Source organism: Zingiber officinale, chromosome 11A (genome assembly GCF_018446385.1).
Source record: "Zingiber officinale cultivar Zhangliang chromosome 11A, Zo_v1.1, whole genome shotgun sequence".
In the NCBI taxonomy this organism is placed as follows: Eukaryota; Viridiplantae; Streptophyta; class Magnoliopsida; order Zingiberales; family Zingiberaceae; genus Zingiber; species Zingiber officinale.
This window is the reverse complement of record NC_056006.1, coordinates 960353-1032441: the sequence shown is the minus strand read 5'-3', so window position 1 is coordinate 1032441 and position 72089 is coordinate 960353. Positions and strand designations below refer to the sequence as shown.

General features: G+C 38.2%; 3 protein-coding genes across 4 annotated transcripts in view; all 3 read left to right on the top strand.

Annotated features, from left to right (window-relative positions):
* The window catches only part of LOC122030811 (tRNA 2'-phosphotransferase 1-like), a 23655-nt gene extending 14767 nt beyond the window's left edge, over positions 1 to 8888 (top strand). The window contains exons 5-9 of one of the 2 annotated variants that reach the window (XR_006125618.1): positions 7771 to 7825; positions 7907 to 8029; positions 8144 to 8285; positions 8483 to 8539; positions 8623 to 8706. Coding sequence is in view for 1 of the 2 variants with exons in the window: in XM_042589857.1 (XP_042445791.1) it covers positions 7771 to 7825; positions 7907 to 8029; positions 8483 to 8539; positions 8623 to 8753 (366 nt within the window). In the remaining variant the exon portion in view is untranslated. Of the gene's footprint in view, positions 1 to 7770; positions 7826 to 7906; positions 8030 to 8143; positions 8286 to 8482; positions 8540 to 8622 lie in introns of both variants that reach the window. The other variant, XM_042589857.1, reaches the window with a different exon arrangement.
* Positions 8889 to 16360: 7472 nt separating this feature from the next.
* LOC122032283 (sucrose transport protein SUT1-like) lies at positions 16361 to 19333 on the top strand. The gene is made up of 14 exons (XM_042591563.1): positions 16361 to 16646; positions 16737 to 16802; positions 16893 to 16991; positions 17073 to 17137; positions 17226 to 17310; positions 17405 to 17438; positions 17524 to 17623; positions 17725 to 17800; positions 17887 to 18066; positions 18153 to 18296; positions 18371 to 18604; positions 18685 to 18748; positions 18814 to 18857; positions 18986 to 19333. The coding sequence occupies exons 1-14, from the start codon at positions 16440 to 16442 to the stop codon at positions 19157 to 19159; spliced, it is 1572 nt and encodes a 523-aa protein (XP_042447497.1). The 5' UTR covers positions 16361 to 16439; the 3' UTR covers positions 19160 to 19333.
* Positions 19334 to 49646: 30313 nt separating this feature from the next.
* Positions 49647 to 52786, top strand: LOC122032790 (zinc finger BED domain-containing protein RICESLEEPER 2-like). The gene is made up of 5 exons (XM_042592103.1): positions 49647 to 49877; positions 51263 to 51790; positions 51884 to 51965; positions 52073 to 52341; positions 52700 to 52786. Exons 1-5 carry the CDS (start codon positions 49647 to 49649, stop codon positions 52784 to 52786), a joined length of 1197 nt encoding a protein of 398 aa, XP_042448037.1.
* Positions 52787 to 72089: the final 19303 nt, after the last annotated feature.

The following is a 72089-nucleotide window of genomic DNA, read 5'->3' as shown; positions in this document are numbered from 1 at the left end:
CCACAGTAGTTTCGTGAAGTTGCTGCTTCATCCAGTCGACGAGAAGACAAGCTGTGTTTTTACATTCTTACTGCCTTTGTATTGTGCTGTATCTTTGTACTCCTATCTTACTGTTGCAAGAGGTTTGTGGCGAGGTTTCTCCACCCAGAAGGAGTTTCTATTAGCCGGTTTTCCGGGGTCTCATCCACCGACGGATTGAGAGGATTCATCCACCTTACGGACACGCCGAGGAGTAGGAGTTTCATCTCCGAACCTCGTTACATCGCTGTGCTTGAGGTTTGATTTCTCCATTTACGTTTCTGTTGTTACTTTTCCGCTGCGCTAACTTGATTTGTAGAAAGAAACGCGAATTTGGGGTCGACTATTCACACCCCCCCTCTCTAGCCGCGACCGTCGATCCTAACAACCATATGGTTGGCCAACTTTGAATAAATCAGAATATCTTGTTTTATGTATCAGTTTGGTCGATCACCTTGTGAATTTGGTTGACTAGCTCAAGATAAAATTGAGTTTTGAATTTTGGTCTATTGACCGCTGCTAATGTGGTTAACTAAGTCCTGAAATCTGGTCGACTAAGTTTTTATTTTTTTGAATATAGAATATTCGAGATATAATAATTAGATAAAAATGAGAGAAAAATAGAAGTCATTTCGATCAAACTATTATTATGGCTCAAGAAGCCAAATTTAGTTAACTATTTATTGCTCAGTTGAATTCAATCAATTGCCTATTTGACTTTAGCTTCGAACTCTTGTTGGTTTCTTGGTCAAGTGCCTAGGTTGTAAGAGGCTAGCCTTGTAACGACCTGACCCCTTGGCCCCTTGGGCGGTCCATTTGGCGGCCCCTTGGCGGTCCCTTGGGCGGCTCAATTGGCGACCCCTTATGTCGTCGACCGATGACCCTTGGCCATGCCGTTACTCACTAGGTCTTCCCACCCCTGACCAGTGGATTTTTGCCTTCCCCAGGATTCGAACTCTAGACCTCCAGGTTAAGTACTAGCCTTTTTATTGTAACGACCCAGCCCCTTGGCCCCTTGGGCGGCCCAACTGACGGCCCACTTGGCGGTCCCTTGGGCGACCCAACTGGCGACCCCTTATGTCGTCGACCGACGACCCTCGGCCGTGCCGTTACTCACTAGGACTTCCCACCCCTTATGTTGTCGACCTCTTATGTCGTCGACTGACGACCCTCGGCCGTGCCGTTACTCACTTGGCTACCAAGATTCATAAACTCTAGTACTTACCCTGAAAGTTTAGAGTTCGAATCCTGAGGAAGGCAAAAATTCACTGGCCAGGGGTGGAAAGTCCTAGTGAGTAACGACACGGCCGAGGGTCGTCGGTTGACGACATAAGGGGTCGCTAGTTCGGCCGCCCAAGGGACCGCCAAGTGGGCCGCTAGTTGGGCCGTCCAAGGGGTTGAGGGGTCGGGTCGTTACAAGCCTCGTTTCAAAATAAAAGTCACTCCCTCTCCCTTACACTCTTCTTTGCCTAAAGGTCCTATTTTGGTATCCGATTCTCTCCCTTACACTCTTCTTTGCCTAAAGGTCCTATTTTGGCAGTCAATTGTCCTCGACCTATTGGGACTTTTTACCTACTGTTCTTGAACTACCGAAACCTCCCCCTAGTATATTCTCGATCTACTGAGACTTCTTCCTGTTGCTAAATGTCCGCCTTACCCATTTGATCTTTTTTTTTTGACTTGTCAAATGTCCACTCCTGAAGGGGAGCCTTGGTGCAACGGTAAAGTTGTTGCTTTGTGACCAAAAGGTCATGGGTTCGAATCCTGGAAATAGCCTCTTGCAAAAAGCAGGATAAGACTGCGTACAATGGATCCTTCCCTGAGACCCCGTATAACGGGAGCTTCGTGCACCGGGCTGCCCTTTTTTTGTCAAATGTCCACTCCTCTTGTATTGCTCCTACAATGTACATGTATGCCAAGTTTTCTTGTACTCTTGGCATACTTGTTAGATCACACAATAACTAACTTTAAATTTCTTGCCATACATCAAAACCGAGGTTCAATTACTTGTTGCTTACTTGCACCAACAAATTATAAATTCTTTTATTATAAATTAAAAAAATATTAATTATAACACATCATGGCCGGTCCCAAACCCGGATAAAAGAGGAGGGTTGCGTTAGGTTACCAGCCAGCGTCAAACTATGACAAATATTCAATGAATGAATCCATTAACCTATTGTGCTAATGCTAGGTTATTCCTCGGAAGGAATGCGTTGCAGGGCCCGACTGTAACGTCTCGGTAAGGACCGCTACATCTCCAGAACTCGGGTGTAATGATAAATATGTAAGAGTTCGCGTTATAGGGTCCGACTGTAACGTCTCAGCAAAGACCGCTACATCTCCATGAGAACTTGGGTGTAGTGTTAAATAGGCAAGAGTTCTCACACCATAGGTTAGATAAGAACAAATATGATAGAAAAACTAATAATCTAAGATTTGAAACATGGAACATAGGAACTCTCACTGGTAAATTAATGGAGGTAGTAGATATGATGATTAGGAGAAAAATTAGTATTTTGTGTGTACAAGAGACAAAATGGACAGGTGAGAAGGCAAAGATGATAGAGAACTCGGGTTTTAAGTTATGGTATATTGGAAAGAGTAAAGCAAGAAATGGAGTGAGTATTATTGTAGATAGTTTGTTAAAGGATGAATTTGTAGGAGTAGTTAGAAAAGGGGATAGAATTATAGCCCTTAAGATAATAGTGGCGAAAGAAACTATGAACATAATTAGCGTATATGCACCACAAGTAGGATTAGATGAAGCTACCAAATCAAGGTTTTGGGAGGACTTAGATGAAATATTACAAAATAGTCCACCAAATGAAATGATTTTAATAGGAGGTGATCTAAATGAGCATGTCGGAATGAAAAATGAGGAATATGAGAGAGTACATGGGAGTTATGAGTTTGGAACGAGGAATGAGGAAGGGAAAACTATATTAGATTTTGCGATAGCATATGACCTTATATTAGCTAATACGTTTTTTAATTAAAGGGAAGAACACTTAGTCACATTCAAAAGTGGGAATAATAAATCGCAAATTGACTTTCTTATGGTTAGGAAGAAGGATAGAAAGATTTGTAAAGATTGCTAAGTCATCTCTGGATAAAGCTTAACTACCTAACATAGGGTAGTAGTGTTGGATATACGCCTCAAACATAGTATCAATAAAAACAAAATATATACAATTCCTAGAATTAAGTTGTGGAAGTTAAAGGATGAGAAGTAACATATATTTAAGGAGAAGGTAGAAGTACAAGCATTAGGTGAAATATATGATGACTCTAATACAACATGAGATAAGATGATATCAAAGTTGAAAATAGTAGCTAAGAGTGTACTTGGTGAGTCAAAGGGACATGCACCACTAAGTAAAGAATCTTGGTGGTGAAATGAGAAAGTACAAGAGAAAGTGAAGGAAAAACGAATAGCTTATAAGGAATTATATATTTGTAAGAATGAGGAAAACTTAAAAAAATATACAATAGCCAAGAAAGAAGCTAAGAAAGTAATGAGTGAAGCAAAAAATGAAACTTTTGAACGGTTATATCAAAAATTGGATACAAAAGAAGGGGAAAGACACATTTATAGAATAGCTAAAGTGAGAGAAAGGAAAACAATATATCTTAGCCAAATAAAATGTATTAAAGATGAATGTAATAGAGTATTAGTAAACGATGGAGAAATAAAAGAGCGGTGGAAGAGGTATTTTCATCAACTTTTTAATGAAGGTTTAGGTGACCAACTTAACTTAGGTAATTTAAGTAGGCCAAATGAGCATAGAAATTTTAATTTTTATCATAGAATTCAAACTTCAGAAATAAAACAAACTTTAAATAAGATGCACAATGGAAAAGCTGTTGGACCAGATGATATTCCGCTAGAGGTATGGAAGTGCTTAGGGAAACAAGGTATTGAATGACTTACAAAATTATTTAACATGATATTGAAAACGAAAAAAATGCCTGATCAATAGAGGATAACTACTCTAGTTCCCTTATATAAGAATAGGGAGACGTACAAAATTGTGCAAACTATAGGGGTATTAAACTAACTTTAGGAAATAGTAAAAAAAAAAAAAGATTAAGGAAGGAGACCACAGTGACAGAAAATCAATTTGGGTTCATGCCTGGAAGGTTGACAATAGAAGCTATACATCTTCTAAGATAATTAATTAAAAAATATCGGGAGCAAAAATAAGATCTACACATGGTATTCATTGACTTAGAAAAAGCTTATGATAGAGTCCCAAGAGAAATTATATAGAGAATTTTAGAAAAGAGAGGTGTTAGCGTAACATATATTGAACTAATTAAAGATATGTTTGAGAATGTAACGACCAGAGTAAAAACTTCAGGCGGAGTAACTGAAGCATTTCCAATAAAGATAGAGTTACATCAAGGATCAACTCTAAGTCCCTATCTTTTTACATTAATTATGGACGAACTCACTGCACACATTTAAGACACAGTACCGTGGTACAAGTTGTTTGCAGATGATATTATTTTGGTAGATGAGACACGTGAAGGAGTAAATGCTAATCTAGAATTTTGGAGGGAAACACTAGAAGGGGAAGGTTTTAAGCTTAGTAGATTAAAGATAAAATATATGGAGTTTAAGTTTAGCAATATTAGAAGTAATGAAACAATTGTTAAGATAGGAGAGGACGAGTTGTCCGGAACCGAGAGATTTAAATATTTAGGATCATTTTTACAAAATAATAGAGGGATTGAGAGAGTAGGATGATCTTTGGAGGGTGAATGAATCGAGGGTGATCGTTGATTGATTAACCAAGTATCATTTTTAAACTTAAATGTAGATATCTTTGGATCACTTGGCAGAGTTTCAATGAGTTATGTGAGCACATGAGCAGAAGATGACAGTTGCAGAGATGAGGATGTTAAGGTGGATGTGTGGACATATGAGGATGGACAAAATAAGAAATGAGAGCATTAGAGAGAAAGTCGGAGTTGCATCTATTGAGGAAAAACTCCGAGAGACACATTTAAGATGGTATGGACATGTACTTAGACGACCAATAAATGCTCCAGTTAGGCGATGTGAAACTATGATAAACATGCATATTAAACGAGGAAGAGGAAGACCAAAAAAGACTTGGTTAGCAACAATAAAACAAGATAAAATTTATTTAAATATAGATGATGATATAATAGGAGATAGAGCTCAATGACGTAAAATGATTCATACAACCGACCCCACCTAGTGGGAAAAAGCTTGGTTGTTGTTGTATTTCAACTATTAAGATTATGATATGATTTCCACATCAAGGGTCACGTCTAAGTTCCTACTTCTTTATGCTTGTACTAGATAGAATAACAAATAAACCTTTTATTGTATATGAATTGATGAGTATAATTGAATTAGATTCAAAGTTTGAATCATGAAGAAAAAGTTTAAATTAAAGGTTGTAAGTAGAGTGAAAAAATGAATATGTAAAATTAAGTTTTAGTAATAAGAAAAGAATCAATCGAATAATTATGATGGTAAGCATGAAATCTTGGTAAGAGATTCAAATATCTTAGACCGATTATTCAATAAGAAGCAATGTTGATGAAGATATCATTAATAGGATAAAAAGAATGTGTCATTGAAATGGATGAAAGCATCTAGAGTTCATGTGTGATCATTAATTTGAATATTTTACAATTGTGGTATACTTCCCTATACTTTATAGATTAGAGTCACCTATTGCTAAGTAATACGTAACATAGCTTAATATAGTAGAAATGAGAATGCTAAGACAAACACAGAAAGCTATTAGAAAGGATAAAATGGAAATTATCAAAATAATTAGATGAAATTTTGATAGATAAGAATATGAGAGAAAATAGGCTGAGATGGTATTGAAGTTTTTAAAGATGACCAGTTAATTTGATAGAAAAGTTAACTCTATTAGACTGGAAGGTATTAGGGGTAAAGAGAGATGCGAGGGATAAAGATAGATTATAAATAGTATTAATCGATGGAAATGATAATATAGCTTTACAAAGAGCTCAGTAATAGATGAATATGATTCTAGTTGATTTCAAATAGATGATGAAGATTTTTTAAGTTAATAGTTTGACTTTACACGACATGCCTTAGTACTTTATTGACTATTTTAAAAGGAAAGATTTCTCAAGCTTATGTGGAAATCAAATTAGGTAAGGTGTTTTATTGATTTTTCTTAAATTTTGGAGTATGATTTTATTAGATGTAACTTTATTTGAGGTCTAACTCACATTCGTGAAAAATGGTAATTAAATGTTAATTTTCTTCTATGCAGGACCTATGTGGTTAAAAATCATCCCCTTGGCTTGATTCTTAGTGCATATTCATTAGGGATCTGATATTTATACCTTAATAATGTGAGATTATCATTTGTTTGAGGCATATGCTGTGGCATGGCTAGTACCACCCTGTGATGTCCATTAGTTAATTATTCATGTCTCTCATGTATAGATAGTTACATCAAATTATCCAAAAAAAGAACTAGTATTTGCTCTACATCAGGATCATTTTCTTAATTATTTAGTTATTTTAGTACTTTAAGGGAGCTTGCAAATGAGGTATGCCATATACAATGTCATATGCATATTTAAATACTTGGCTGGATTTCCATTGGATAAAATCAAGTAAAATAAGGATACAATAAGTCAAATTAAGGTTCATCTCCCAAAAATATATTAAGGTTTTTTTTTTTTTTTGAAGATCCTCTATTGGTAAGCATTTTCATGTTATTCAAGAAAGTTCAAGTGTAAGCCCATGAGAATAGAATACTTTTCATGAATGATGCAACCCACATTGTTGAAATGACAAAAAAGTAAGGGGGTGTTTGGTTGATGGGTTTGGGAATGAGAGAATGGAATGATAGTAAAAGATAGTGTTTGGATTGTGGGTTGGGAATGACATTTTGGGAATGATTACTAGATTTATGGGAATCAACCAAACCCATATAACTTGATGGGTTTCATTTACATTCCTATTCCCATTCCACCCTACTATCAAACCTATACCCATAGCCATTCCCATCATTTAACCAAACGCCCCCTAAGTTTTGTTATTTTCCATGAAAGCTTGTCAACATGTACATGAACACATTTGTCCTGAGGCAAGGGCTTCAAGAGTGACAGCTTGGAGCTAGAGTTAGTTTGGTACGTTCTAGCTTCTTTTTATATTTATTATTATTATTTTTGTAAAGCAGAAAAACTCTTGTACACCAACAACAATAATGTGTGTATCCCAACTATTTGAAGTTTGCGATCCTTGTTTATATCCATAATAAATCATATTTCTGTGTGACTAGTCCTCAGTGCAATGCATGAAAGGATTATGATAGGCCTGAGGGCTCAGGACTGATGTTTAAGAACCACAACAAACTCACTGATTAAATACTTACTCCTTTATCTTCTTCTCTACTTCCATCAATTCTAAAAGACAAGAAAATATCACTCCATCATCACAGACAATTGAACTCTTTTGCAATTACATTTTTTGCTAGAAAGCCTACTAGTGACTCTAAGAAACATAATATGGACAAATATGAACTTGAAGGATCTCGTATGAGAGCTCTACTAGTTTTGGTTTTGGGTGGGCAAGCTGAAGAAGTGCATCCATGCTTTTCTACTTAACAAAAGCTAGTTTTAAGTTTTTCCCGAGTCTGGATGTATCAGTTGACACTGTCTATCACATGCTTTGGTTTCTTGCCTTTTACTTGTTTGTTTTTTGTTTAATTCTTTTTGTAGACTATCAGCTCAGAAAGCCTACTGAAGCTAATCCTATCAGCCGATCAAATTCCAGGTAAAGACAATAAACATAATGACCATTAGTTTTTATTATAAAGATATTATTAACCCAACTGCTAATTAATTTACTTTACAGTTTGTGTTCATGGAACTTACAGAAGAAACCTGGAGTCGATTTTACAATCTGGTCTTAAGCGAATGACACGGCTACATGTACACTTTTCAAGTGGTTTGCCTTCAGATGGAGAAGTCATTAGTGGTATGCTCAAATGAATTTTTTTTTTGCTCTAGTTTGTGGTAATTTTGTTTCTTACTGAAATATTTGGGCATGGGGTATTCTACTTTTTGGACTCGTCATTCATTTCATTGGAAGTGTTGGGGTCCTGTACAATTCAGAAGTACCATGAGAACCATTTCTTGACAACCTTCTAATCATGAGACATGGGACACCAAAACATTGAAGATTTCAGACAGCTTTTGAGCTTGTTGTGATATGCCCTTTATTTTTTATGTTGGTGAGATTCTATGTTTACATTCCAAATCTTTGAATCCAGCAAGTTTGTTTAGGTTATCGGGGTCTTTCCTGACATTTCCAGAGTAATTGGTGCGACGTGTGATATTATAGTTAGGTTTTTGTTTGTTGTTTTTTTTTTTGACAGCTTGCATTGTATCAACAAATCTACTATTACTATTATTGCCTTTGTCATCTCAGGAATGCGACGGGATGTCAATGTCTTGATCCATTTGGATGTTAAAAAGGCATTACAAGGTTCCTTCATGTCACCTGAGGTTTATTCTGGGTCCTTGCCTTCCATCAATGTTTTGACAACATTTGTTATGATTGATTCACAGAGGGAATGAAACTCTACATTTCTGATAACAAAGTGATTTTGACCGAAGGCTTTGATGGTGTTGTACCTGCCAAATACTTTGAAAAGATAGAAACGTGGCCTGTGAGAGAAATAATTCCATTTCAACCATAACTTTAGGTAAACATTATCTGTCTTATCTTTTTCTTGTGATTAAATGGAACATAAATGGTATGCATATCAACTGAGAGAGAATTTAATGAATTGTTAGCTATATCTTTCTGTTTCAGCTTTGTGTTCGTTGAACGATTTTAAGTTGTATCTACCCTGAGAATAGTTGCTTGACAGCTGACCCATCCTGTAGATGATGACTAATTAGTTGTATCTAATAAGCAAAGACTATTAGGACTGGAAAAGGCATATGAGAATTTCTTTCACAATAAAATAATTCTGAACGAAGTGCTTATGAAAAGATGAGAACTTAACGATTATGTAATTTGGAATCACAGAAAAGAATAAAGAAATAGGAAGCCATCTAGCTGATACTTGCTGCCTCAATTTAGGACAGTGAAGTGCCTTTATTGTTCACCAAAAATGATACATGTGTAATCATTACAACAAAATTTTGATCGTCTGTTATTTAAAGGGCTGGAGATACAAAAACTGGCCATCGTCTAAAATCTTTTTGGAAACCTGTGGCATTTTATTAGTAATGCCTCCCCATCTTTTGGAAACATGTGTAATCATTAGCCTCGCGTCCCTCGGATGTCTCCTCATCTTTCACGTCTTGCCTTCTGGAGCTTCTATTGGTCTTGTCATTGTTGTTGGGTCTTCCTTTGCCAAGATGTTGTGCCTCCGAGACTTCATCCATTGCCAAGTCACACTTGGACTTACGTTGTCAAGACTACATGCTTGGACTTACACCGCCAAGACTCATCCTTGGACTTTCCTCCTTTGCCAAGATCACACTTGGACTTTCCTTGTTGCACCTATATCCTGCACACTCACAATACATATCAAATATAACAATAAACCTAACTTAAATCTTTGCCCAAACATCAAAAATCTAGGGCACCTAGATTGCTCTTACAAAGGAGACTTGGTTTGCAATAAGAAGATTGCTAATCCAAGGAAAATGAAGCGCACTTTATGACGATCTCCTTCGGGTGGAGTAGCCTCTTACAACGTTAACAGCTCACAAATGAAAGTAAAAAAGTAAAAAATGAATTACAAATTGTTCTTTGAACTACTAAAATCAGAACTATATTTATAGCACTGTTCCGAGCGTCTGGAGTGGGATAGAATTCTATCCACAACGTGTGGTCAACGTACATTTCGATTTTGATAAGAGTTGAGTTCCGGGCGCCCAGACCCACAAAAGTCAAGATAGTTGACTTTTTCGGTCTAGGCCCTTTACTCCGGTTTTGCTCGCCTCGGTCCGGGTCTTCCATTCCGGTTCTGCTTGCTTCGGTGATCTCGGCTATCTGGAATATGGCTCACCTGAACTCAATTTCTTGCTTCTCCTCGAGCAGCCTTCCTCCTTGACTTCTCGTCCCTCGAACGTCGCGTGCGTTCTTCTCGTCCACTGGTGTACTCTTCCGCGGCACCTCGTCCCTCGGACACACCGAGCCCGTCGGCTCTCTCCCCTGTCGTCCTTCTCGCTAGCTGCGTTTTCCGCTCGATTTCCTATACTCCTAAGCTCCTACATACTTAGACACAAGGGTTAAACCAAATAGAACCTAAGTTAACTTGTTTGATCACATCAAAACAACTTTGGGGTTCCAACAGATCCCTTTCGGTCGCTCGGACTCCCTTTTTTAACAGCTTCTTCCCTGCAAAAAGGGTTAGTCCATGCAACAAAAAATATGTTTATCTTGTAAAATAGAGTTAGCATGCCATTAATAAAATAGAAGCAGTAATTAGATCCTTTCTCCCCGAGACCAGGATCTAGTCAAGGTCTCGACTTAGGTTTCTCAAATTGACCTAAGTTGAATTGACGCCTACAGTTCCCTCAACGAGAATCGCGTCCTCACTGAATCTCTCCTACAGTTACTTATCTCAATTTACTAACTACAGTCACTTGACTTGCCTTTGACTTACTAGGTCTTCCCGTCAGTTGTCAAGTCCGCAGACCCAACTGGACTTCGGCCGATTGTCAGGTTTCATAGACCCAATCAGACTTCCCGCTACAAAGCCGGCCCCGCAGACCTATTTGGACTTCCCACCAGCAATCGGGTCCCGTGGATCTAGTTAGATTTCAGCCTAGTGTCAAGTTTTTTAGATAAGTCAACTCCTACACACTCGATAGAAAGATTAAACAAATAACATATATATCTAACTTTAATATATTTATCATACATCAAAATTTTATTATCACTATAACCTATACAAACAGAGTCCTCGTAGATCTCCCGCTAAGTGCCCTTATCCTTGTGAGCCTTGGGACATACCAAAACTGGAGGAAGGTGAAAATCGGCGCAATAATAGATATTGTTTAAAAAAATTCTGAATTACTTATGGGAATTAATCATGTAGTGCTCGCTGCAAGTTTGTGCACATGGTAAGATTGATTTGACGACCGAATTTAAAGTTTTGATCGCTAAATTTAACGATTAAAATAAAAATGATGTCTAAATTTAGTAAATGAATTTAAATCAGTTGCTAGTTTAATCATCAATTTTATTTTGGTTGTAAAATTTAGTGACCGATATAATTTTGATCGTTAAAATTAATGACTGAGTTTTGCTTCTCTTTGTTCTTTCTGGAACGATTGAGTTTTGCTTCTCTTTGTTCATTGCGGAATTCAGTTCTGTCTCTCAAACCTTGCTCTTAGTCGATTAAGGACCAACTCTGTACTGAAAAGAAACACGCACACATTTTTTTTTTTTTTAAAAAGGAATCCTTTAGTGTGACCGGCCATACAAATTTAAGCTCGGGGCAGCACACGGCCTCGTCGCAAGTGTGGTAAGGCTGCATGAGTTTGTGGCTACACGACAAACTCTGGCCTCTCTACAACCGACTAAGTTAACCAAGTGAGCTTGAACTCGAACATTAAGAAAATCATCATTTTATGATGCCCAATTCCATCGCTAATTGATCAATTAATGACTGATTTAGTCAGTCATATTTTTCTGTGGCTAATGGTTAGCGACCAAAATAAAATCAGTCAAGTAGATGGTAAGGTAGTATTACACTACAAACTTTCTGCCACCAACTATGCGAGCTTGAGCTCGAGCTCGAGCTAGGTTGCACGGTGCAACTAGACGGCCAACTTGTACCCACCTTGAGTTCGTGGCCATTGTGAGTTCAAAGCAGAGCTGTCTAAGTCAAGGGTCCTTGAGACCCTAGGAAAACAAAAAAAGGAAAATTAGGCCTTTAATAGTTTTTTTTTTAAAAAAAATTCTCAACCTTGTTCATTCGAACTTGAAATCAATAACAACGGATTTATTTTTTTTTAAAAAATTCAAAATTAAAATATTAATTTTTTAAAAAGTAGTTTCTATATAAAATATAGCTTCCTTGATTTTTTAATGTAAAATTATTAATTAAATTTTTATATTTAAATTTGTATAATAATTTTTTTCGATGGATAAAATTATTAAATTTATTAATTTTTCTTAAGATATTGTTAAAGCAGAGACTTTATTAATTTTAATTTTAATTTTTTTTTATTTACTGAAGCTACACTAACACTAGCATGTATGATTAATATAATAATATTCTTAATATTCTATAAGTTATGCGTATTGAGAAAATAATTTATTTTTTTTATAAGATTCAATTATATTATTTCGTGAGTTTAATTTTTAATATTAGTAATAAATCTATCGAGTACATCTTTTAAATTGAATATATTTTTTTTTATTTTCCTTACCTTTTATATATGCATAATCATTTTTTAGAGATATATTTATATTTAAATAAAAATAATAATCATAAATATAAGACTCTACTACCTTATCAAAATAAAACTGCTCAAAAATTAAAAGAAGAATTAAACATGATTTTTACTGTATAGCTTTAATTGATGATATTTAAAAATTTGATTATTATATGTACAAATATAATAAAAATGTATAAATATTAAATTTTATTTCATTCGATTAATTTAATTTAAGTAGTATAGCCTATCAGATAGTATTACGTTGATCCTAGGATAAATTAATGGGGATAGTATAATGTTGAGGTTGTAAGGTTGTAAATATAGTTCCATATTAAAAACACATGGAAAAGATTATCGGTTTATAAGAGAAAGATATTTCTATTGGTATGAGACATTTTGGGGAGAACTCAAGAATAAAACTATGAGGGCTTAAGTCTAAAGTGGACAATATCATATCATTGTCTGTGCACAAGAATTATAGTCTAAATGAATTATGTGGGTATAATATTAACCTCGAACAAAGGAAGATGATCAAATATGAAAAGCTTGATCTAAAATGGATAATATTATACTATTATATAGATATCTAAATTTTTTTTTTGATCCTACGAGTAAGAGCAAAAGTAATTATCTTTTATCCCATAATCTGTCAGATAGTATTTATAAATAATTCTTTGTGTCTGCTAATAAAAAAAAAAAAAGTTATGTCATAAGTGTGCTAGTATGGAAACACACTTGACTAGTTATCTATACCAAAATTGAAAAGAATATTACATATAGCACTAAAATGTTAGATATAGCATGTTACATATGAGCACTAAAATGTATATATAGCATGTTACATATGATCAAACGGTAAAAAAATAAAACTGTATGACAAACATTTTAATGCCTGCATTGTATGATAAAAGTACTCTAATTCATATTCTTATCCAGGAATTAAGAAGAAGGAAGAGTAAGGAAAAAATATTATGACAAGAAAAAAAATATCGTCTAAAAATATCATCACGAGAGAGGAGAAACCTAATGAATAACTGATAAGAAGAAAAAGATCACGGAGCACTAGTGATATAGGAAAAATTAAGTTATTTGATCAACTACGGGTAGAATAGATATTGGAAAGGAAATTTTTTTTAGAATTTATAGTTCTTATAGAATAAGATATATAATTAAATGGGATATTGTTATTTATTTTCAAAATATGGCGGGAAGAAAAAATAATAATAATAATAAATAAATAAATCAATTAATCATGGAATGAATTGTATAATGACATTTATTAAGAGATAAATGGAAGGTGTTAATTGTGAATCGTTCGACCAAAATACGAAGCATGCCATTTATTAGTTTGAACACGCATACCAACGTATAGAGCGGGGCGGGTCGATTCGTGACGGAATAATCATTTGACGGGATGAGGCGGACCAATCCGCCAACTTGACGGGTTGAGAAATTTCTAACTTAACCCATTCTAAGGCGGGTTGCGGGTTTGACGAGTCAACCCATGACCCCATCAAAAATTTTTAAAAAAATTAAAAAATATTTCATATCTTCAATATTTTACTTCGAAAAAGTTTTCTATAATTAAATGTATACATAAACATGTATTTTAAATATAAATAAAAACAAACAAGTATTTATGTTAGATGAAAAGTATTATTTTTATTTTAAAATTATAATAAAAAAAGATAATAAATTAACCTAAAACTTAACTTACATATGTTTTTCAACCCGCGGGCCAACCCAAGTCCGAGCGGGCCGACCCGCGCGGGTTGCGAGCCTAGGCGGGTCGGCCCATGGCGAACTTGGGTTGATAAAATTTCAACCCAACCCGCTTAAATTGTTTAGTGTGGCGGACCAATCCGATCGGTCAAATCCAAATTGACGGTTCTACCAACGTAAGTACGTAACGTCATTAATTTAATCAATGGCAAAATTAAAATGGGTGGCTTAAATGTTAAAATTAATGGAAAATTGGGAGGTATAGACGGCCTATGTGAGCCGGCCTGGTTTAAGGTCCAGTTTACAACAAACAAAGCAAACTCTCCTGGTCTCTCCACAGTCGGTCAAGTGAGCTCGAGCTCGCAACTGTGCACCCAGTTCACATCACAGCTGCTGTGAATTTACAGCCTTGCCCCGAACTTGCTATACTCACGGCTAATTCTTTTTATAAGAGGAAATTATTTCCATTCTGAGTAATAAGCTCAAATATCACACCGAGTAGAGAAGTTGTATGTACCACTATAGGCCTTTTAGTTTATTATCTTGAATCATTAGTAGCAAAAATTGTCACGGTCCCTCTAAAATGACCCTAGTATTTAGAATATTATCTTGAATCATATATTTATGGGTAAATAGGAACCCTCCAAGCTATCCGGAATATTATTTTGAATCATATACTTCAAGAGTAAAGTTCTTGAGATGAGTATATCTATTTTTTACCATAATTGAATCATATATTTATAGATGGAAGTTAGGGATGATAATTTCATCATAATCCGATGGATAATTTGACATCTGATTCGAATGGAGGAGGATATAGAGGGAATTTTTATATCTGATTATAATAAATGAATATTCGGATATGGGTATTTCGGGTATGGGTATGAAGGTGAATATAGTAAAATCTTACCCATACCCTATCCGATATCCGATTTATTTATTTATAAGCCTCAATTTTTATTGGAAAAGAAAAAACTTTAGTCCGTTTTCTGTCTTAAAAAAAAAAAACTTAGTTTGTCTCATTATCTTGTTATCAACACGCATTTCATCCTCTTTTCCACGTAAAATGTTCACCTGATCGAAAGAGTACGAGATGAGAAAGAGCTGACAAATACATTGAAATATTTTTTTTTTAAATGAGAATGGTAGGGAATAATAGGATGATGGGTAGGATATGAGTACCTGAAACTCTGATGGGTATGAGGATGAGTATAAAAGTTAAATACCCGATGGGTATGAGAATGTGTATGAGTATAGATATAATAAATGAGGATCGATACGAAGGATATGAAATCTTATCTAAATCTTATTCATTGTCATCCCTAATAGAAGTAAAATGAATCATTTTTAAAAAGACTCATATTTCATTTGATAAAAAAAACTAAGAATTTAGCAATTGGACTTGGAGAGTGAGAATTGTTGAGATGACAATTTATTTTAAAAAGGTTACCTTTTATATCCTCAATTAAATATATCAACTTGAAACAATATTTGAATATCATATTATATATATAATTTGTACTTTTATTTAATTCTTAAAATAATACAAATAAGAATGAATAAATGAATGGTAAAATAAGCAAGCACGCACGCCACATGTGCGTCACTTATGGTTAGAACTAAATAAGGTCTTTATGATTTAAGGCCAGCATAACTGCATGACCTAACTTATAGTAAAAAATAAATAAGGTATTTTCTATTTAAGGCAAACACAACCTCTGCATAACTTGACATGCTATGAAAATGAGTTAATTGGGCACTCTTTATTATTTTAAAAACCAAATGTAGGTGATACAATATTTATAATTAATCAAGTTCTTATTTAAGAATTTTGATTTTAAAAAAAGTTAAAAAGAATAATGGAACATTACGTTATTAAATTGGATTGAAGGTATACAATATAATCATCAAAATTTTTAATTTATATTTTAAAATTTATTATTATTATTTTTTCATGAGCAAATTAAGAATCTCTGTTCACTAGACACAGATATTTTAAGTGACCTATAAAAAAACTGTAATCACACGTATTGGATTTCAAACCTAGAGTTTATTAATTACTATTTTATATATTTGGTTTTTGGAAAATGTGCATAAATTTATGACAACTGGAATTTATAGCAACATTAATTACTAATTACAACCAAAACAAATGTGCAGATGTCATCAATTCCAGTTTTGGTAGATAAAAGCTAGCTAGCACTTCTACGGTTCACACGCTATACAAAATTACTCCAACCATATCATTGTTGAAGATGGCCGAGGTCGGATGGGGTGAAGCGAGTAGGCGAGGCCGCGAGTTGGAGATAGCGGTGCATGACGGAGAAGCCTATGACGATGCGTCTCCAGCGGTGGCGGAGAAACACATCAGCTTGACAAGGCTCGTCTTTGCTTGTATGGTGGCTGGCGGTGTGCAATATGGCTGGGCGTTGCAACTTTCCTTGCTCACACCCTATGTCCAGGTTTAACAAGCACATTAGTATTGCATAGTCCTGATCGTTATGACTCATATACCTTTGCGAATGATTGATCCCCAACTCTATTTTGGACAGACGCTAGGACTATCACATGCTCTATCTTCCATAGTATGGCTTTGTGGTCCTATTACAGGTTTCGTGGTAACTATCTTTTCATATAAATTTCACTTTTTTAAAATCTAAATTCTTGATATGAGCTAGACTCATCATAATTAAAGTAATTTTGTGTAGGTGCAACCTATTATAGGCTTGTGGAGTGATAGATGTCAATCGCGATTTGGAAGGAGAAGACCTTTCATATTTGTTGAATGCATATTGATATCCATCGCTGTGAGCAACCTATTAAACAATTATGATTTAATAATGATGGTAATTAATTCCTAAGATTTCATATGCATGTTGATGTTTTAGGTAATTGTGGTAGGGTTTTCCTCAGATATGGGGCATGCACTAGGTGATACGAAAGAGCATTGCAGGTGAACAAAGAATTTATAATTTTCATGCTTTAATATTATATTTACAACTTAATTTTAGTTAACCTGATATGCTAATTAATTAACGCAGTGTTTATCATGGTCCTCGATGGCATGCAACAATAGTCTACTGTTTGGGATTTTGGCTATTAGATTTTTCTAATAATGCAGTTCAAGCAAGCGAGCTTCTTTCTAATTAATATTAAGAGTATTCCAACATAAAATCATTCCATTTTGCATAATTAATTATATATATAATTTAATTTGCAGGGTCCAGCTCGAGCACTTATGGCTGACCTCTCAAGTAAATATTTACTTGTTTATATATTTTCATAAAACTTTATGCTAAAATATATGTATCAAACTAAATTGAGCTACGTGTGTAATAGGTCATCATGGGCCTAACACAGCAAATGCTATATTTGGCTCATGGAAGGCAGTGGGAAATATCTTGGGATATTTATCTGGTTCTAGTGGGATTTGGCATAAGTTTGAACCAAACTTCACGAGTCTACTTAAACAAATTATCATCACAAATCAATAATATAATACAAAAACTAATCTTTCCTTATTTTCAATTACTGTTAAAGGTGGTTTCCTTTCTTGATGACCAATGCATGTTGTGAAGCTTGTGCAAATCTGAAAGGTGCATTTTTGGTTGCAGTGGTAGGTCCTGAATCCTAATGAAATACTGTGAAATTGAATTTGTATATTTACTTTACCTTTTGATGAATTATTGTTGTTGGAACTAGGTTTTATTGTTTATTAGTTTGACGGTCACTCTATTTCTCGCCAAAGAAGTTCGTCTATGTGACTTGAATAGATTTGTGAGTGTAGATCAACAAAACACAAACTTTTTTGATGTCTTGAGGGCCTTTAAGAATTTGCCTCCTGGAATGCATTCAGTGCTTCTTGTCACTGCCTTGACTTGGGTATGACGGGCTAAAACTATAACTCAATTATAACATATGCATATATACGATAGATGTGTTGTTCATGTTGCATTTTATCAATGTAGTTGTCCTGGTTTCCCTTTATACTGTACAACACTGATTGGATGGGTCGAGAAATCTACTATGGCAATCCTAAAGGAACCAATGAACAAAGTGATGCTTACGATCGAGGTGTTAGAGAAGGCGCCCTTGGATTGCTCTTGAATTCTGTAAGGAACTATTTCTTTATTTAATTTACAACATTCATCTAAAACTCATCTGATATATGATTCCATATTGTCAGGTTGTATTAACCATATCATCTTTCTCGATCGCACCAATGTGTCGAAAGTTAGGTACAAAAGTAGTTTGGGCAATCAGCAATTTGATCTTGTTCGTTTGCATGGCTGCCATTTGCATCATAGGCATTTGGTCCTCAAAAGAATTTCATTCTTCAGCACAACCGAGACTCACTGCAGATCCAACCATTAGAATTGTTGCTTTGGCTTTCTTTACAATTCTCGGTTTTCCACTAGCTGTGAGTATCACATTTTCTTACCTATCACATGTTTTCTAAGCGATATATTATGTTGAATTCTTATCATTCTTTCTCAATAGGTTGTATATAGTGTTCCTTTTGCTGTAACAGCACAATTAACTGCTAATGTGGAAGGTGGTCAAGGTAAGTTGAAATCACTAACTATATATTAATTTTCATCCCCCTTGCTGAATCAACATCCTTCGCAGGACTTTGCGCTGGAGTTTTGAACAATTCAATCATTATTCCTCAGGTGTGTTCCTATGCTATTTTAGTTCAAGCTATTTATCTGAACTACAAATTTTGTCATTTAGCTTTGTAGTTAGTTTTGAACTGTGTAGACCTTTTGCTAACTCATTACTGCATGCTTTGATTCTGTAGGTGATCGTTGCTCTTGGAGCAGGCCCATGGGATGCTTTGTTTGGGAAGGGGAACATGCCTGCCTTCGCTTTGGCTTCTGTGACTGCTTTTGTATGCAGCATTGTTGGACTTCTCATACTTCCACAACTCTCAAAGAGTAACTTTAAGATTTCACGAGTCTCCGGCGGCCACTGATCTTTAAATTGTAACTAGGAACGGGCTGACGGAGGTACTGGAATGAGCGAATCGTATTTTGCCACCAGATAGACCCAATCCAATATGACTTTTTGAATTTCAAAGGGTCATAACTTTTGACTCGGAACTTGGAATCGAAGATCTACAATTGTTACTGGGGACTATGTAGTCATCATTTTTTGGACCCAAATTCTACTGTTTAAGCCATTTTCAGAGTCACTTTACTATTTTTGGCAATTCCCATTTTTATAGTATTTAAGATAAGTATTTATGGATTATAGTTTGTCTTTATCAGTGTACTGTTTTGGGTGAATCCCTTTCTGTTATGTATTTTCATTTCCTTTTCTTTACAAGATTGGAATTAATGTCTGCTTATTAGGATTTCTTTCTTTTATTTGTGTCTTAGATTTGTAGTTTATATAATAGTCATGTTTAGATGAAGAATTATCCTCTATTCGGTATAAAATTTCTAATTTTCGTAACATCCAAAGAATGATGAATTTCTCTTCATGTTAGACCGATCCTCTTCTTATCTTCTCTTAAATTCCTCTTTCTCATCAGCCCACAGGATAATCGCTATCCTACCCGACATCACATTCACCTATCCTTTTATATTGGTGAGTGATCGTATCTGAAGGCGATGAGATGGTGCGCTGGCTCCAATGGGTGGTTGATCGACGAACAATGAGCTTCTCGAGACTGGAAGGAAACTCCTCAACGATCCTACGCACAGGCAGACGGGCCAATAAAGCGTTAGTGACATAAAATCGAGGTGGAAATCCCTGGCTTTAACATCCACATCATCTCCTGAATCCGTTCTTCATAATCCGTATCAGTAGCCTCTCCTTCAAATCTAGTCGAAGGAAGTATAACCAACTGACTGGAGTCAAGTTCTAGTCTCACTTATATACTCTTCCTTCGTGACTATAAATGCTACCTCTTTTCTCCAAGCCATCGGAAGTGTAATCAATCCATTCATTATTTGTTCTATCGATCTCGGGAAAGGGGCAGCTTAATTTTTTTACAAGAGTTAACTCTCCAACTCTTCCTTTAAAAGAGGATGCCCCAATACCCGCCGGTGTATATCTTTCATCCCCTAAAAATATGGCATTGACTTCCGAAATTGATGGACTACAACAACTTCATCAGCAGTTGGATTATATGGCTCGACTACTCATTCAGAAGGACAGAACCCTTATAGAGGCACTGCAGGAGGACTTTCAATGTTCTTTTTGAAAGGAACTTGAAGAACGTTGGCTGACCGCTAGATCTAGAGTCCGTGCTGAGACAACATTGAGGATGAAAACCTATTTAGATTTAGAGAGTCAGACCCAAGCCATGATCTTTTTAAAAGGGAGACACGAATCTTCCCTGTCCCTCGCAATCGAAGAAGCGAAGGCTAAGGATCAGTTGATCGCGCAACCACAACAAAACCTAAAGTTAACCCAAGATGAATTGGCACAAACTCGGATAATGATTATGGAAGAAAAGGAGAAAATGAGGCATATAGAATATTTTTGCCCTAGGTGCTAAGCTCATGGCGGGAATTAGAAAAGAAGTTCACCCATTCCCGAAACTCTTATATTTATACTAATCATAAATGAGGGAAAATTTTGAGGGATGATCAACTATACTTCAATGAGCTAATTTTATCATGTGTCAATGAAATTCAAATTTAAGCACTTCCTAGTTTTATTCCCGCTCACTTATTTTTCTTTGATCTTAAAGTTCTCCTACAACTCACGTTCTCGATCATACCTTAGGTACCTAGAGATTTGCGCCTTAGGCACTTAGCGAATTTTTCATAAAATAGTCCACATTCTGCTAAGCTAAGTACCGAGGATGTGGGAAAAGTCATTTTTGGCTACCAAAACATTTCGCTAGTCATGTTCTTTATAAATGTCTATTCATGGATGATTGTCATGTGTCACTACCACTCATTTCTTGTGACGTCTGATGACATCTATCGCCTTGTGAGGTACAATTGCACATTTGCTTAACTCTGCAAATCAACAATCCATCTTATATGGGTTGTTCCAATCTGACAGTGATGCTTGAACTTTCCTCCCATAAAACCCTAAATAGCATTAGTTCTTCACATATTGCTTCTCATCTCTTCCAGTATGTTCTTTCTGGCGATCTGTCCTCCTCTGCATTTCTTTCTTCTTGATTTCCAGCAAACACAGTAAGTTGCTCGTCTTTTGTTTAGACCTGGTTCCACCATGACCCAAGAATCTTTCACCCCTTGGTATGCCTCCACTTCTTCGAGATTCGATGCGTCCGATCGAGCCCATCTTTATTCCAAGTATGGAATACCCCATAGTAATCAAATTCGTCTCCTTCTCTGGATGAGCACCCCCATCTTCCTCTTGATAATCACCTCACTTTCTTCTCTGACCAAGTAGTAGATAGCTTATGCTTCCTTATCCACCCATTTTTTTCAGCAGTAAGCCAATACTTTCACATACCTTTATAACAATTCGTCCCGAATGCTTTTCGGTATATGTGCAGGATGTTTATGTTATTTCACTTGTTTGGAATTCCTCCCACCCCCCACAATCTGTATTTGATTGCATATCCTAAAAAGTCAGAACATGGGACTTTCCTTTTCCAATCTCGCCCAAAGGCAGTTTTCTTTATGGACATGTCATCCTCGATCAAGAGCTGAAAGTCTCATTTCTTCTTCCTGGAGATGCCCAACCCTGCCACTTGGTCTACTGTATGACAATCTTATTTCCCCCTCTCCCAGATCCCACGAGACTTAACCAGGATCCAATTTTTATTTCTTATCTTTCTAAATTGAATAGTCAACAATTCAAAATTCATTAGTGGTTGCATGATGGATTTTTACATCTTTTTGGTCTAAGCCTCGTCTACAAGAAATTGCCATGTTCCTTTGGTAAGTTTTAATATTTTAATGTTTATGTTATCACTAATTGAGATGTTATCTATTCTGTACAGTGGACATAGTTTTGAAAGCTTCGATTACTAAAACGATTGCCCTTTTTAAGGAGGAATAGGAGCTATTGGTCGAGTGGGGTTTAACCTCAGCCACTAGTTCTAACTAGGCTACAAAAACTAGTGCAGATACAGTCTCTGTGGATCCTGCCCCTACTTCACCATCCCTACCAGAGGATGTTCCTTCAGAGCTAGAAGTGACGGTTGGTGCAATATCCCTTAGGTCAAGGTTGACCTGGGTAACCAAGCTGAGTCTTGGTTTGGGTTTAGATGTTTGACAATAAGATATTGATTGAAGAAGAGTCAAGTAGGTCAACGTTGACTGGATACTTGACTGGGAAGTCCTAACTGGGATATTAGGCAAAATGAAAGACCTAGTGAGTGAAGCTAGGCAGTATGAAAGTCCTGGTGAGTGAAGCCAGGCAGAAGAAAAGTCCTGGTGAGTGAAGCCAGGCAGAAGGAAGTCCTAGTGAGTGAAGCTAGGCAGATGGAAATCCTGGTGAGTGAAGCCAGGTGAAAGTCCTAGTGAGTGAAGCTAGGCAGATGGAAATCCTGGTGAGTGAAGCCAGGTGAAAGTCCTAGTGAGTGAAGCTAGGCAGATGGAAATCCTGGTGAGTGAAGCCAGGTGAAAGTCCTAGTGAGTGAAGCTAGGCAGATGGAAAACCCTAGTGAGTGAAGCTAGGTGAAAGTCCTGGTGAGTGAAGCCAGGCAAGGGAAAATCCAGATGGATCAAGGATGATCGGACATCTGGTGCTGGGAAGTCCAAGTAGGTCAAAGGATTGACTGGATACTTGGCATGAAAGAAAAGTCCAAGTAGGTCAAAGGGATTGACCGGATACTTGGCATAGAGAAAAGTCCAAGTGGGTCAAAGGGTTGACCGGACACTTGGTGGAGTCCTAGCGTCAAGGGAGTGACTAGATGCTAGGCATGACATACCAACAGTCAAGGTTGACCGGATGTTGGTTTGGGAGATTTGGGACTTGGTTTTGGACAAAATCAAGTCGGATCGATCCGTGGATCGATCAGCTCGATCGATCGGTGGATCGATCCGACTGTCCAAAATCAGAGCCTCGGATCGATCCGTGGATCGATCAGAGGTCCCAATCGATCGCTGGATCGATTGGGACTCGGCTGCCGCGGGCCGGATCGATCCGTGGATCGATCCAGCGCTTTCGCAAAGCCTCCGATCGATCCGTGGATCGATCCAAAGCCTCCCCGATCGATTGGGAACATTCGAATCGATCGGGATCCGACCGTTGGCATCGTTTATAGCTGCAGGCGTTCGATGGCTGCGGTATCGCTTCTCCGATTCACTCCAGATTACTCGCCAGCTCCTCCACAGTGCTCTCAAAGATCAGATCGCCAGTTCTTGAAGGATCTTGGAAGCTTTCCAAGTCAAGAGGCGGATCAAAGGCAAGAAGAGAAGCTAGGGTTAGGGTTTTCTGTACTCATTGTAAGCTTTGCGCTTGTATTTTGTTTCCCTTTCCTTTCTTCTTGTACTGAGAGTCTTGTAGGGCTTCTCCGCCCTCGGTAGTTACCGAAAAGGAGTGTTTTCATAGTGGAGGGTGCGTGCGTGGTGTGGATCCTTGGATTAGTCACCTCTGGTGACGTGGATACCAAGTAAACCAACCGTGTTAGCGTTGTTGCATTTGTTTCTGTATTTTCCGCTGCATATTCTTGAAGAAACAAGCAACGCCAAGCAACGCCGAGCACCGAGAGCACGCGACGAGCTATTCACCCCCCCTCTAGCTACTTTTGGTCCTAACAAGTGGTATCAGAGCGAGGCCGCTCTTCACCGGAATCATCGCCGGAAGGGTCAAGCATAACAAGAAAAGCTAGAGGGTGAAGAAGTTGGAGCAAATTCTTCAAGTTCAAGATTTTATCAAGCTCAACTTCAAGATGCAATTCCAAGATGGACTTGGATTTGACACAAGGGTGGCTCCACCATACACATCGGCAAGCTTCGATTCTTGGAGATCAAGAATTGAAAATTTCTTGATGATGGAGATAGAGCAATGGTTTGCTCTAATGGAAGGTTTCAAGGCTCCAAGAAATTCAAAGGGCAAAGTTCTAAAGAAAAGCAAATGGAGCCCGGAGCAAGTCCAAAGGTGCGAGGCAAATGACAATGTGACCAAGCTTTTGGTCAATTTATTGCCAAGCACCATTCTTTGCAAAATTGGAGAATTTGAAGATGCAAAGGAACTTTGGAGCAAATTGGCTAAGCTTCATGAAGAGATCCCCTCCACTGTACAAGATAATGAAGAATCCAGAGAGGGTGACTCTTTGGAGCAAGACCAAGAGGAGGACTCCGAGGTTGAGAGATACTCAACCTCCGAAGAAGAGGAAATCCAAGAAGCTTCATCCTCAAGGGAATGCACCGAAGGGAACAAGGAGGGAGCATACTCCTTGTTTCACATTCAAGATGATGAAGCCTCCACCTCTAGGATTGAGGGGGAGCAATCCTTGGTGACACCGGAGCAAGAAGAAGAAGAAGCTTCTACATCCGGGTCAAGAGAAGAAGAGGAGGAAGAAGCTTCTACCTCCAAAAGTCAAGAAAAATCAAATGGAGGAGAATCAAGGTCCGATCAAGAGGAAGCTTCTACCTCCGGATCCAAAGAAAAAGATGCCACCCCTGCAAGCAGAGGTATAAATATTTCAATTAATAATAAAAATCATATAATATGTTTTGAGTGTAGGGAACATGGGCACTATAAGAGCAAGTGTCCTAAATTGGCCAAGAAGAAGGGCCAAGTGGCACAAAAGGGCAAGGCGAAGCCCAAGGAGATCATTCCCAACACAAAGAAGAGCAAGGAGCATATTATATGCTTCTCTTGCAATCAAAAGGGGCATTACCGAAGTCAATGCCCCAAGGGGAAGAAGGTGGTCAAGGCTCAAGGAGGCACTAGGCAAGGGGGAGCCTCCAAGGTAAAGAAGAAGGTAACATTTATTGAGCCTACCCCTTTACATTATGGTAAAAAGCATGATGGTTCTAACTTTTATCATTTTAATGCGATTTACCATAAGAATAGGAAGCATGAGGGCTTTAAGGAAAAGCATGTGGCCCTACATGCCAAAACTACTATCCCTAAGGCTAGGAATGTAGGTAAAAACCTAGGCGATAACTCTAAGGATGTAAGATACAAGCCTAGAAACAAAAATGCTCATGAACTTAATGGAAAACCAAAAACTAAGGACTTAGTGATGGAAAATCAAGTCTTGAGGTCAAGACTTGATAAAATGGAAAAGACCCTAAAAAGGATGGAAAATATCCTATTAGGGCAAAATGAGCATAACCTAGGTTTAGGGGTACAAAAGCCATCCAATGGCCATAGAGGTTTGGGATACAAACCAAAGGCTAAGAAGGATGTGCCCTCTTACCATAGAGTTCCATATAGTTATGGAACAAACCCTAGGTCTAGTGGTCAAGCCAAGAATACTAGGGAAGTCATCCCTAAGAGTATTTTTGCAATAAATGTGACTAAGACTTCTAAGAAGTCTAAGAAAGTCACAAACAAGGTCACAAGGGAGGTTATCCCTAGAGTTGACCTAGAAAATGTGACCAAGGCTTCTAAGAGGCCCAACAAGGTCACTAGGAAGGTATCTAGGGAAGTTATCCCTAGTGAGTACCTAGAGCATCCAAGGAGCACCAATAGGTGTTGGGTTCCTAGGAGCATCTTCTCTACCCCATAGATGGGTTAGAGAGTGTCAACTCCGATTAGAAGGGTAGTTAACCCAACTTTGAGGAAATTGACACTCAAGGAGCATTTTCAAGGTTTTAATTAACCTTTGAAAATGAAATGGAATTAATGATTACTCCTTGAAAGAGTAAATGTGCCAAATTGGAGAAGTATTGATTTAATATTAAATGGCACATATTGGGAAATTCATAAGAACTATCAAGTTGGGATTTTGGTATGTTCTTAGGCAATTTAAGGCAATCCAGGCCTTAAAATTTAAAAGTGCTACTCTTGAGGAAAAATGGAATATGCCAACATTTGAGGACATGTTTACTTTCAATTGGCATACATTAAATCAAGGAAATTAGAAATGCCAATTTAGGTTTTGGCATTCTCTTGAAGCACTTTAGGGCAATCTAGGTTTAAGTTGTAAGTTTAGCTAAGATTTTAAGGATACTTAGATAGCTAATCTAGGTATATTTTATTTATGCTAAATCTTGCCATGATTGTTTGCCCATCATATGCCATGACATCATGTCTAGTTTTTGCATTCATGTTTTATTATGAAAAATCCAAAAATACCATGTCATGACATTCATACATCATGTAGCAATAGGATATTTTCTTTTGAAAATTATTTTCTTTTGATGTATGCCATAACATAATCATGCATTAAGTTTAATTCCTTGTAATTAAGGACAAATGGCATTTAACGACACTTATTGACAAGTGACAACCTAGGTGGATGTCTAACATTTCTAAAATGCCTAGATAAATATGCATGATCCCTAGATTAGGGCAAAAAAAAAAAAAAAAACCAAAATCTACATCTCACAAAGACTATAAGGTGACTTGTATGTGTTTTAGTGTATATTATATACAAGTGAGATGTTAGGAAGATGAACAAAACTCAAGATGTTGATTTAGTGCATTCTTTTGAGTTTTTAGTTTCATCAAAACACATAGTTATATGTTTTCCCATCATTGGGAAAGCTAATGTACAAGTCATGTGCATTAAGCCCAAGGAATGTGATGGGATATTGGTTTTGAAAATGTTTTCAGAATGATTTTGGAAAACCTTGGTGAAGGCTATCTTTTGATAGTAATCACCATTGAATAGTTAGACACAAACTTGAATAAAACACTAAAGTTTTTGCAAGTTCTCAAGTTTGTGTCAATCTTTGAAAATATGAAGTATTTTCATAGCAAACTATTTTTCCGTGATAGTAAATGCCCTAAATAATGTCTACACGAAATTTCATAATTTTTGGATTTTTGTAGAATTTTCTAGGGGTTTCTGAAGTTGACTGAAATGGAATTTCAGCAACTATCAGAGCTCCGATCGATCCATGGATCGATTGGAGTTCCTGAATCGATCCATGGATCGATTCAAACGGCAATTCCCGCGAGCAGAAGCTCGCTGGATCGATCAGCCGATCGATCCAGGGAGTCTGAATCGATCAGTGGATCGATTCAGAAAGGTTCAATCGATTGGAACCCAACTTCAATCGATCCAAGTTGCTGGTTTTGGCTGGGAAGGCCTGATTTCAGCATCTTTGAACCTATTTTAGTCTAGGTAACCATTCCAAACCCCTTAAATACATTTGTATACATACAAAGGGTGTTTTCATGTTGAAAACAAGGATGGATTGGTTAACGAAGACTAAGTAGAAGTTTAGGTTGAGGTTGTTTCAAATTTTGAATATTTGAACCTCAAAACTTCTAAATTTAGGTTTTCTATTGTTTTAGGGATTCCAAGTCATTGTTGGTGCAATGACAGAAGTTACCACCATGTCTTTAGGGGGAGGGACTCTTTAAAGACATGAAAATTATTTTTCATGAACCTTGGAAGGTGGTTAACCTTCTGTTGTGAACTTGCTCAAGGTTGAGCATTTAAACTTGAAATGGGGAGAAATGGGGAGTGGATATCCTCATTATTTCAAGTGGACACTCAAGTGGTTGAAAATGCTCAAGGTTGGGTATTTGTCAACATTGAGGGAGAAGTTAAGGATAAATGAAGGGTATGGGACCTTCATTATCGTGTTGATCACAACGAGTGAGGTTGTGAACAACGATGAGCAACTCTTCAGGGGGAGAGTCTTCAACAAATGGATTTGTTGAAGTGTGCCCAGAATTGGAGCATAGGTTGATGTGTGTCCAACGATGGGTTGATGTGTGCCAATAGGGGGAGAATGTATGGTTAAGTTTAGGCTTTCATTACCTATGGGAAGGTCATAGGGGGAGAATGAAAGGACTCATGAAAGAGAGTAAGTTAGGCTTTCATTACCTAGAGGGAGTTTGCCCTCTTAGGGGGAGAATGAAGAGCTTAATTTATGCCTTCATTACCTAGTGGCATGAAGAAGGAGGCTATGGGATTAGCCTAACTTACATATGGGATTGTAAGTGTTATTGTGGTATTGTCAAACATCAAAAAGGGGGAGATTGTTGGTGCAATATCCCTCAGGTCAAGGTTGACCTGGGTAACCAAGCTGAGTCTTGGTTTGGGTTTAGATGTTTGACAATAAGATATTGATTGAAGAAGAGTCAAGTAGGTCAACGTTGACTGGATACTTGACTGGGAAGTCCTAACTGGGATGTTAGGCAAAATGAAAGACCTAGTGAGTGAAGCTAGGCAGTATGAAAGTCCTGGTGAGTGAAGCCAGGCAGAAGAAAAGTCCTGGTGAGTGAAGCCAGGTGAAAGTCCTAGTGAGTGAAGCTAGGCAGATGGAAATCCTGGTGAGTGAAGCCAGGTGAAAGTCCTAGTGAGTGAAGCTAGGCAGATGGAAATCCTGGTGAGTGAAGCCAGGTGAAAATCCTAGTGAGTGAAGCTAGGCAAGGGAAAATCCAGATGGATCAAGGATGATCGGACATCTGGTGCTGGGAAGTCCAAGTAGGTCAAAGGATTGACTGGATACTTGGCATGAAAGAAAAGTCCAAGTAGGTCAAAGGGATTGACCGGATACTTGGCACAGAGAAAAGTCCAAGTGGGTCAAAGGGATTGACCGGACACTTGGTAAGGGAGTCCTAGCAGGTCAAGGGAGTGACTAGATGCTAGGCATGACATACCAACAGGTCAAGGTTGACCGGATGTTGGTTTGGGAGGTTTGGGACTTGGTTTTGGACAAAAATCAAGTGCTGGATCGATCCGTGGATCGATCCAGGCTCTGGATCGATCCAGACCTGTCCCAGCGAACAGAGAGCCTCTGGATCGATCCGTGGATCGATCCAGAGGTCCCAATCGATCAGTGGATCGATTGGGACGCGGCTGCTTCGCGCGATAAGCGTTGGATCGATCCGTGGATCGATCCAGGCGCGTTTCCAGAGCACAGAGGCGCTCTGGATCGATCCGTGGATCGATCCAAAGCCTCCCCGATCGATTGGGAACATTCGAATCGATCGGGATCCGACCGTTGGCATCGTTTATAGCTGCAGGCGTTCGATGGCTGCGGTATCGCTTCTCCGATTCACTCCAGATTACTCGCCAGCTCCTCCATAGCGCTCTCAAAGATCAGATCGCCAGTTCTTGAAGGATCTTGGAAGCTTTCCAAGTCAAGAGGCGGATCAAAGGCAAGAAGAGAAGCTAGGGTTAGGGTTTTCTGTACTCATTGTAAGCTTTGCGCTTGTATTTTGTTTCCCTTTCCTTTCTTCTTGTACTGAGAGTCTTGTAGGGCTTCTCCGCCCTCGGTAGTTACCGAAAAGGAGTGTTTTCATAGTGGAGGGTGCGTGCGTGGTGTGGATCCTTGGATTAGTCACCTCTGGTGAGGTGGATACCAAGTAAACCAACCGTGTTAGCGTTGTTGCATTTGTTTCTGTATTTTCCGCTGCATATTCTTGAAGAAACAAGCAACGCCAAGCAACGCCGAGCACCGAGAGCACGCGACGAGCTATTCACCCCCCTCTAGCTACTTTTGGTCCTAACAGTGACTTTAAAGAAGAAAGCCCAAGGGGTGAAAGCTCACCCTCACTCCTTCCCCCAAAAGGTAGGTAGTAACTATCCCTGAGGATGTCATTCTCGAAGAGAGGCGAGAATAGTCTCCGGAGCCAACCTTGTCTACTCTTTATCCGACCCTCTTACTGTCTAGTCCCATGCGAACGGGAGAAGACTCCTCCTTGCCGAGTGATCCTCCAGCTTCCAACCTTTTATCCTCTCCTCGGGGAAAATCTTGTGACATTGTGCCATAAGAATTTGCCCAGCTACCTCCCTTCTTCTGCTTACCTTCTGTACCTCTTCCACCTTCTCCTTCATCTTCTCTACCTTCTCTTCCTATTTTGTTAGCGGGTCACTTGATGGATGCTTGGTCAGATGCCCATAGAAAACTTAGCGAGCTACCTCCCAAACTGCTAGCAAATGAGTTTGCTTATGAACAACCCCAGGAACTATTATTTTAATTGATTATTCTCACATTTTTCTTTAGTCACATATCACCCTATTTATTATTCAGCATTGGGCTATTAGAATGCACATTTCCCAGCAATTATATAATCTAGCTCAAGAAAATGAATTGTTAAAGCAACAATCTTCTGGGGTAGCGGGCGCAAGAAAATATGAACAAATAGAGTTGTTATCTGCTTGACTCTGAGAGGCTCAGGAACTAACTAAAATTGAACTTCAAAAGACAACTAAATGGAAGACTACATTAGATGCTGTTGAGTCCCAACTTTAGATGGAAACAAGTCTTCGAGTCGAATTGCAAGCAAAAATGATCAAGTTAATTAAAAAGAATGTACAACTATTCGATTGGCTATAAACAAGAGAAGTTACCCATACTACTGAGCTAGCTGCCAAGACATCAGAACTAGCAACTCAAAAGGCTAAACGAGATTCTTTGGTCTCGGAGCTGGCAACCACCCAAATTGATATGGTGTCTACTCACGTGGAATTTGCGACCATCTAAGCAACATTGAAAACCTATCAAGCAGAAGAAGAAAAATGGTTTAACATAAAGAAAAATGAGCTCTTCCAAACACAAGAGTTCAATACGCCAATTGCCCACTCTATTGTTTGGGCACTCATACTGGGAGCACAAAGTGCTATGGAGCAACAAAGGAGGGTGGCCACTTGACCTCTGATCCTCCTATTAGCTCCTTAGATTATGATCGAATAACTCAGAATGCTCCCCCAAATTTATTTCTTAAATTCTCATGATCCTTCTTGTTTCTTATCATTTTTTGTATGCCCTACACCAAATATTAGAATTTTCAGTGATAAGTCCTTATCTTGTACTTAATTTCAACAAGCGTTTTTATCTTACTGAAGTTTCATTCTTTAATGACTAACGCTTGTTCAAGGTATAAAGTCTGTCCAGGTTATAAACTGGATTAGATAAAATGGGGATTGCTTAAGATTGAGCGGAATACAATAAGTGGGGCAACGTATGCCCCATTCTTAAAAACTGAGCGAACTATGATATGGGGGCTAACATACGTTTGACTCTTAAAATCGAGCGAAATATGATACATGGGGCTTATTTCTCCACGCCAACTAAAATTCGCTCGAGTTGATTTTCGTTTAAGTCTACGAATAATCGTTCATATACGAATTTAACTTATTATTTTTTCATTTAAATAATAAAGCTCATTCATACCTATGACAAAGGAATTGCACAAAAAACCAAGTCCACCTGGGCAAAAAACACTAACACCTCGAGATAATTGCCTATCATTTCACCTATCACCACAAGCTTCGTGTTGAGGACATGTGTGCGTATGCTATTGGAGATATGCAATTCTTTCTTTTTCCACCACCTCACCCTCATCATCACACGACTCACAATCAATCTTGCCTTTTTTACTTTTATGATCCAATGGCCCGACTTAGAAGAGCCTTTTTTTGTGGAATCCCTAGAAACATTCTATGAAAAAACCCTAAGGCTCCTCTCTTTTCATCCTTATCTTCATCGTTTCCTTTTCAACTTTCCGTTACTCCTCTTCTTCAATTCGTGTAACTCTCCCCTTCAATAATGGCGGAGAACCAAGAGTCGTATGCACAATGCTCTTCCGGATTCACTCTTGAAGAAGCTTACCATTTCCAGGTCAACTATGACCATCCTTCTGAGATAGTGATCACTACTCCTGAAGATTGCCCCCATCGTCCTCCCCTAGAAAGTGTCACTTTTTTTTTTGTAAAACAAGTTGTGTCAGGACTTCATTTCCCATTGACCCCTTTTTTTGTTACTATTAGAGTCTACTTCAACATCCCATTGAATTAACTTATTCCTCAATCCTTTAGTATATTAAGTGGTTTTGTCTTCATTTGCTGCTTATTCAATATTCCTTTATCAACTCTCCTGTTTCACTATTACTTTCATCCACGTCTTGTATCAAATGACCTTTTAAAATTTTAGTCTTGCCCTAAGGAAATTTTATTTAAGCAAGTACCAGCTCAGGAAGAATGAAGAGATAGATATTTCTTCATTCGTCTCCCAACTCCTTCCCCCTATCCTACAACTTGGCAACAAAATCTTCCTTCTATCCCTAATTTAAGGAACTTTCATACAGACCCCACCTTAGGTCCGACGATATAATATTTGAAAGACCTAAAGTTCAGCTTACCCGGGTTAACTATAGAGGGTCTATTATATATTTTTGGCCTTACTCCGGTCAACCTTGAGCTAAGTGCCTCATTTGGTAAGAAGAGATTTTTCTCTTTTCTCTTAATTCATTTACTATGATTTCTTTTTAATGTAACGTTCTTGCAACGGAGGCTATCAATGTGGCTTTTCTCTTCAAAAAACCCAGAATAATGACAGAAACTTTAAATCAAATAGGTGAGAATCAGCTGAGGGAACGTCAACGTGAACAAGATTCCTCCTCTGTCGGGTTACTTCCCCTTGCTCCATGGTCCGCCTCCAGCTCCTTCGATTCAAATGCCCCTCTTGTTATCAATCGCCGATGATCACAATCCTCTACTTTACAACTATCAGGGCTTCCTTCTCCTGAGCAAATCTACCCTGATGTATCTGAGAATCTTTTTGCCAGGGGGAAAACCCTGCATTTCTAGTACATCTTCAATACAACCTCAAGATCGCTATGATGCAACCAGCTAGATTAATTTCTACCTCTTGCAAGTTAATGCAGGCTCCCAAATCAACTAGACCGGGTATAGAGATGCCCAATGTAACGACCCACCTTCCTTACTACTCTCTAAGGTGACCGTTACTTAACTATTAACTCTACTCACTAGTGTTAATTATGCTAATATTAGCAACACTTAAATTTGTCACGCTCCCAGAGAAGTTCCTACCGAAAAATTTCCGGCAGCATCTCTCCTGTACCGGTGACAATATAAGCATATATACACAAGCAAAATAACACCATCCACGCAGTTTAATAAATCAGATCATGCAAGTAATGAATAGCGGAAACATAATGACATACAACCTCTTACTCCAAAATTTTCTTATCAACCTAAATAAAGAATTAATCTAAACAAATTCTTAAACTAAGTCCCAAGGCTTCTATAGTCCAGGCATCACACATCCATCCACACCTCCTTGTCGCCTTCCTTGACTATAGCTTTTCCTTTCCTTTATCTGCAGTAAGAGGAAATGCAATCTATAAGCAAAATTGCTTAGTAAGCGCTATCCAACTCACAAAATCTCGATATGCATGTACATATATCTATAACATAAACTAACTGAATGCTTACTGAAAACTATTCATGCTCATCTAATAGTAAAGGAATCATAACAAACTGAAATGCTAAATATGTAAAGCTGCTCATGCTCACCTACTAGCAAATAACAGTAAGCTAATATAAATAACATGCTAGCATAAAAGAAAACTAAACTTGCTGATTTTAAAACAAAGTGAAACTTATTTCATTTGTTCTAAACTTATTCTTTTATTTCACTTGTTTAAAACTTGTTCTATTATTTCACTTGTTTAAAACTTATACTTTAATACTTCAAAATAATAATCAACTTCTCTTGGGCCCAGGCGTAGTACCATCTTATGCACGTTCCCTAATAGGTTGGGGTAGCGAACCACCAATCCTAAAAGAGCAGACCTTGGTCTACCAGGGCCAAGACCTCGGAATTGGACACTTGGATTTGTTTAATGACAACCTCGGAAGTCGGGTACTAGCCTCTTCAAAGTAAAATATCTTAATTACTTCTTCTTTAAATGTCTTGACATTTTAATAAGCACCTTGTGTGCCAAAAATCCCTAAAGTCTTGACTTTGAGATCTACTTAAGGCCTTGACCTTTTTATTTCTTTTCCTTATCTTTCTTATACTTGTTCAAGTAAAATACTAGCCTCTTCAAGCAAAATACTTGTTCTTGTTAATACTTCTAATAAAAGAATGCTTCTTTAAAAACTGACATGTTTAAACAAATTCTAACATTGAAATGCATAAACAAAAATCTGCATACAAAGCTCTATCAAAAATCTGCATATTAGCTTAATAAAATTCTGCATACTTGCTTAATAAAAATATGCATACTAGCTTAATAAAAATCTGCATACTAGGCTAATCAAAATTCTGCATACTATGATAATAAAATTTCTGCACTATAAGCTCTAAAGTTGGTATAAGATTAATGGGCTGTTCTTGTTCAATGTATAGCACAACCGAAACCAACAGCAAGGGATGTTCGTGCCCACTTCATAACACAAACAAAACCATACAGCAGCTCCAAATCAAACAATAAGGAAGCAAGCATTAAGGTAACAGCATGAAGGAAACTACATGCTCAAAATAACCGAGTTGCTTAAACCACATGCTAGAATAAAGGAACTCAAATCTGTATCCTAGAATAAATGGTAGCAAGGAAGCATATCTAAACCACATGCTAGACTAAAGAGACTTAAATCTATACACTTGAATGATTGTAACAAGGAAGCATAACCAAATCGAACTAAAATGCATATCAATTCTTCATGCTCAATTCTGCACACATGCATATCAATTCTTCATGCTAAAAAAAATTCATTAAATCTGTACACTTTCTCATGTTAATTGTCTAATAGCCAAAATTGACCGGATTGCATAGAAAATTCCGAACAGAAGCTACTTGTGCCCCTTTCACGGCACAACTTGACTTGCACATTAAGATCACAAACAGAAAAGGACCAACTCAATTTCTGAAAAACCAATTTACCTTTCTTTGTTCCCTTTTGAGATTCACGGTAGGAAATTCAGAAGCCACAAACTTTACTGAAAACAAAGAATGAAATCGAGATTCGAAAACCACTCTTACTGCAGGTGAGAAACGCTTACCTTGGTGTTCTTGGACCTACACCCAAAATCAGCCTCTAGGGTTTCGGACAGCTCCAATTCCGGCGACTCCTTGCACCTCCGTGCTCTCCTCGACGAGGGAATCGTGAAGACGAGAAGAACTTCTTGGATTGAACCCTTGACCGGCCATCGAGACGAAGCCCTAGCTTCGTTTTTCAATTCCGCCCGAGAGGAAACCACCGCGGACGCGAGAGGGAGAAGGAGAAAGGATTTAGGTCACGACAGAAATCAAGCCCTAAGTTCCTCTCTTTATAACTCACATATTCTGTTAACTTCTTAAATAAATTTTGCTATCTTTTCTAAACAGAACCGCCCGCTTGGACACTTGGTCAGCCGGATTTGCTTAAGGTTCGGGTTGGGTCATAGGTCGCGGGTTCGAATCTCGGCCGAAACCCTTTTATTCCTGATTATTTTCTATTTCCTAACTACTGCTTAAATAAATTTTGTTCCTTCTTTGATCAGCAATGCCCGCTTGGGCACTTGGTCAACCGAGACAACATAAGGCTTTGCTTAACCGGAGGTATCCGGTTCGAACCTCGGCTTAATTTTTTTATTTTTTGCAACTTCTTCCTTTTGGTAAAAATACCAAACGAACTCTAAAAGTTACATAAAAATACTCTAAAAATTTCTAGAATATTTCTAAAGCATTTCTAAATATTTTTAATTACTATTAGGACTCCAAATATTAAAATTTGGGGTATTACAATTCTCCCTACCTTATAAAAAGTTCATCCTCGAACTTGGAATAATTCTGGATATCTCTGTCTCATACTGTCCTCACGCTCCCAAGTAACTTCCTCATGCTTCTGGTTCTAAATGACCTTCACTAGTGACACTTCTTTGTTCCTTAGTCTCTTAACCTGTCTGTCCACTATCACCCATAACTTCTCTGTCCTTTTTGTTCTCTTGTACTCGGTCTTCAGTACAAGCGGTACGGGGACGTCCTCTTCTTGACATCTAGTTATGTAGAAAGAAACTAAACAGAATTCTTAACTTAGTAAGCACTTCTAAACATCTCCCTATTCTGTACATATAATCCAATACTTCTAAGGATTTCCCTTTACTGTAAAGAATAAAGAAAGCATACTAAAAAATTTAAATACTTTCTTTCTTGAAGACGACAAGGCTGGTGCTGATGTGTGATGCTGGAGAATAGGAACTGCTCTGATACCAACTGTAACGACCCACCTTCCTTACTACTCTCTAAGGTGACCGTTACTTAACTATTAACTCTACTCACTAGTGTTACTTATGCTAATATTAGCAACACTTAAATTTGTCACGCCCCCAGAGAAGTTCCTACCGAAAAATTTCCGGCAGCATCTCCCCTATATCGGTGACAATATAAGCATATATACACAAGCAAAATAACACCATCCACGCAATTTAATAAATCAGATCATGCAAGTAATGAATAGCGGAAACATAATGACATACAACTTCTTACTCCAAAATTTTCTTATCAACCTAAATAAAGAATTAATCTAAACAAATTCTTAAACTAAGTCCCAAGGCTTCTATAGTCCAGGCATCACACATCCATCCGCACCTCCTTGTCGCCTTCCTTGACTATAGCTTTTTCTTTCCTTTATCTGCAGTAAGAGGAAATGCAATCTATAAGCAAAATTGCTTAGTAAGCGCTATCCAACTCACAAAATCTCGATATGCATGTACATATATCTATAACATAAACTAACTGAATGCTTACTGAAAACTACTCATGCTCATCTAATAGTAAAGGAATCATAACAAACTGAAATGCTAAACATGGAAAGCTGCTCATGCTCACCTACTAGCAAATAACAGTAAGCTAATCTAAATAACATGCTAGTATAAAAGAAAACTAAACTTGCTGATTTTAAAACAAAGTGAAACTTATTTCATTTGTTCTAAACTTATTCTTTTATTTCACTTGTTTAAAACTTATTCTTTTATTTCACTTGTTTAAAACTTATACTTTAATACTTCAAAATAATAATCAACTTCTCTTGGGCCTAGGCGTAGTACCATCTTATGCGTGTTCCCTAATAGGTTGGGGTAGCGAGCCACCAATCCTAAAAGAGCAGACCTTGGTCTACCAGAGCCAAGACCTCGGAATTGGACACCTGGATTTGTTTAACGACAACCTCGGAAGTCGGGTACTAGCCTCTTCAAAGTAAAATATCTTAATTACTTCTTCTTTAAATGTCTTGACATTTTAATAAGCACCTTGTGTGCCAAAAATCCCTAAAGTCTTGACTTTGAGATCTACTTAAGGCCTTGACCTTTTTCTTTCTTTTCTTTATCTTTCTTATACTTGTTCAAGTAAAATACTAGCCTCTTCAAGCAAAATACTTGTTTTTGTTAATACTTATAATAAAAGAATGCTTCTTTAAAAACTGACATGTTTAAACAAATTCTAACATTGAAATGCATAAACAAAAATCTGCATACAAAGTTCTATAAAAAATCTGCATATTAGCTTAATAAAATTCTGCATACTAGCTTAATAAAAATATGCATACTAGCTTAATAAAAATCTGCATACTAGGCTAATCAAAATTCTGCATACTATGATAATAAAATTTCTGCACTATAGGCTCTAAAGTTGGTATAAGATTAATGGGCTGTTCTTGTTCACTGTATAGCACAACCGAAACCAACAGCAAGGGCTGTTCGTGCCCACTTCATAACACAAACAAAACCATACAGCAACTCCAAATCAAACAATATGGAAGCAAGCATTAAGGTAACAGCATGAAGGAAATTACATGCTCAAAATAACCGAGTTGCTTAAACCACATGCTAGAATAAAGGAACTCAAATCTATATCCTAGAATAAATGGTAGCAAGGAAGCATATCTAAACCACATGCTAGACTAAAGAGACTTAAATCTATACACTTGAATGATTATAACAAGGAAGCATAACCAAACCGAACTAAAATGCATATCAATTCTTCATGCTCAATTCTGCACACATGCATATCAATTCTTCATGCTAAAAAAAATACATTAAATTTGTACACTTTCTCATGTTAATTGTCTAATAGCCAAAATTGATCGGATTGCATAGAAAATTCTGAACAGAAGCTACTTGTGCCCCTTTCACGACACAACTTGACTTGTACATTAAGATCACAAACAGAAAAGGACCAACTCAATTTCTGAAAAACCAATTTACCTTCCTTTGTTCCCTTTTGAGATTCACGGCGGGAAATTCAGAAGCCACAAACTTTACTGAAAACAAAGAATGAAATCGAGATTCGAAAACCACTCTTACTGCAGGTGAGAAACGCTTACCTTGGTGTTCTTGGACCTACACCCAAAATCAGCCTCTAGGGTTTCGGACAACTCCAATTCCGGCAACTCCTTGCACCTCCGTGCTCTCCTCGATGAGGGAATCGTGAAGACAGGAAGAACTTCTTGGATTGAACCCTTGGCCGACCACCGAGACGAAGCCCTAGCTTCATTTTTCAATTCCGCCCGAGAGGAAACCGCCGCGGACGCAAGAGGGAGAAGGAGAAAGGATTTAGGTCACGACATAAATCAAGCCCTAAGTTCCTTTCTTTATAACTCACATATTCTGTTAACTTCTTAAATAAATTTTGCTATCTTTTCTAAACAGAACCGCCCGCTTAGACACTTGGTTAGCCGGATTTGCTTAAGGTTCGGGTCGGGTCGGAGGTCGCGGGTTCAAATCTCGGCCGAAACCCTTTTATTCCTGATTATTTTCTATTTCCTAACTACTGCTTAAATAAATTTTGTTCCTTCTTTGAACAGCAACGCCCGCTTGGGCACTTGGTCAGCCGAGACAACATAAGGCTTTGCTTAACCGGAGGTCTCTGGTTCGAACCTCGGTTTAATTTTTTTTATTTTTTGCAACTTCTTCCTTTTGGTAAAAATACCAAACGAACTCCAAAAATTACATAAAAATACTCTAAATATTTCTAAAAATCTCTAGAATATTTCTAAAACATTTCTAAATATTTTTAATTACTATTAGGACTCCAAATATTAAAATTTGGGGTGTTACACCCAAGGATTCTTTAGAGCCAATCATGGGAATCCCAGGATCTTCTATCCCCCAATCTTTGACCCTGGGTCTACCCATGCTTCCTTTATCTACGCCAGCTTCCCTCGGTCTACCCATGATACCTCCTGCTCAAGAAACTCAATCTAGGACTACCAAGCACCGATGCTCTCGCACCAAGCCAACTGAAAGGTCCTTTGCTATTACTACCACAACTCTTATTGAGTCCATGCCAGCCCCTGAGTTACCCCCAATAATGTTTGAACATCCCAGCATTCATCTACCAGAATCCTCCTATCCTCCTGGTCCTCATTGTCATTTAAGCAAACATATATACTACCTTCCAAATGAGGGCAAGAACCTCTTCCGACATATGGGATACTATGAGTAAAAGACTCCTTAACCGAATCCTGGATGCAAACTTACAACCAAATACAAGGAGCCCCAACATTAGAATACACCAACGAACATGCTCGGAAGGCACTTGCGGTAAGTTCAAAATTAATTTCTTGGGTAAATATCCAACTAAATCATGATCTTTCCTTTACTTCTCCCAGTTTTATTCTTTGAGCATACACTTAAGCCAACCGATGGTAGACTTGGAACAATCTAACAAGATTTTGAAGGACCGTGTGAAAGAATTGGAGTTTAATTCTGCCACTACAGATGACTTAAGAAGAAATGTAGAGGAACAAGATCTACTTATCTCAAGTACAGAAAGTGCATTACGAGAATGCTGACACCTGGTGGAATCTCACTGCTCTGAAAGTCAAAAACTAGAGTTAATGTTGCAAGGTAGGGAGTCCATGCTTCAAATAGAAGAAGCCTTGAAAGACAAGGTCCTTGCTGACTTAGCTCTAAAGACTTCCTTGTTGGAAAGGGTAGAGCTTTCCCATTCGTCTAAATCCCCTAGACTAATTCAAGAGTTGGCCAGCAAGGAGTTCTTATTGTTACAGCGACAAGAAGAGCTAAAGGCTAAAGAAATGCAAATAGTCTTTGCAAGAGGGATTGGCCGCTGCTAAGGGTGAAACTAACACTGCTTGAGCCAAATTATCAGCCTATCGAGCTGGGGAAGATGAATGGGTTGAGGCAAGGAGGAGGGCCTATCTTGACTCTATTGAGTTTAAAGGAAAACTGACCATGAGATTTGTTAAAACACTTAATCATGATATCGAAGGAGTGGTTCAACAGTTGCGCGAGGGGGAATATCTATCAAAGGCACATCCTCTATCATTCATATATCAGGACCAGCTCCTTGAGGGGCTTCCAGAAGATATCTTAAACAAATTTGACTAGTGTATTTCTATTTCTTATTGTATAATATTAGCTATTTATGAAAGGAAACTCGAAATTAACTGCTAATTGTGCACTAAATAGTGTTAGATAGTACCTGTTTCCTTCGTGTACTCTCGCATATATCCAGAACCACCAGTATATGCCCATTTGTCTCATATACTAGCTGAAAGAATAACATCGAGCAAAACGACTTGGCTCTTCATAATGGATTCTTTGATTGAGTATTATGCTGTGCAATCATAATGAGTTCCCGACCTGGATGAGAAACCAGACGGTCGCATAATGCCAAACAAAATCAATAAACCAGATACTTAGAAACAACTTATAATGAATTTCTGAATGAGACAATAATTTTGACCAGATATACAATCCTGGGCGAAATGAACAAGCCGAATATATATATGTGCATTCCATAATGAATTCCCGAGCTAAATAATGAATTAAACAATCATATAATGTCGAGCGAAATAAACCGACCAGATATTGATATAAATAATCTCCATAATGAATTCCTGGACTGAATAATAGACTGATCAGATCTGTGATGACAAATGAAATAAACAGACTAGATATTTATATAAATAATCTCCATAATAAATTCTTGGACTGAATAATAGACTGATCGATCTATAATACCAATTGAAATAAACAGACCAGATAATTGTATAAGCAATCTCCATAATGAATTCTTGGACTGAATAATAGACCGATTGGATCTGTGATGACGAGCGAAATAAATAGACCAAATAATTATGTAAACAATCTCTAAAATGAATTCCTAGATTGAATAATAGATCGATTAGATCTGTGATGCCGAGCAAAATAAATAGACAGGATATTTATATCTTTGAGATTTCTATACTGAATATGATTCAAAGCCATAATTTGACCACATGAAGTTTAAAGTCAAGCTTGAATATGTAGAGTTTAAAGTCTTTGGCCGTCTAACATGACCGATCAACTGTAAGGTTTAAAGTCTTCGACCATCTAATGTGACTGATCGACTGTAAGGTTTAAAGTCTCTGGCTGTCTAATGCGACCGATCGACTATAAGGTTTAAAGTCACTGGCCGTCTAATATGACTGATCAACTATAAAATTTAAAGTCTCTAGCCATCTAATGCGACCAATTGACTGTAAGGTTTAAAGTCTCCGGCCGTCTAATGCGACTGATCAACTGTAATGTTTAAAGTCTCCGACCTTCTAATGCGACCGATCTACTGTAAGGTTTAAAGTCTCTGGCCGTCTAATACGATCGATTGACTGTACGGTTTAAAGTCTCTGGCCATCTAATGTGATCGATCTATTGTAAGGTTTAAAGTCTCCGACCATCTAATGCGATCAATCGACTGTAATAATTCTACCTACATTTTTCATTAAATATATTGAGCAAAATACAAAGGCAAGTTACAGGCGTACTTGTCAAGCTCTATAAGGTTGTACATGATTGGTACTCCAAGGTCTATCTAATCTTCGGCCTTCCGCATCTTCTAAATAGTAAGAACCAGAGATGAGCTTTTGTACCACCCTATAGGGTTCTCCCCATTGATGCATTATTCATCCACCTGGAAGAATCTAGGAATAACGCTTTTGTTATAATTTTACCTTATTCTTTGACAATATGATAAAAGTCGAGTTGCTGCCTTGTCCCGTACTTCTTCTATCAAGTCGAGCTCCACAAGACCTCGATCAATGACATGGGTTAGGTTTAGTAGGTCCCCGGTGAGGAGAAAGGAAATAGCAGAATTAAGCAAGAGCTAATATCAGTCGGAAATACCTTGAGAAGGATAGACCAGTATCAGCCGATATATACCTTAAGAAAGTAGGCTAATGTCGGCCGGATAATATCTTGAGAAGGATAGGCCAATGTCGGCCGGTATATACCTTAAGAAAGTAGGCTAATATCGCCCTGGATGTACCTTGAGAAGGATAGACCAGTATCGACCGGTATATATCTTAAGAAAGTAGGCTAAGGTCGGCTGGATAATACCTTGAGAAGGATAGACCAATATCGACCGGTATATACTTTAAGAAAGTAGACTAATATCGTCCGGGATGTGCCTTGAGAAGGATAGACTAGTATCGGCCGGTATATATCTTAAGAAAGTAGGTTAAGGTCGGCCGGATAATACCTTGAGAAGGATAGACCAATATCGGCCGGTATATACCTTAAGAAAGTAGGCTAATGTTAGTCGGATAATTCCTTGAGAAGGATAGGCCAATATTAGTCGGTATACCTTAAGAAAGTAGACTAATATCGTCCGGGATATACCTTAAGAAGGATAGACCAATATCAATCGAGATAATACCTTAAGAAAAGTAGGCCGATATCGGCAGGGTTTAAGCGTTTAAGATAGATAATTTAAGATTGTCTAAATTAGTACATCTAGATGTGAAAAGACACAAGGCCTTACAAGATCTATAATATATTATCAGACAATTAGGATGTATGTTGAACAATAGTAGGAACTCACTCGGACATAACTTAGGTTCAATTCCGTCCGATACAAATCGTAGTATAAGATCGAACTGTTTGTAACATAATAAAAATAGGGTAAGCAGGTATGGACAATAAATATATCTCCATATAGCTTATAAGATAGGGTGAGAATAAATATTTCAAGAATATTCATAAATAGCTTAATGAAGATGTCTGTAGTATGTGATTGTATAACAGGTTTACTAATTTGGCGGGAAGAATGTTTCTAGACTCTTCTACAGACACTAGGCGACAAAGAAGGTACATCTGGGGTACAAAAAAGATTCCTTAAAAGTTATTTTCTGTAAGTACATGGCTTACATCATCTCATAACAAACTCTAACAAATCGGGGTCCACTTCATGACTACGGAGGTTATATGAAGTGGTATAAAAAGGAGAATCCTCTCCGTTGGCCAGGTATGCTCACGCTCACCACACTCACAGCTATCCATTACAAACCCTAATTTCAATCACTGTTCATCTTCTTCATCTTCTTCCTTCCACACTAAGAGAGATCACTGACTTGAGCATCGGAGGGCCTAGCCAGGGATTCCTACCCCGGTCTTAGGTCACTGACGTTAGTGTTGGTTGGTCTCTTGTGTGCAGGAAGTCGTCGGAGCTCCAGATCTTGGTATTTTTCATAAGATCCTTCCTTCTGTCCTTGGGTCTTTGTGCAAGGAGGTGTTCTGCGACTTTATTCTTCCGGATCCGCTTTGGTTTTCTCGGATCGGGCGTCCTCAGGTATTCTTCTTCATCAGGAGTAAGTTCTCTCCCCAGCTTTGTATTTTGTCAAGCTTCTCAGACAGGATCAATCAACATTATCTTCATCATATAAACACCTCCGATCATATTCCAGGCCAACTTTGATCAGAATTATAGAATCACTCCCATAAACTAGATGAAAAGGAGTTATACCTGTCGATTCTCGGGTAGTTGTGCGATATGCCCATAACACACTGGGTAATTCATCCACCTAACTTCCTCCAACATGATCTAATTTAGTTTTGATCCCTCTGATAATCTCCCTGTTTGTTTCCTCGGCTTGCCCATTACTCTGTGGATAAGCAGAAGAGGTGAAAGCCTGGGTAATACCATATCTCAAACATTATTATCAAAATTTTCTACCTTAGAACTTCCTTCCGTTATCAAAAACCAGCTTATGTGGGATGTCAAATCTGCAAATAATATGCTGCCATAAGAATTTGATAACTGTTTATTCAGTAATTCAAGTCAATGGTTCATCTTCCACCCATTTTGAAAAATAATTCATAGTTACCAATAAAAACCTCCTCTGAGTAGGTGTCATAGGAAATGATTCCACTATATCCATACCCCATTGATCAAAAGGATATAACACAATGGAAGTCTTCAGTAATTCAATGGGATGATGAAAAATATTCTGATGCCTTTGACAAGACAAACATATTTTCATGAGTTGAACAACATTGTAAAGTAGGCCAAAAATATCTCGCTAGTAATATTTTCCTAGAAAGAGACCAACCTCTCCCATGATTACCACAAGAGCCTTGATGCACTTCTTGTAGAATATACTGTATATCATCTGGCCTAATGCATTTAAGTAAAGGACAAGAGAAGACTCTTTTATAAAACTAGTTCCCAACCATAGTGAACTGACCAACCCTCTTCTTGAATATCCGTTCTTGCTCTCCATCAGCTGGTAGAATACCTCGTTGTAAGAATAAGATAATTAGCACTCTCCAATCACTTTGTAATTCTAAATCAGCCTACCTCTCAATGCAAGCTGCCAATAACAACTACTCCATAGGCTTATCCAAATTCCAAGGAATTATGGCAAAGGCCAATTTAGCTAACTCATCTCTTGTCTGATTATCTGAACAGGGAATTTTATGTATACCAACTTTTTGAAATTCTTCCTTCAACTTAACAAATGACTCTACATATAACTTGAGTTGTTCATTGTTGATCTCAAAATTGCCAGATAGTTATTGAGCCGCCAGTTGGGAGTCAGAATAGAGTATGACCTGGGTGGCTCCCACATGTCGAGAAGCTTGCGATCCTACTATTAAGGCTTCATATTCTGCTTTATTGTTGGGTGCTCGATAATTTAACTAAACAGATAATTACATTTGATCTTTCCTGGGTGACATGAGAAGAATACCTATCCTACTACCTTGCTGGGTAGAGGATTCATCCACATATATTTTTCAAGTTTCTTCACTTTCAGGATGTTGCACTTTTGTTATGAAATCAGCTAGAGTCTGGGCTTTGATGGCCACTCGAGGCTGATATTGTATATTATACTCTCTAAGTTCGGTCGTCCATTTGATCAATCTTCGGGGCGCCTCTGGGATAACAAGTACTCGACCCAAGGTACTATTAGTTAATACTATAATTAATGTGATAAAAAGTAAGGATGCAATCTTTGAGCAACTAAAACCAATCCATATATCAACTTCTCGAGTTCAGTGTAGCGACACTCTGCTCCTTTAAAAAGTGGCTCAAAAAGTATAGGTTGTTGCTCTTTCCCCTCCTACCTCACCAATACTGAAACAACAAAATGTTCATTAGCTGATAAATAAACACACAAAGTTTCACCTACTATTGATTTAGCTAATATAGGAAGAGTAGATAGATAGTTCTTCAACTCTTCAAACGCCTTGTTGCAATCATTGTCCCATTGAATTTGGTTGCTCGATGCAGTATCTTGAAGAAAGGGAGACTTCAATCAGCTAACTGAGAAATGAAGTGAGACAGGGTAGTAATTCGGCTGGTCAATCTCTGTGCCTCCTTCAGATTATGTGGGGGAGTCATATCTTGCAATGCCCGCACTTTGCTAGGATTAACTTCTATTCCCTGCTCGATCACCATGTAACCTAGAAATTTTCCACTTTTAGCTCCAAATAAACATTTACAAGGGTTAAGCTTGAGCCCGTACTTTCTTAAAGTTCTGCAGGTTTCTTCTATCTCTGCACACAAATCTGCCGTTCGGAGGGATTTGATAAGAATATCATCCACACTGACCTTCATGTTTCTTCCAATTTGCTTTTGAAAAATTTTATTTATGAGCCCTTGATAAGTACTCTTGTATTTTTTAGTCCAAATGATATAACATTATAACAATAGGTGCCTTCGACAGTTATGAATCTAACCTTTTCTTGATCTTCTTTAGCCAAAGGGACTTGGTGATACCCTTGGTAAGCATCCAACATACAAATAAATTCGCAACCGGTAGTAGAATCCACCACTTGGTCGATATGGGGCAAAGGATAATAATCCTTCGGACAAGTCTTATTGAGATCTCGAAAGTCGATGCAGATTTGACATTTGTTTCCAAGTTTAGCCACTAGCACAACATTAGCTAACCAGCTTGGGAATTGCACTTCCCGAATGTAGCCTACCTCCAATAATTTGTTCACCTCTTTTTTGATGATCTTATTCTAATCGGCTCTGAAATCCCGCTTCATGGGCGTCCATGCAAATACGTCACTATTGCATGTCAAACACTCCAACAGCTCAGCCTTGAGTTCAGGAGCCAAGTAAGCAGTTATATGAGTAGTTGTTGGATCGAAAAGAACACTAGAGGGGGGGGGGGAGGTGAATAGTGATCATTGAAAAATCGTTATCGATTCAAAGTATGCAGCGGAAAATAATAACGAAAACAATGCGAACACACCAAGTTTTACTTGGTTCGGAGCCTTTGTCGACTCCCACTCCAAGGCCCGCACGTGAGAGTGCTTTCGTTGGGCAATCAACTAATAGTTTGTAAAAGAGTTACAAAATAAGTACAAGAACTATAAAGTTATCGACAACAAGGAAAATTGTCACTCCCTAAAAGAGTCCCTGCCCGACAAACGGACAACATCTCCCCTATAACTATGACAATATGAATCATAAATATATACACAAACTATATACATCAGCCCACACGACTGGAATATATACAACCACGCAGTTATATACTTAGCCCACTCGACTGGAACAAAATAATTATAACCACACAGTTATATATATATATTTATATATTAAACAACTCACACGGCTGCACTAAAAACACAGCGAAAATGAAAGAAAAGCCTACACAAACCAAATAGATACAATGCATGCTGGCACGACTTAAACACAAATATAACACCAAAAATGATAAAATAGCCACATGGCTAAACACCAATACAACGCCAATACAATAACGAATATATATATAAGATAAACAAGAGTGAGGTAAAACCATCTTCTGATGTGACATAGGATCAACAGATAGGATACTCCAAGCGACTCCACAATCATCTATCGGCTACCTGGAAACATAAAGATACAAACAGGGTGGTGAGTGTGTGTCACTCAGCGGGTAATAGATAAGATATTGCATGGTCTATATAAAATAAACATGGAGATCAAAGTATACAGTCTCAGTAAGGAATAAAGAACATGATCATACTGACATAATCAATCCATCTAACATAATCGACATAATAACCATACATAATCGTAACTGACATATCAACTGCATAAACCACAACTGACATAATGATAAATACATACCCAATCTAGAATCGACACATGGTACAATGATCAGTAAACTCATCGATTTAGTAACAGATCTACTCGTAACACCTGTGCAATATATACAACAGCATATACATGTACAATAAATGACATGTATGAAGCATGACAACCATAAGCAACAATTATATCTCAAACAAGTGCAACATATCATAATCACATGCAACTAGTATCTAATAGGCATGTATGCATATATAACTCCACAGATGCACCACGCAACATATATAAATGCGCATGCATGCCACATGGTCACCCCGCCACCTCTCTAGACACCATGACCCCTGTATGGCCAAGAGGCTTAGGTCCATGACAAATCGTACTAGCCTCCAGTACATACACCGCTAGAGAGCGGCCGAGGCGAACGGTTCGCTAAGTAGTTATCTAACTACATAGCATAAGGGTCCCTAACTACTCACATCTCTAGCTCTCTGACTACTGAACTCTCCAGACCCACTACTCCAGAGTGGTCGAGGCGGACAAAACACTGAGCGGCCTAGTGAGTAGAACAGGACTAGCTCCACTCCTAGCTACCACTCTCCCACAGTGGTCGAATGGGTAACTATAAATGACTGATGCCTATTTCACACCACAAGCGATACAATGGTCGTCAGCATGCAATGAATGATGAACATGATAAATAATCATGATACCGACATGATCATCATCGATACAACATCCCCAATCCACATAAACACCTCCAGTATAACAATCCATCTAACACCTATAGGTATAGGTAAATCCAATTAGTGTCTACTAAACAACAAAGTACATCAAGTAGCACACTAGGCCCATACCAACCATACACATACGTACTTTACAACGTATGTATAATCAATATAATACCTCTAATATCACAACCAGATAGATACATATAATCACATAGATATAATCAACCAGAATTCTCCGATAGCCATACAAAACACATATGCACATAACCACAAAGGTATAATCCAAAAGAAACACACCATAACCACACTGGACAGATGTACACACACTACATGCAAATGGACAGACAATCAACAAAGATATGCATAATCAGCATGTTAACCCAAATCAACCAGACATCCCAATAATACATACTCTACATGTGTATATACTGTTGGATCGTAGCGTTCGATATAGGGGGGGTGAATATCGATTAAAAATTTTCGAAAGATTACGCAGCGAAAAAGTTGAAGGCCAAAACAATGCTAACACAAGAACCTTTTACTTGGTTTGGAGCCTTTGGCGACTCCTACTCCAAGGCCCGCACGCAAGGGTGCTTTTGATGGGCAATCACTAATAATTCAATAGAATATTACAAGTTCATCACAAGAATTAATTAGTAAATGAAAAACCCGACAATTATGAAAAATAAGACAGAAAGAAAAACTTGTCGGTGAGCTTTAGCAGCATCGTAGGAGCACAGAAGATCTGATCGTGAGTTGTTGTTGGAGCTTCAGCCTCTACCCTCCTTATAAAGGAGGTTTGAGGCGCCTGAAACCTTCAGGGTGCCCTGATTATGACATAGCAGAGCCAACCAGGGAGCTCCACACGGCGAAATGACGCTGAGGATAATTTTTCACCTCCGGGCGCCCAGAACCATCCCGGGCGCCCGGACCCCATTTTTCCAGCAGCTTCCTTCCTGCAAGAAAACATTAGTCTGGAGGCAAACATATGATATGCATCTTGCAACACAGAGTATTAGCACAATTTAAATTTAAACAGAATATTAATTAGTTTCCGTCTCTCCGAGACTGGAATCTAGTCAAAATCTCGACTTAGAGTTCCGAAATGGTTCTAAGTCGGATTGGCGCCTAAGTTCCCTTCCCGGGAATGCGTCCTCACAGTCACTCCCCTCCAGTGACTTAGAGCCGAATTTGAATCTATAACATTTTGTTCGAATATTCGCGAGCCGCTCGTGAGCTTTTGTATAATTTTATTATATATTTATTATTTTCTAATATGTTATTCAATAAATGTATTGTAATGGTTTTAAAACTTTGAATTTGATGAGTAACAATTTTGCACTTCACTCTGCAATGCTTAATGGGTTAAAAACTTGCGGGTTAATGGATTATGGGTTAATGGATAATAGTTTATATTTATATTATAACCCAATCCTTTTACAAAGCTAACCCTAATATTTCCACAAAACAAGTGCGAAGGAATTCAGATGGCGGCGGAAGGTAGCTAGGGTTCCTAGCATGCGATTGCGCTTCAAGTGCAATTCCGAAGAGTGCTGAAGTTGAAGAATGAAGATGATAAGGTTGTGCGACTGTGCTTCAAGTGCTTAGGATCTAGAGATGGTGTTGGAGAAGGAGAAGGCACAGGGGGATTGCCTCTTCTACGTTATCGACGTTGAGAGTCGAGACTCGAGGGCTTCTGGTGGCTCTACTGTCTCCCCTCCCCCTTTGCTAGAAGATCAAGTGCAACTTCTCTTGTTGTCACTGCTGGTGCCTACTGCCTTTTCTGCGTTATCGGCGTCGAGAGCTCCTAGTGGCTCTGCTGCCTCCCCCTCTGTCGGAAGATCAAGCGTAACTTTTCTTGCTTTCTCTGCTCTTGCCAAAGTCCACATACTACTTGTGCTTGGAAAAACCTAAGATGTATGTCTTTTTTCTCTCAATCTCTAATTTTTCTTTGAAGTACATAATGGATTCAACCCTTTCCATAGTTGTTTTTATCCTTTTTTTTGAAGGAATTATTTTATTTTTTTCCTTTAATCTATCTGTTTGTTTTTTTCTTAAAGAAATAGTTGTTAAATATTGATTTTTAATGCAATAGTTGTTGAATTTGATAACTTTAGAGTTACAAATTTACATATTTAAATACAGTAATATTTCCATGTAAGTTATTTGTGTAATTTATGCTTTATTCTTGAAGATATGTTGATTAGGATTTAGGATACTTTGAATAATTTATTGCATTGTTAATATTTTTTAGTTATACTTTCTCTTTTGATTTTCAAAGATATGTTGATTCTGCTCCAGCAGCAAATTCAGCTATTCAAGCTTCATTAGAGTCTAATGAAATCTCTGAACAAATAATAGATAAAGGGGATAGTGTGACTAACAATTTGATTTAGGATGGTAATTTGCTTCACAAGTCAAAGAAACAAAAGAAGTCTCTAGTATGGTCAGACATGATTGAGGATAAGTACAAGTGTAAACATTGTAATCTCTTCCTTGCAAAAATGAAGTCAGGCACTACAACACACTTAAGACGACACTTGGATCACTGTACTAAACACTTGGAGTCTAAAAAGAAACTTGAAGATAAACTCAAACAACAACGACTATTGTTAGGCTTCGAAAGTGTTGAAACAACTATGCCACCTTTATTAGTTGATGGAAAATTTTGTATGGAACGAATGAAAGAAGCAGCTGCATCATGGATCCTAATGCATGAACATCCAATTACATTATTAGAAGAAGAAGGTTTTAATATGTTTTGTAGACGTGGAATGCTTGAGTGGACCCATATATCATGAACAACAGCAAAAAAGAATTGTTTTGCAATATATGAAGTCGAGAAAAAAAATTACATGGTTTGCTGAAAAATGTAACAAAGATCAGCCTCATGACAGATTTATGGAAGTCAAAAAATCAAAAAATAGAGTACATGGTTATCACTGGTCATTGGATTGACTATTCATGGAAATTGAATAAACGTGTTCTTAATTTTTTTTCATATTCCTCCTTCTCGTGGTGGTCCTCAAATTTTAGATACCCTTCTAAAGTGTGCAAGAGCATGGGAAATTGAAAATAAGATATATACTATTTCTGTAGATAATGCAAGTGCTAATGATACTGCAATTAAATATATGATGCAAGATTTCTTGAAAATTAATACAAATATGATTTGTGGGGGGAAATTATTCCATGTTCGATGTTGTGCACATATTTTAAATCTTATAGCTCAGGATGACCTCAATGAAATTAAGGATATTATTCATGTAATTTGTAAGAGTGTAGATTTCATTAGAAGAACAGATGCTAGACTCATTCAATTTGCTGAAATTGTGAAACAATTGAAGTTACAAGAAAGAAAATTAGTTGATGATTGTAAGACAAGATGGAATTCAACTTATGAGATGTTGAGAATAGCAATTGCTTTTAAAGAAGTATTTTCAAGATTTAAAGATCGTGAACCTATCTACACTCATTGTCCAACAGAAGATGATTGGGAGAAATTGCATAAAGTATTTTCAATTTTGAAAGTATTCTATGAGGCAACCAAAATTATTTCTGGAACTGAATATCCTACTGCCAATCTTTTTCTAAATGAAGTCTATCGAGTAAAAGTAATCTTGGATGAGAAATCTTGTGATGAAGAAGAGTTTATTAGAAAAATGGTGCAAAAAATGAAGGAAAAGTTTGATAAATATTGGGGTGAATGCAATTTATTAATGGCTGTTGGTTCAGTTTTGGATCCTAGATGCAAAATGCGAGTACTTGAATTCACTTTTCCTAAACTTTATAACTCATTTGAATCAGAAAGTAATATTAAAGAGGTCTAAAGGCTTTTGTATGCAATTTATAAGGAATATTCAGATGTTGCTATTGAAAAGCTTCAAGGATCAAAAAGCAACTATGAATCTCAAGATAGCAACACCTCAATTCAAAGTAATAGAGAACATACTACGTTTTCTTCTGGATGGACTGAATTCTCTTCTTATTTAAAATAAATTGAATGGTACAACCTGAAAAATCTGAGCTGGATGTGTATCTAGAAGAAGGGTGTCATAGGCATAATCCAAATGATGCATTCGATGCTCTTGGTTGGTGGAAGCTCAATACATACAAATTTCCAGTGTTGTCAACTTTGGCTAGAGATATATTAGCAATACCCATTTCCATAGTAGCTTCAGAGGCAACTTTTAGTGCTGGAGGTCGTGTTATTGACAAGTATCATGCTTCTTTAGCTCCTACGACCGTAGAAATGTTGATGTGCGGTGGAGATTGGTGTCGAAAGCGACATGGAGTGATTAAAAAGTCTAAGGTATGATGTTAAAATATTTTGTTTATGTTTTTTTGCTTCTAATCAGAAAACAAATTTAGAAATAAATGATACTTTTTATCCTTATTATTGCAGGTTGAAAAATAACATTTGACAATTGATTTACCTATAAATAAAGTTGATAATTAGAAGTTGAATGGTTATGTCACGGATTGAGGTATAAATTTAATTTTTAGCATTTTATATTTTGAATTTGCTAACGTATTTAATCATTTATATATTTTATTTTTAAATTTTGCACAGATTGAAAAGATGAAAGCATGGAACCGTGGAAGTATAAAGCTTTTTTATTTTCTAAAGTCTTTGTATTGTTTTGTGTAACATGGAAATGCAATGACAGGTGAACTTTGGATGCAGCAAGAGGAATGGAGAGCTTCTGGGATGGCAGAAGGATGGAGAGCTTTGGAATGGAAGCATGATTGGGTAGCTTTGGAATGTAGTAGAAATTGAGAGCTTATGGAGTCCGGACTTGGGAGTTTGGGATGCATTAAGAGGAGGTTTCCCGTAATTAGTTTTGTGGCCATTAATCTCATTTTAACTCAAGTTAAACTTCTATTTTGTCTATGTTATGTGCTTCTGGAGTGGGACTTGAGAATTGGGATTTGGGATATGCATTAAGAGATATGCTTCTAGCATGTGTATCTCATTTTGGCTATTATTATACTTTAATGACTAATCTCATTCTGTTTTCTATTTTTATTGTGTATAACTGTATATGTTATATGTTGTTTACTTGTTTAGGCTTCATTTTTATTTTGTATTTGTTATGTGTTGTGTAGTTTTTATTCTGTTTTGTATTTATATTTTGTTTATGTTATGAAACCGTTGTGTATTTGTTTTGTGGTTTTATTTTTGTTGTATTGCACATAATTTTAGTTTGAATATAACTAAATTTAGATTCGAATAATTCGAATCGAACTCGAACTTAAGGCATTTCTAGTTAAAAGTTTGATTATGCTCGAATTAATATTCGAATAATTCGAATCAAATTCGATCTTGAATCCTATTTTGAATCAAATTCGAGCTAAAGTTATTAGTATTTTCGAGCTTCGAATCGAATTCGAACATCATATATATATATATATATATATATATATATATATATATATATATATATATATATATATATATATCGAGTTTGAATTCGAATATTAATATTTTTACATTATTCGACTCGATTCGGCTCGTTCGCACCCCTAAATGGAAATATGGTATGTGATCCTGTCTGAAATCTGTGAAGTGGTGCACTAGCTCCAGTGAATGGCAATGCTTGATGAAGATAGCCTCCTGGAGACCTAAAAGAACCTCTCCACGATCCTGTGCACAGCGAGACAAATCGACAAAGTGTTAGTGACCTAAGACTGGGGTGGGGATCCCTAGCTAAGCCCTTCGACGCTCAAGTTAGTTTCTCTCTCAAAGGTGGAAGAAGAATAGTAACTGAAGTACTTTGAAATAGAGTTTAGATGCTAGAACTTGTGTACCTTGCCAACGGAGAGGACCCCTCATTTTATACTACCTCATGTGACCTCCGTAGTCGTGAAATAGTCCACGGTTCGTTAGGGTTTTTTAGGAGATGAGTCATCTCCTGAACTTCATGCTATAATCTTTTGAAGGAATCTTTTTTATACTTCAGATGTACCTCTTTTGTCATTTATGACTCATATTTATGATGAGATATGCATATGAACACATCATTATAACTGAAGAAGCTTTTAGAAGATATTTCCCGCTAAGTTTGTCGGACTATCATACTCATGTACACTGTTTAAGCATGTTTCGACCGATCATTCAACTCGGTCGTGTATATATATATATTGAGAATATATATATTGAGTATATATATATATATATATATATATTCAGAATACCTCCTGCTAAGCATGTTTCAACCAAGAATATTTATGAACTTTAGGAGGTTGAGTGCTCTTACACTTGGTCAAACTTTATCCAGACGAGTGCATACTAACCATAAGCTGTCGGCCGGTAATATACCATAAGCAGTTATAAAGTTAAGTACCTTTACGCTATGTCGGACTTTGCCTGACCGAGCGTGTGCAGGCACACATTGGTGCCTGCTCGACCTTCCCTCGGCCGACAATATAACAAGAGCTTCCATAAGGCTAAATGCCTTTACGCTCGGTCGGACTTTGCCTGATCGAGCGCGCGCAGGCACACATTGGTGCCCACTCGACCTTCACTCGGTCGGTAATATATTAAGAGCTTCTTATAAGGCTATGTGCCGTTACACTCAGTCAGGCTTTGCCTGATCGAGCGTGCAAAGGCACATTGGTGCTCACTCGACCTTCACTCAGCCGATAATATACTAAGAGTTTTCATAAGGCTAAATATCTTTACGCTTGGTTATGCTTTGCCTAACTGAACGTGTGCAGGCACACATTGGTGCCCGCTCAACCTTCACTCGGTCAGTAATATATTAAGAGCTTCTTATAATGCTAAATGCATTTACGCTTGGTCGGGCTTTGCCTAACCGAGCGTGCGAAGGCACATCGGTGCTCACTCGGACTTCACTTGACTGGTAATATACTAAGAGTTTTCATAAGGCTAAATACCTTTACGCTCGATCGGGCTTTGCCCAACCGAACACGTGAAGGCACACTTTGGTGCTCGCTCGACTTTCACTCGATCGATAATATATTAAGAGCATCTTATAAGCCTAAGTGCCTTTACGCTCGGTCGGGCTTTGCCTGACTGAGCATGTGAAGGTGCATCGGTGCTCACTCGACCGGTAATATACTAAGAGCCTCTTATAAGGCTAAGTGCCTTTACGCTCGATCAGGCTTTGCCTGACCGAGCGTGCGAAGGTGCATCGATGCTCACTTGGCCTTCACTCAGCCGGTAATATAGTAAGAGTTTTCATAAAGCTAAATGCCTTTATGCTCGGTCAGGCTTTGCCTGACTGAACGCGTGCAAGCACACATTGGTGCCTGCTCGACCTTCACTCGGTCGGTAATATACTAAGAGCTTCTTATAGGGCTAAGTACCTTTACACTCGATCAGGCTTTGCCTGACCGAGCATGCGAAGGCACATCGGTGCTCACTCAACCTTCACTCAGCCAGTAATATACTAAGAGTTTCCATAAGACTAAGTCCCTTTACGCTCGGTCGGGATTCGCCTGACCGAGCATGTGAAGGCACATCGGTGCTCACTCGGCCTTCACTCGACCGGTAATATACTAAGAGTTTTCATAAGGCTAAATGCCTTTACCCTCAGTCAAGCTTTGCTTGACCGAACGCGTGCAGGCACACATTGGTGCCCACTCGACCTTCACTCGATCGGTAATATACTAAGAGCTTCTTATAAGGCTTAGTGCCTCTATGCTCGGTCGGGCTTTGGCTAACGGAGCGCCCGCAAAAAAGCTTTTTACTTGGTTATTCATTATCTTATTAATGATACGTTCACCCGACTATACATTTCTCCTATCCTTCTTGATCCTGACTCCTTCATTCGACAGGCTGACCTATCATAACCTGTATCACTAGCCTCCCCTTCAAGTCTAGTTGAAGGAGGTATGACCAACTGACTAGACACAAGTTTCAATTTTGTTTGTTTGCTCTATTTTCCCAAGTCATTATTTTTTCTCTCTTCTCCTTTTATACCTTGAGAATCATGTAGTTTTTCAAAATTATCTCTTTGGTAATTTGTCCTTCAACGAAAAAAGGATGCCAGAGGAGCTCGAAGATATGGCGTCTAGGCATATGATTTAGTTTGTTCTGTCTATCATAAATGCCTCTTTATGGGTGATTGCCACGTGGTCTTTTTTTCTATTTCTTGAAGCAACATTTACCATGCTTCTTTATTGGCGTCCTATCACATGCCCCTTAGCAAATCAACGCCTTTCCCATCACGAGCCATTTCATTTTGATGGAGAGCTTTATACCCTCTTAAACCCTAACTCTTTTCTATTTCTTTACTCTTCATCTTCCTTAACTCATTTTCTGGCACTTCTCTTTTTTGACCTTCTTCAACATTCTGTGCTTCTTCATCTTCCCCGAACTTCTTCTGTTACCTTTCATCTTTAAGGACCTAGTAAGTTACCTATCCCTTAAGTGTTTCTATTTTTCGCCATGGCTGAGGAGTCATTAGTTCCTTGGTACGCTCTGACTTCTTCCTCCTTTAGCACTGATGATCGAATTTTTATTCGCACTCAGTATGAAATACTTAAAGAATATCGCATCCATGTCCCACAACCTGATGCTCATCCCCATCTTCCTCCTGATAACTATGTTACCTTCTTCAAAGACCAATTAGTAGCAGGCTTATGTTTACGTGTTCCTCCATTCTTGTCAGAAATAAGCCAATATTTCGGTATCCCTTTACAATAATTTGCTCCAAATGCTTTTAGGTATCTATGTGGGTTATACATGTTATTCGACCTTTTCAGTATCCCTCTTACTCCTCAAAACTTCTTCATGTTTTCCTATCCCAAAAAATTAGAACCAGGAGTATTTCTTTTTTAGTCTCATTCTAAGATGGTGTTCTTCATAGAAATGCCTTCAATAAGGATTGGAAGTCGTGTTTCTTTTTCATAAAATTTTCTAGACCTATTATATGGTCTACCGTATGACAATCTTCTTTCCCTTCTCTTCCTAGTGTAACAGAACTTCATCAACAGTTGGCCTTCTCTAATTATTACAATAGATTACTTGGTCACCGCTTTTACATCTATAAATGACTACATAATGATCTTCTCTACCTTTTTATCCTGAGCCCTATTCAAAAAAGATTGCAATATTCTTTTGGTAAGTCTTTACACTTCAGCCATCACTCTTTTACTAACTAAAATACTCTTTTTATTTGTTGTAGTGGATGCTATATTTAGAGCTTTGGTGGACAAGAAAATCCACCTGGAAGAGGAGGTGTTACTAGCCAAGGAATGGGAGATTAAGGCAGAGCTTAACACCGCATTAACTCAAGCTTCTGATGCTCCTTTACCTGAACCTTCGACCCAACCTACGCTCGCTTCTAGTTCTCACACCACCTTTGGGGAAACATCCACGAGTTTACCTCCTTTATCGGAGGATGCCCCTTTGGAGCTACCAGAATAGGCACCAAAAACTACTCCTACTAGAAAACACCCTGGGTCGAGGTTAACCTTAGCACCCCTCCCCAAGAAACGGGCTATCTCTATTCTTGAGGATATATTTGTCGGAGATATTCAACCCACTTCTCCAGAACCTACACTATCTTCCTTATACCTAATGCTCGCTTCCCCACCTATTCAACCACAGAAGATCCTCCCCTTCAAAGTACCAGTTTTGATCCTGAGTTCATGAAGACCTTCCCAGAACCAATTCCTTTACTTAACCAAGGAACTCAGGGTCCTATTCTTCTTTTCTCTCCTCCTTCAGTTCATAGTTCTTTATCATCCTCCTCCACATCTTCTTCCACCCTCTCGATATTATTATTTGTGGGGGGGGGGGGGGGGTCTCTGACAACCGTTTGGGTAGAGGCCTGCCAACAACTTGAAAAACTCACCTCTGCTGAGTTTGGATGATAAATTTTCTTTCAAGGAAACTAAGATAACGTGTCTTCGTCCCTTTATTTTTTCATTAATGCACTCTAACAATAACTTTCCTTTATACAGTAGTGGGTAATAAATATGAGTGTGACCCGCCAATTATATGATTTGGCTCAAGAAAATGACACACTGAGGCAGTAAACCCCTGGAGCGTCTTCTTCTCATGCCTCTAGAGAATTAGCGGAATTATCTAGTCAGCTACAAGAGACCCACAAACTTCTTGAGGTAGAATCTAAAAATTTGAGTCAATAGAAAGCCTTTGTAGAGAATTTTGAGTCTTAAGTTAAATTAGAGGCCAGCCTTTGCACTGAATTGACATCTAAACTAGATAAGTATACTGTCAAAAATGCTCAATTGTCATCTCAGTTGAAAGCACTAAAGGATGCTCATGCTTTAGAGTTGACTGCTAAAGACTCTGATTTACGATCTAAGGACTCTAAGCTAGACCTTCTACGTTCATCTTAAGCACAGCTCAGGTGAATATTTCCTCCAAAGAGTCTGAATAAAAATCCTCTCAGGATGCTCTGGCGAATTATCAGGTGGGCGAAGATGAGCGATTTGAAAAGAGGAAAAGAATACCTTTAGCATCTCCTGAATTCAATGCTCCTATTGCTACTTCGATTGCCAAAGCCTTCACTCTTTGGGCTGAGAGGGGTATAAAGAAATTAAAAGACAAAGGGCATATAATTTCTGATCCTCCATCCAATTTCCTTGATCATCAAAAATTGCTTGATACCATACCCCCTGATCTGTTTCCCAAGGTAATCTAGCTTGCGGATCTAATTTTCAATATGTTTTTGTGATGTAAAACAATTTTAGTTGTTAACTCTCTCTTATGATGTTTAGCTATTTGCACAATTTACTTTTGTTCTTATTTGTTGAGTATTCAGAGATTTGCATGTAGTTATATTAATTATAGTTGACTTAGTTTAATTACTGAGAGGTTAAGTTATTATTTTTCATCAGAATTGGTATGTTTTAACATTCACTCAGATTTGTTTTATTGCATTTGGGGTTATCATTTATTAATCTTCTTAAAAGCATATTATCTTTATTTTAATTTCTACATTATTTCTTGATAACAATTTTTTGTTAAACCTTTACTGACTGAGCAAGCCCACTTCTGTATTTAATTTCAATCAAACTTAATACTCAACCGGCCTTTAATGACCAGTCAAGTTTAGATATATATGCACATATATCCTTAACTAACCTTTGGACTCGATCAACCAATAATCTTAAGACCCGATCAATTGACACTATCTGACTGAGTTTATACACACATACGCATATTTTGAATTAGCCTTAAGATTTGATAGGTCGGTAATGGCTGACCGAGTTTACAATACAAGAAGCATATAATTTTTATTTTATGTAAATATTTAGTCTTTCTCTTGTATCGGTTATCCACACATTTTTCCTATTAGTGACATATATGTCCATGATGTCTGAACTGTACTGCCTTATCAATCCATCTAACAGTTCTTCTTTGACCTCACTTTTCTCCTTACCTTAATCTAACGTTCCCCCTTAAAACATCTTCTTTGCTAAGGATTTTAAGGACAAAAAAGAGAAAAATCCCTAACACTTCATCTTCTTCCTCCAGCGTGCCTACTTCTTACTCTCAGCCTTTCACTAGTTGTTTTTCTTGTTCTCACCGATCCTTCAATGTCAACCCCCGGTGAGTGGTATACTCAATGCTCTTCCTGATTTTCATTACAGGAGGCCTATGAGCTCCAATGGAACTATGACTTTCCTCCATACCTGGTTACCCCTACCTCTAGGGATCATACTCATCTTCCCCCTCCAATGAGTGTGGCCATCTTTTGGGAACAAGCCCTATGTGATTTCTGATTTCCTATCCATATCTTTTTTGTTGATGTTAGTAGGTATTTTGATCTTCCCCTAAATCAACTTATTCCCCAATCCTTCTCTATTATGCTTGGGTTTGTTGTTGTTTCTCGTCTACTTGACTTTCCTTTATCTCCTCGACTATTCCACCATTTTTCATTCCTCGTCAAGTGGAAGATGGTGTTTTTAAGTTTTAATCACACCCTAAAATAACTTTGTTCCATAGAATTCCCCCCTCAAGGAGAATGGTGGGACAACTTCTTTTTAATGAATCTTCCTTCTCCCCCACCATATCCCATAGCCTGGCATCGCAACCTTTCTCCTATTCCTCAATTAGGTGATATTTCTGAAGATCCCACTCTTTGCTTTTCCCTGGGAAAATTAAAAGGAGCAAAGTTTAACTTGCCTGCCTTAATCGCCGAAGGCATATTGTTTGCCTTTGGTCTCAGCCCAACTGACACAGCCTTGGATGTTTCCTTTGGTAAGATTATTCTTCTTATGTATACTTTTTGGTCATTTTCACATTGTTTTTAACATGAATTTCTCTCTTTTTCTAGTTGATTCTATCCTCCCTGCATTCATGTACAAGAATACTCAACTCACAAGAGCAATCTTGACTAGAATGGGGGAAGAATTATTAAGAGATTGTCGTCTCAATCATTCTTCCTCCTCTCTTGGTTTACTACCTCCATCTAAGCAACCTCAAGAATCCTCAAGCTCATCAGATCAGGAAGGTCCTTTTGTTGTGAAGCATAAAAAGTCTCGTGCTTCCTCCCCGTGTCCACTTTCTTCTATCATAACTACTTTTGATTAGATTGCTATTACTTCTTCCGAAATCTCCCACAATAGAGGTAAGGAACCTGCCCTTCCTACACATACTCGTTCTAATTTTGCTCTAAATATGATGAGCCCAGGACTTCTTATTCCTATGTCTATTGATATTCCTCCAGTTATTCCTTCATTTGGGGAAGCACCAACTATTCCTGTGGCTCCATTGCCTCTTCTTCCGGTTCTACCTTCTTCTTCCACCAAGCCCTGTGCCAAAAGAACTCTTTGCAGGAGATCAATTACCTCCGGGCCCATTAGAACATCCACTGAACAAGATCCTTCATTAGCTAGCCTTTCATCTCCTGATCCATCTCCACAGGGTTCTGAACTTCCTCCTTCTTCTTCACCATTTGCTACTTCAACCAGCTCCTCTATCCTTTTCAAACAATCTCATAGGCTGCCATCCCAACTTGGTCAAACCTCTATTCCCACCTCATATGGGTTACTTAAACTGAAAGGATCATTAGCTGAGTCCTAGTTGCAGTCACAAGCATATATGAAAAGGAATACAATATCTGAACGTGCTGATGATCATAGACATCAAGCTACCGCGGTAAGTTTCTGATTAAACTTTCTTAATTGGTAACCACAAAATATAACAATGATGTTATTCTATTCAGCTCTATGCTTCAAGCTTGCATTTGAGCAAGCTAGTTGAGGATTTAGAAAGGACTAACCGAACTTTGAAAGATAAAGTGGAGGAATTACAAGCTACTTCCAACCTCCCTAATAATGAACTCATTTAGCTACGGGATAAGGTGCATTCACAAACTGAACTCAACGCTAGCTTAGAAAAAGCTCTACAAGATTGCCATCAATTGCTACAGTTTCAAAAAGAATAAAAGAAAAACTTAGAACTACAATTACAAGGGCTTAATTCTAAGCTTGATGTTGAAAAGGACTTAAAAGATAAAGCTCTCTCGAATGCTGCTCATAAAACCACTCTTCTAGACCAATTATAGCTATCCTATAGCTCGAAGTCTCTTGAGTTAGCCCTAGAGTTAGCTTATAAAGATTTTGCCTTGTTTCGGCAACAAGAACGATCACGAGCACATGACTCACCGATAAGCTCACTTTTGAAAGAACTAGAGGAGGCTAAGGCAGAGAAAGCTACTTTGCAGGGAGAAAAGGATAACCTGCAATCTAAGTTTCAAGCATATAAGCAAGTGAGGAAGAGCGCTGGCAGAGCAAGCTCGGATCCTATTTGGATTCTCCTGAGTTTGGTGGAGAATACACTCGGTGCATTGTAGGAACCCTTACCCATTCTATTGAACGAGTAATTCAACAGTTAAGAGAAGGGGGTTGCTTATCAAGAGAACCTCCTCCCTTGTTCGTAGATCACTGACAACTTAACCAGGAGCTTTCAAGAGACTTTCTAAGTAAATTTGAGTGAACTTGGGATCTTGTACCTATGTTTTCTTATCATTTCATCACTGCTGTATACTACTTGTTGTTTATCAAATGTTAATGAAAATTTATACTTACCTGTCTTTCCTTGTGTAACTTCCCTATCTTCAGAACCACCCAAGTGTTCATATAAAAAACCTTTTTCAATATACTCACCATATGTAGAGAAATCCCATAGAAAAATTATAATTAAAGGAAGTAGATCTCATAGTTACCTTTTGAGTGATATATAATGCTGAATTACCTTTTTTTGATGATCTCCAAATTTGTATGATGAGTTAAATGTCTTGCTTATCTATATATCAAGAATCCCCGACCTGTCTAATAGGATGGTCGGACGTATATTTCCAGATGAGATTATCATACAATATAAATGCTCCTTTGGACTATTCCCGATGATATAATAGACCAGTCAAATTTCTATACTCATGCGAGATTAAAATTTGCAATATAAATGCTCCTTTTGGCTTTCCCCGACTGTATGATGGACTGGTCAGATTTATATATCTTGGTGAGATTAAACATCTGTAATATAAATTCTCCTTTGGGCTTTTTCTGACTGTATGATGGATCAATCGGATTTGTATGACCGAGCGAAATTAAACATCTACAATATAAATGCTCTTTTGGGCTTTCCCTGACTGTATGATGGACTAGTCGGATTTGTATACCCAGGAGAGATTAAACATATGCAATATAAATGCTCCTTTGGACTTTTCCCGACTGTATGATGGACTGATCAGATTTGTATGATCGAGCGAAATTAAACATCTGCAATATAAATGCTCTTTTGGGCTTTCCCCGACTGTATGATTGACCGGTCGAATTTGTATGCCTAAGCAAAATTAATTTTCTGCACAATAAGTAATGTTGATGCTAAACCCCATGGTTGATCTTAAGGAGGGTTTAAAGTCTCCAGTTTCCCTTAAGGAAGCATGTCAAGTCACTCCTTAACGTTCCCGATCGACTATATAATGGTTTAAAGTCTCTAGTTCCCCTTAAGGAAGCATGTCTGGTCACTCCTTAAGATCTTTGATCGACTGTATGATGATTTAAATTCTCCAGTTCCCCTTAAGGAAGCCTATCCGATCACTCCTTAAGGTCCCCGATCGACTGGATGATGGTTTAAAGTCTTCGGTTCCCCTTAAGGAAGTCTGTCCGGTCACTTCTTAAGGTTCCCGATCGATTGGATGATGGTTTAAAGTCTCCGGTTCCCCTTAAGGAAGCCTATCTGGTCACTCCTTAAGGTCCCCGATTGATTAGATGATGGTTTAAAGTCTCCAGTTCCCCTTAAGGAAGCTTGTCCGATCACTCCTTAAGGTCTCCGATCGACTAGATGATGATTTAAAGTCTCTGTTTCCCCTAAAGGAAGCATGTCTAGTCACTTATTAAGGTCCCCGATCGAATGGATGATGGTTTAAAGTCTCTGGTTCTCCAAAAGGAAGCCTATTCGGTCACTCCTTAAGGTCTCCGATTGATTGGATGATGGTTTAAAGTCTTCGGTTCCCCTTAAGGAAGCCTGTTCGGTCACTCCTTAAGGTCCCCGATCGACTGGGTGATGGTTTCAAGTCTCCTGTTCCCCTTAAGGAAGTATGTCTAGTCACTCCTTAAGGTCCCCGATCGACTGGATGATGGTTTAAAGTCTCCGGTTCCCCTTAAGGAAGCCTGTCTGGTCACTCCTTAAGGTCCCTGATCAACTAGATAATGGCTTAACATCTTCGATTCCTCTTAAGGAAGCTTGGATGGTCATTCCTTAAGGTCTCTGATCGACTTGATGATGGTTTAAAGTCTCCAGTTCCCCTTAAGAAAGTCTATCCGGTCACTCCTTAAGGTCCCCAATCGACTGGATGATGGTTTAAAATCTCCTATTCCTCTTAAGGAAGTCTGTCTGGTCACTTCTTAAGGTCCCCGATCGACTAGATAATGGTTTAAAGAGAAGTATATGCCCCCTTCAAATAATATTGCCTATACCTTTTCTGTTACTCATATCAACAATGTTTGTACAAAATATATGAATGACTTACAGACATGTTTGCTAAGTTCTATTTGGTTGCAAATAATTAGCACTCCAAGGTCGTTTGAGTTTTCTCCCTTCTACATCTTGGAGGTAATAGGAGCCCGATACAAGTTTTTGTATGATTTTATAAGGTCCTCCCCATTGGGGTTCCAGCTTGTTAACATCTCCAACATGCTTGATGCACTTCCATACAAGATCACCTACCTGAAAAAACCTTGGAATAACTCTTTTGTTATAATCTTGTCTCAGTCTTTGATGATATAAAATGAGCCGGGTTGCTGCTTTGTCCCATGCTTCCTCTATTAAGTCAAGTTCCATGAGGCATCAATCCGCATTACTGTCATCATAAAGCCTTCTTCGATCAGTTTCCACTCCAACTTCAATCGGAATCACTACTTCACCCCCATAAACTAGGTGAAAAGGAGTCATTCCTATGGCTTCTCGAGGAGTGATATGATATGCCCACAATACACTGGGTAATTCATCTACCCAGCTACCACCAACATGATCTAATTTGGTTTTGAGTCCTCTGATAATTTTCCTGTTGGTTACTTTAGCTTGTCCATTACTATGTGGATACGCCACAGAGATAAAAGATTGTGTGATGTCATAATCAGAACATCATTTTTTAATTTTCTTGCCCTGAAATTGCCTTCCATTATCAGAAACTATTTTGTGTGGAATACCAAATCTACAAACAATATGCTGTCATAGAAATTTAATAACTACATGTTTAGTAATTCTGGCCAATGGTTCTTCTTCTACCCATTTAGAAAAATAATTGATAGCTACTAATAAGAATCTCCTTTGAGCAGGTGCAAGAGGAAAAGGCTCAACTATATCCATGCCCCATTGATCAAAAGGACAAGATACTATAGAGGTCTTCAATAATTCAATGGAATAATGAGGAATATTTTTAATGTTTTTGACCAGATAAATATGTTCTCACAAGTTGAGCAGCATCTGCTTGTAAAGTAGGCCAAAAATATCTAGCTAATAATATCTTTCTAGCAAGAGATCAACCTCCCATATGACTACCACAAGAGTCTTGATACATCTCTTATAAGATATAATGTATATCATCTGATCCAACACATTTAAGTAAAGGACTAGAGAAGACCCTTTTATATAGATGATCTCCAATCATAGTATACTGGTCTGCCCTTTTCTTGAATACCCTAGTTTGTTCTGCATCAATGGGTAGAATTCCTTGTCGTACAAATATAATGATAGGTGTTCTCCAAGCACTCTAGATTTGTAGATTGGCCTGTTGCTCAACACAGATACTAATAATGTTTACTCCATTGGTCTATCCAGATTCCAAGGTATAATGGCAGAAGCTAATTTAGCTAATTCATTTGCTATTTTATTGTCTACTCGGGTATTTTCGTTATACTTACTTCATGAAATTCAACTTTTAATTTGTCAAATGCCTCTGTATATAGCTTGAGTCAGTAATTGCTAATTCCAAAGTTACCTATTAATTGTTGTGCTGCCAATTGAGAATCATAATGAATTACCACTGTTGGGACCGAAAAGTAGCTAGGAGGGGGGGGGGGTGAATAGCTCGTTGTGTGCTTGTGTGCTTCGTTGCTTGTTTCTTCAAGCAACCTTGCTCCAAGAACCCTTCAAGAACTGACGGTGGAGTGGAGAAGAAGTGTGGAGAGCTGCTGGAGAGGATCGGAGATGAATCGTAAAGTCTCTACCGAAGGAAACGAACGCTTGCGGCTTTTATCGACGCTAACGGTCGGAGCCCGATCGATTGGATTGCTCCCAATCGATCGGGGAGGCTTTGGATCGATCGGTGGATCGATCCAGAGCACCTCTGTGCTTTGCGGGAAATGCCTGGATCGATCGGCCAATCGATCCAGCCTTTATCGCGTAAAAACGCGCCACCCCAATCGATCCACTGATCGATTGGGGTCTCTGGATCGATCCACTGATCGATTGGGATCTCTGGATCGATCCATTGATCGATCCAGAGGCGTTCTGTGCGCTCTATGACTTGCCCACTCAAGGCTTGTCGCGAGGACCTTCCCAATCGATCGGCCAATCGATTGGGCATCAGCCAATCGATCGATTGATCGATCCAGACTTGGTTTTGCCCAAAACCAAGTCCCAAGCCCCCAAACCAACATCCGGTCAATCCATGACCTGTTGGTTCATCATGCCTAGCATCCGGTCACCCTTGACCTGCTAGGACTCCCTCACCAAGTGTCAGGTCAATCCCTTTGACCCACTTGGACTTTTCCTCATCATGCCAAGTATTCGGTCACTCCCTTTGACCTACTTGGACTTTCACCAGATGTCTGGTCAACCTTGACCCATCTAGATTTCCCCGTGCCTGGCTTCACTCACCAGGTCTTTCACTTCTGCCTAACTTCACTCACTAGGACTTCTCTTCTGCCTGGCTTCACTCACCAGGTCTTTCACTTCTGCCTAGCTTCACTCACTAGGACTTCTCTTCTACTTGGCTTCACTTACCAGGTCTTTCACTTCTGCCTGGCTTCACTCACTAGGTCTTTCACTTCTGCCTGGCTTCACTCACCAGGACTTTCACCTAGCTTCACTCACTAGGATTTTTCTTTTGCCTAGCTTCACTCACTAGGTCTTTCACCTGACTTCACTCACCAAGATTTTCTCTCTGCCTGGCTTCACTCACCAGGACTTTCACCTGGCTTCACTCACCAGGATTTCCTTTGCCTAACCTCCAAGTTAGGACTTCTCAGTCAAGTATCTGGTCAACCTTGACCTACTTGACTCTTCTTCAACCAACCTGATCAGACCCTGATCAGAGGGGAATTGCACCAAACAATCTCCCCAAATGAACAACTGCACCTGCACTTGTCCATATCATCGAAGTCTTGTATTGTCAAACATTGAAACCCAAACTAAGACTCAAGCTTGGTCAACCAGGTCAACCTTGACCTGAGGGATATTGCACCAACAATCTCCCCCTTTTTGATGTTTGACAATACCACATGTTAAGTTAGGAAATTAGGCTAATCCCATAGCCTCAACTCCCTTCATGCTAATATCTGAATGATGGTTCCCTTCATTCTTCTCCTTTTCTAGAGGGCAAACTCCCCCTTTAGGTACTGAAGGCCTAACTTAACCATGCATTCTCCCCCTATTGGCACACATCAACAAATTCACTTGTTGAAAAAAAAAATCTCTCCCCTTAGAGACTCTCCCCCTGAAGAGTTGCTCATCGTTGTTCACAACTTCACTCGTTGTGATCAACACAATAATGAAGTTCCCATACCCTTCATTATCCTTAACCCTACATTCTCCCCCAATGTAGACAAATGCCCAACCTTGAGCATTTACAACTTAAACAATGAAGATATCCACTCTCCATTGTAATCCAATGCTCAACCTTGAGCATGTTCTTAAAAGAAGGTTAACCACCTTCCAAGGTTCATGAGAAATAGTTTTCATGTCTTTAAAGAGTACCTCCCCCTAAAGACATGGTCGTACCTTCTGTCATTGTACCAACAATGACTTGGAATCCCTAAACCTTTAGGAAACCCAAATTTAGAAGTTTTGAGGTTCAAAAAGTTCAAAATTTGAATCAAACCTTAACCTAAACTTCAATTTAGTCTTCCTTAACCAATCCATCCTTGTTTTCAACATGAAAACACCCTTTTTATGTATACAAATGTATTTTGAGGGGTTAGGAATGACTTCCTAGACTAAAATAGGTTCACAATGCTGAAAATGAGCTTTCCCAGCCAAAATCAGCATCTTCGATCGATTGGAGTTGGGTTCCAATCGATTGAACCTGCTTGAATCGATCCACTGATCGATTCAGCCAGTCTGGATCGATCTAGTGAGCTTCTGCTCGCGAGGATTGCCTTCTCAATCAATCGACTGATCGATTGAGGCACTCCAATCGATCGGTTGATCGATTTGAGACTTAAAATTGTTGAAATTCAATTTCAGCCAATTTCAGAAACCCTTGGAAAATTCTACAAAATTCCAAAAATCATGAAAATTTGTGTAGACATTATTTAGGGTATACTTTATCATGAAAAAAATATTTTTCTATGAAAATACATCATATTTTCAAGGATTGATACAAACTTGAAAACTCATAAAAACTTTAGTGTTTTCTTCAAGTTTGTGCCTAACTATTCAATGGTAATTACTATCAAAAGATAGCCTTCACCAAGGTTTTCCAAAAGTATTTTAAAATAATTTTCAAAACCAATCTCCCACCATGTTCCTTGGGCTTAATGCACATGACTTGTACATTAGTTTTCCCAATGATGGGAAAACACATAACTATGTGTTTTGATGAATTTAAAACTCAAAAGAATGCACTAAATCAACATCTTGAGTTTTGTTCATCATCCTAACATCTCACTTGTATCTACTGTGCACAAAATACATACAATTCATTTTATAGGTCTTTGTGAAATGTAAAATTTGGTTTTGCCCTAGTCTAGGGATCATGCATATCTATCTAGGCATTTTGAGGGTATTGAACATCCACCTAGGATGTCACTTGTTGATAAATGCCATTTGTCCTTAATTTTAAGGAAATAAACATAATGCATGATAATGTTATGGTATACATCAAAAAGAAATAATTTTCAACAGAAAATTTCCTATAATTACATGATGTATGTATGTCATGACATGATATTTTTGTATTTTTCATCATAAGGTATGAATGCAAAAATAATCATGATGTCATGGCATATAATGGGCAAACAATTATGGCAAGGTTTAGCATAAATAAAATATACCTAGATTATCTATCTGAGTATCCTTAAGCATATAGCTAATCCTAAAACTTAAACCCTAGATTGTCCAATTTCCTCAAGAAAATGCCAAAACCCAACTTGACGTTTCTTTAGTCTCTTGAATTAATTATGCCAATTAAAAAAATTTAAAACATTCCTCAAATGTTGGCATATTTCATTTTTCCACAAGACTAGCACTTTAAATTAAGGCTTAGATTTGCCTTAAATTACTAAGAAAATACCAAAGTCCCAACTTGGTATTTCTTATGTTTTCCCAAATTGTGCCAATTAAGATTAAAATCAATATCTCTGGAATTTTGGCACATTTTACTCTTCCAATTAAGAGTAAATGATAACTCTATTTCATTTTCAAAGGTTAATAATAACCTTGAAAATGCTCCTTGAGTGTCAATTTCTTCATGAGCAGGTTAACTACCCTTTCACTTAGAGTTGACACTCTCTAACCCATTTATGGGGTAGAGAAGATGCTCCTAGGAACCCAAAACCTATTGGTGCTCCTTGGATGCTTTAGGTACTCACTAGGGATAACTTCCCTAGATACCTTCCCAGTGACCTTGTTTGGCTTCTTAGAAGTCTTGGTCACTTTTTCTAGGGCAACTCTAGGGATTACTTCCCTTGTGACCTTCTTTGTGACTTTCTTGGACTTCTTAGAAGTCTTAGTCACATTTGTTGCAAAAATACTCTTAGGGATGACCTCCCTAGTATTCTTGACTTGACCACTAGACCTAGGGTTTGTTCCATAACTATATGGAACTCTATGATAAGTAGGTACATCCTTTTTGGTTTTAGGTTTGTATCCCAAACCTCTATGGACCTTGGATGACCCTTGTTGTCCTAAACCTAGATTTTGCTCATTTTGCCCTTTGAGGATATTTTCCATCCTTTTTAGGGTCTTTTCTAGTTTGTCAAGTCTTGACCTCAAGACTTGATTCTCCATCACTAAGTCCTTAGTTTTTGGTTTTCCATTAAGTCCATGAGCATTTTGGTTTCTATGCTTGTAGCTAAAATCCTTAGTGTTATTGCCTAGACTTTTACCTACCTTCCTAGTCCTAGGTTTGGTAGTCTTAGCATGGAGAGCCACATGATTTTCTTTAATAACATCATACTTTCTATTCTTATGGTAAATAGCATTAAAATGGTATAAGTTTGAACTATCATGCTTTTTACCATTATTTAGGGGGATAGGCTCAATGAATGATACCTTCCTTTTTTACCTTGGAAGCTCCCCCTTGACTTGTGCTTCCTCCTTGAGCCTTGACAGCCTTCTTTCCCTTGGAACATTGACTCCGGTAATGCCCCTTTTGATTGCAAGAAAAGTACACAATGTGCTCCTTGCTCTTCTTGGTTCCGGAAGCGGTCTTCTTGAGCTTCTTCTTGCCCTTTAGTGCCACTTGGCCCTTCTTCTTGGCCAATTTAGGGAATTTACTATTGTAATGCCCATGTTCCCTACATTCAAAGCATATGATATGATTTTTATTATTAATTGACACACTTATACCTTCATGTGTAGGGATGACACTTTCTCCTTTGGATCCGGAGGTAGAGGCTTCCTCTTGATCCGCAATTGATTTTCCTCCCATTGATTTAGCTTGACTTGTGGAGGTGAAAGCTTCTTCCTCTACTTCTTCTCTTGACCCGGATGTAGAAGCTTCTCCTTCTTCTTGATCCGGCGTCACCAAAGATTGCTCCCCCTCAATCCTAGAGGTGGAGGCTTCTTCATCTTCATCTTGTATATGGAACAAGGAGTATGCTCCCTCCTTGCCTTCTTCATTGCATTCCTTTGAAGATGAGGCTTCTTGGACTTCTTCTTCGGAAGTTGAGCATCTCTCAACTTTGAAATTCTCCTCCCCTTGGTCATGCTCCAATGAGTCGCCCTCTTTGGATTTTTCTTAGATTGGTACAGTGGAGGGGATCTCATGAATTGTTGTCAATTTGCTCCAAAGCTCTTTGGCATCCTTGAATTCTCCAACTTTGCATAGAGTTATGCTAGGTAATAAATTAACCAATAATTTGGTTACCTTGTCATTTGCTTCGCACCTTTGGACTTGCTTCGAGCTCCATTTGCTCCTCTTGAGCACTTTGCCCTTTGAATTTGTTGGAGCTTCGAAGCCTTCCATAAGAGCAAACCATTGCTCTATCTCCACCATTAAGAAGTTTTCGATCCTTGATTTCCAAAGATCGAAGCTTGTAGATGTGTACGGTGGAGCCACCCTTGTGTCAAATCCAAGTCCATCTTGGAATTGCATCTTGAAATTTGAGCTTCTTGATTTCTTTGACTTTGATAATTTTGCTCCAACTTCTTCACCCTCTAGCTCTTCTTGTTACGTTTGCCCCTTCTGGCGATGATTCCGGTGAAAAGCGACCTCGCTCTGATACCACTTGTTGGGCTCGAAAAGTAGCTAGAGGGGGGGGGGGGTGAATAGCTCGTCGCGTGCTCGTGTGCTTCGTTGCTTGTTTCTTCAAGGATGTGCAGCGGAAATACAAAGAAACAAAAGCATACAACGCTAACAAATGGATTTTACTTGGTATCCACCTCACAAGAGGTGACTAGTCCAAGGATCCATGCACACACACACCCTCCACTATGAATAACACTCCTTTATGGTAACTACCAAAGGCGAAGAAGCCCTACAACACTCTCAATACAAGAAGAAGGAAAAGGGAAACAAAATACAAGCAAAAGCTTACAAGTTATGCAGTAAAAACCCTAACCCTAACTTCTTGTTGTTGCCCGCCTCTTGATCTTGGTTCACTAGCAACCTTGCTCCAAGAACCCTTCAAGAACTGGCGATGGAGTGGAGAAGAAGTGTGGAGAGCTGCTGGAGAGGATCGGAGATGAATCGTAAAGTCTCTACCGAAGGAAACGAACGCCTGCGGCTTTTATCGATGCTAACGGTCGGATCCCGATCGATTGGATTGCTCCCAATCGATCGAGGAGGCTTTGGATCGATCAGTGGATCGATCCAGAGTGCCTTTGTGCTCTGCGGGAATTGCCTGGATCGATCGGTCAATCGATCCAGCCTTTATCGCATAAAAACGTGCCACCCCAATCGATCCACTGATTGATTGGGGTCTCTGGATCGATCCACTGATCGATCCAGAGGTGTTCTGTGCGCTCTGTGACTTGCCCACTCGAGGCTTGTCACGGGGAACTTCCCAATCGATCGACCAATCGATTGGGCAACAGCCAATCGATCGGCTGATCGATCTAGACTTGGTTTTTGCCCAAAACCAAGTCCCAAGCCCCCAAACCAACATCCGGTCAATCCATGACCTGTTGGTTTATGATGCCTAGCATCCGATCACCCTTGACCT

Coding starts and splice junctions, on each gene's coding strand:
- LOC122032283 (XM_042591563.1), top strand. CDS start 16,440: ATGGCCGAGGTCGGATGGGGTGAAGCGAGTAGGCGAGGCCGCGAGTTG. Junction 17,311..17,404: donor TTTCTAATAATGCAGTTCAA/GCAAGCGAGCTT, acceptor TTTAATTTGCAG/GGTCCAGCTCGAGCACTTAT. Junction 18,858..18,985: donor ATTCAATCATTATTCCTCAG/GTGTGTTCCTAT, acceptor TTGATTCTGTAG/GTGATCGTTGCTCTTGGAGC.
- LOC122032790 (XM_042592103.1), top strand. CDS start 49,647: ATGGTGTTGGAGAAGGAGAAGGCACAGGGGGATTGCCTCTTCTACGTT. Junction 49,878..51,262: donor CCTCTGTCGGAAGATCAAGC/GTAACTTTTCTT, acceptor CTTATAGCTCAG/GATGACCTCAATGAAATTAA. Junction 51,791..51,883: donor ATCCTAGATGCAAAATGCGA/GTACTTGAATTC, acceptor GCAATTTATAAG/GAATATTCAGATGTTGCTAT.